The sequence below is a fragment of the Aphelocoma coerulescens genome, chromosome 3 (genome assembly GCF_041296385.1).
Source record: "Aphelocoma coerulescens isolate FSJ_1873_10779 chromosome 3, UR_Acoe_1.0, whole genome shotgun sequence".
Classification (NCBI taxonomy): Eukaryota; Metazoa; Chordata; class Aves; order Passeriformes; family Corvidae; genus Aphelocoma; species Aphelocoma coerulescens.
Genome location: NC_091016.1, coordinates 118,485,780 through 118,537,715, shown reverse-complemented (window position 1 = coordinate 118,537,715; position 51,936 = coordinate 118,485,780). Strand labels below are relative to the sequence as shown.

Here is a 51,936-nt window from a genome sequence, read left to right as displayed (position 1 = left end):
ATCTCTGTGAATTAACTGAGCTACTAAAATCTGGGAAGAGAAATCTTCCAGCGTACCCATCTTCTCAGGAACCCTCTTTTATTAACATCACCTGCCAGGTAATTTTAATATTGGACACCTTAATGGTGAAACCTGTTTATGACTGTATGTTCTTTGTAATGCTCAAGTAACAGTCAGTAGGATTTCCATCCTGTTCCTGCAGGTGGAACTGTGGTTATAAATCCCATTACTCTGCAGGCTTCCAGTGTTTCTAAAGCAGTGGGATACCCAAGAATGTGCAGCTCCCTGTCCCCACCTCACACTGGGCCAAGCCCCTCAGCTCTGCACAGAGGCTGCTGGACTCTAGAGGACCCACATGTGGCAGCTCAGTTGCAGAATTAAAGCCCTTTATGGAGTTGTAGGAAGGGAGTGCTTTTCCTAGGCAACTTCTAAATCTTGTTGTATAGAAGTTTAGACAAGTGAAGATTTCCATGTGTGGGAATTGGTATCAATCTCCTGCTGTCCTGTGAGGAAAACTAAAATAATGAAGACTGTAACAAAAGCAAATTGCTTTGTCTTTGAAACAGAAGTGTTGCTAATTAGCATTGAGAGCACCATCCAAGGAGGAAAGACACCCTTAGGGACACAATTCCATTAACATAGCTTAAAAATGGATTTAAAGTGAAATTTCATGTGAAAAACACTTTCTTTGGCTGAAAGATCTGCTCTTGCAAATCACATGCTAGAAAGGGTAAATTACCTGATTGTCAAAACTTGGCACAGATCTACTAGGTGGCTTCTAGAATTCGGATTAATAAACCCTAGTCAATATTCAAAGTAATTTAAACTGTCATTTTACTTTGAATTAGCTCTTACTTTTAAACTTTATTATTGCAAAAAATTACCAACTTTTGTAGCATTGAACTCTTAAGTTCTAGATCATATTCCCTACTCTCTTCACTGTTTCCCATTGTAAACATTTAATAATTGCAATAACAGATCTAGAAAATGCTTTGTTCTGCCCTACTGGGCATATTCTTTGAAGATTGTTTTTGGATTTAAGGCTTGGGGCAGTGAGGTCAGGGATGGGACAAACAAGCCCTTCTGAGCTTGTTCCTCACCCCAACATCCATGAGCAGGAGTTTTCACCTCTGAAGTTGGATCAGGGATGGGTGGGGGGACATGGGGGTGGAAAACCTGCAGCTTTACAAACTCCCTGGGGAAATGTCCCTCACAGATGGAAGGATGAGGATAAGGATTCTGGTGTGGATGAATCTCATGGTTTCTTCAGCAGCAGTGTATGATTTTCTCTCCTGTTCTGACATGCTGGATGAGCACTGTTCCTTGCTGCTGTCACTCACCCATCAACACTTTGAGAGCTGAGACTTTAAAGGATAAATCTTGCAAACGGGTCTGAATGTATGTAGCATTTGACTTTCTGTAAATGATGCCACTGAAGACACATCTGTGATCCTGTTTTGATTAATCCTATTTTAACTATACATCAAGTAGCTAATGACTGTTTCTTGCATTTGCAGAAGCAGCTTTCCAAAAGTGATGCAGATGAAAGTCGGGCTGTTCTTCTCTGTGGTGGTAAACTCCGCCTAAATATCGTCCAGCAGCTGTTCAACCTCTCCCTTGTAGAAATGCAGCACGGTATGTTGGGATTATCCAAGAGTACAAACACTTCAGACACATTGCCACAGAAGCTGTGGCTGCCCCATCCTTGGAAGTGCCCCAAGGCCAGGCTGGATGGAATTTGGAGCACCCTGGTCTAGTGGAAGGTGTCCCTGCCCATGGCAGGGGGATGGAACTGGATGAGCTTTAAGGTCCCTTCCTACCCAAACCATTCTGTGATTCTTCGTGACATTCTTAGGGAGCAACAGCAATATGCATATTCCATCCAGGGAAAAACCCAAGGAATAAATAATGAAAGATTAATAAAATTTGCCTTTTTTTTTAAGGTAAAAATTCTTCTCTGAATCTTCTTTTACTGAGAAGAATCTTTACATTATAAAAAAAAAGAAGAGCAAAACTACATATTGATGCCCCCGTATCAAGTAACTAGTTATACTAGTTATAACACTGTTACTTTCAGACAGTGTTTTACTTCTTGTCATCTGTTCTAAAGAGAGAAGTCTGAGTAACAAGGAGGGTGGGGTTGACTGGTGGTTTTGGGAGAACAGCATTCTATATTTGAATCTGTAGCTCCAGTATCTAGTCTGCTTTAGGAAATCCTGTAGCACAGAAGCAGCTCTGTACACTTCAGCAGAGCATTTCACATCAGCTTTTTCTGTGAAGAAAGCTGCCTCTCTTACTGCTGTATCTCCTCTGCTGTTACCAGTTCATGCCATGCCCATCCCATGTGTCTGTGTGTGTGTCAATTCTGAGTGTCACACTCTGGGCAAAGGTAGAAAACACACTTTGGGATATGATCCCTCACTAATACAGGTATTCCCTGTGCTGTATTCCATCTACTTGCCCCCTGTATCTGCTCTCTGCCTGCTTGCAGATCACTGAGCAACCATCCCAAAGCCTATGGCTGCTGGTCTTGCCATTGTCCAAGCTTTAGTTCTCCTAATGAATTGTTGGTGGAATGTTTGTTTGAACTATACAGATGAAAAGTAGGAATAGTATTTTCAAATCCTGAGTTGTATTGATTTTTGACTCAAGTCTGGTCCAAATTAAGCCAAAAGATTAGAGGGTTGTGTGCTTTTAAGCTACAATCTTTCTGTGACCTCACTTGTGATGTAAAGTTACATAATGTAAATTTACAAACAGCTGGAAATGCTTCTCTGAATTCCCTTACCCACCACGAGCTCTATTTTCTTGCTTCATCAGCTCAATGGATAAAAATAGAAAAATTTTCTGGTTTATCTGTATTGGTAGAAGTCAGGGTTTCAGATTCAGATTGTAAAACAAATGCTCATGATGAAGTCAAATAGCAAATGGACCAGAGATGTTGGATTTGTACAGTATTTTAAAGTATTTCTTCCTTGCACTTCTTGGAATTAAGTATAGTGAAATTACATAATAAAAGCAGTTTCTAAGTTGTCTTTATTACATTAATTTGTCATTTAATTTACTAAATCTCTGCTTTTTATAGTATCTACACAGCTTTAGCACTGTGAAATAGCTTATCAATATCTAATTAAAACCAAGTGTGGATGCTTATGAATTCTGTTCAGACTTTCATTCCTCCTCCTCATTTGAAGTGTGCATTTATTGTTGTCTCATTTCCTAGTGGCAAAATCCATCACAGTTACCAAGTGTCCTTTATTTTTGAGATTGTACAACCTGTATCTTTTCTGTACAACCAGTATACTTTTTTTTTTCCTAGAAAGCTGTAAATATACAGAAGCATTTAATTCTAGAAGAAATTTATTTTTTACCTTAAATATACCCAATTACACAAAAATTAATCAAGAGCCATGTGCCTGTCTTCACAGGTTCTTCTTGGATCGTTCTCACAGCGGACAGCGAGGGCTTCATCCCGTTAATGTTTACATCCACACAGGAGATCCTCATCAGAGATGCCAGTGCAAAAGGCTACAGTGCCTGCTCCTCCAAAACTTTGGACATCATCAGTTCCACACAGGGGTGTAGATCCACTTCTTCTGAAAGCCTGGATATCACCAGTTCTCTGGAAGTCTTCAGGGACTGCTCCTCCAAGACCTTGGACAGCAGCAGCCCTTCAGAGCAGCCCAGCAATTAAAATGTAGTTTTTGACAGTGGTTTTGCAATGCCTGTCTGATGATGGGAGGCTTTTATGTTTACTGTATGGGACTGCAAATTATCAACACAGTCTCAAATCTCTGTACAATTTCTGTAATTTTTTTTGTTGCATTGTAAATTATTTATTTGATCCTTGGAAACATTAACTTTTTTTTATACTGAGCAGTGTTTTTTAACTATGCCTCTTGCAGTACAGATGAGATTGAAAATGTGCGTTCTTACAAGTTTCTGAGCTCAAGTTTCCATCTTGGTCTTTAATACATTGGTGTTTTTAGGTAATAGTAAACTTGGGTAATAAAGAAATCCTTCAAAATGCTGCATTGTCCCCTGTTTCCTCTCTTCTGCTAAAGCCTGAAATATTACACTGGTGTTATTTAGGAGCAGTGCCTGCAGAAGTGTACCTGGGTTTGCAATGGTGTCAGCACCAGTGTAGGGTCATGGAGTTTGGTATAAAGTAGGATTATGTGGAACTTCCATATTGTATGGAAGTGAAATCCTTTTCCCCTCCTGTACCTGCCCATATCACCTCTCTGCTTCCATCTCTGTGGATATGGGGAAGTGGTTGTCACGTGTCTCATCTTTTGTGACTTGAGCATTCAGTTAAAGTCTGACAGAAGAAAATGTTCTATGGGCTTTTGTAGTGAGAGAAAATGCAGAGGGGAAATTTAGAAAAAGTTTATGTAAGCACAAGTTTATGTAACATGGATTGCAGCACTGAAGAAAAGACTAATCTAAGATTGCTCCCCATAAAATCACAGCATGATAACATTAAGCAGTTTATCAGGCTTTCACAGTGGCACTTACTGTGTGAAAAGGCATCAAGCAACTAGATTATATAATCGGTGCTGCTGTCTCAGGACTAAGATAATCTCTTATTTTTTCATTGCCTATTTGGAAATTTAGCCACTGTCAAAAGAAATCTGTCCACAAAAATACTGTATTAAACATGCAACGCTAGCAAAAGCTGCAGAGTGCGCTCAGTGTTGGGTGGTGAAACTGCAAGTTACAGCTTTTGACAAACAGGGGAGGAGGGAACGAGGTGAAATAATTTGGCAGTTGTGGGCTCAATCCTTTACATAACAATTTTCACTTCTCAGTAATTGTCACTGTTTAATCAGAAGGTGGACCATGATTACACCTCTCCTTACCAGAAAGTCACTGAATCCAGAGCGTCAGCACTGGGTGTGGGTTCAAAGCAGGCTGGATGCTGGGGATGGTCCATGTTTTTTTCAAGCTGCCTGATAGTTCTTTTTCATGCTTGTTCCTGGTTCCAACATCCCACTAACCCATGGGAGGAGATGGTTAGGGTTGTGCGCTCTTGGCTCTGCAGAACGCCTTGACCTTGAATTTCTCACGCCTCAAATGCTGCTTCTGTAATTTTGTTACGCAGCCAAACAGTGTATAAAAACTAGCTGCTTATTGTGGAATTGTTACTATTTGTATTAGATTGACAAAAGACAGTGCCTCCCACCAGAAGTGTGCTTCATCTCAGGTTGCACCAATCTGTGGAGTTCTTCCAGCTCCCCAGGTGACCACCAAGGACTTAGCTATGCACAGGACATTGCTGTGTGGGGTAACTGGAGCAGACACAGCAAGTGCACGACACCTGCTAAAAGCTCTTAATAGTTTGGTCAACAGATTACACTGGTTCTTTATGGTATGTTCTCTGCATGTGGACAAATGCTGCATTTAAAATATAACCCTAGAAATACTGGAAGAATGAAATCCTTATGTTAAGAGACTTGCTTATTTCATGGAATCACGGTGTTCCATTTTGGCCAAATTTAGAAATATATCCTCTGAGAGAAGGCAGGTCACGACCATCCCTCCCCCACCAGGTTCAGGAAAAAATAAATTTTCCTCGAAGGAAAGTGAAAGAGATAAAAACTATTTATTTAACAAACACACAGGAAAAAGATAATGATGCTAAATAATAAAACCTCTCGATCTGCTGAGAGAAACCTGGGAAAATTTCAGAGTCCTTCCATAGATCTCTCTCTCCCCCTCCTTGGAGCTGGGACGGGGTGGTGGGCCCACCTCCAGGGCCAAGGCCTCGGTGGAAAGTCCTCCCAATGTATTCTGATGTTGAAACAGTCCAGCAGAGAGAAAAGGAAAAAAACACAGCCCCAGGAAAACAAAGTTCAACCCTCTGGAGGAAAAGGAGTTGAGGAAAAAACCTGCTAAAAGCCGACTGGAAAGAAAAGCAAGCCGGGTGCTTCCCTTCCCTCCCGCTCTCCTGCCGCAGCTGAAAAAAAGTCGCTGTCTCTGTGTGACCTTGAACAAGCTGCAAACTGCTTTGAAAAAGTTTTGCTCAGTTTTTCCTTCCCCCTCTCAGGCTCAGTTTAAAGGCACAGAAAGGCAGAAAACTTAATTTCTGGGCATAGGGCAGCGATATGGGATACACGTCATAAAGTCACCCCAAGACACACGGAATCATGTGTCAACCAACACCCCCAAGTATTTACTGTCAGGGCTGCTTGATTTCTAATCAAAAGGCCATTTCTAAACTTACAGGATTATCTGCACCAAAGCTGAATGTTAAAAGAAGGCCCAAATCATTGAAAAAGTACCAAGCCTAATCCAAGAATCTCTAAAAGAAGACTGCAGGGTTTTAAGGAACTTTCTTCTCTTATGGCTTTTCTTTCACGCCTACAAGCCCCTTTGGGAATTCTGGAGTTGCCCATTCTCTCTGCTTGGCCAGCTCAGCCCAGCTGAGACTTTGCCAGGAGTCTGGGGCAGCTGCTTCATCCCACTGATGTCAGCAGGTACTTCTGTGCACTGAGACTCACGATCCAACGCAGCCAGCAACTGTGGGAATTGCTGAACCTGCTGGATGTCGAAATGTGCAGATTTCATTCCATGACTTTGAAGGTGACCAAAGAGCGAGTTTATTTTGGAAACACAAGGGAAACCTTCGTGGGCTGCAGCCAGTTTGAACAGAAACTTCTCAGCCAATGTAAACCTGTTACATCATCACGGTGACAAGCCCTAGGCAGGCAAAAACATCCTCTAGGTAAAACAGATGAAATTCCATGATGATTCCACGTATATCAGCAAAAACAGCCTGGCAGGGGATGGGTGCTGGGCCTCCAGAGTGGAGCTTTATCAGTGAAGCTGAGCAAACGACCATCAGTTCCATGAGACCTGAGCAATCCTTCCTCACCATCTACAGCAGGGCACAGCAAAAGTGAGGACATGCAGCTGAAGGGTGTAGCTGAAAGTCATAGTCTCATCTAAGATCATTTGGGATAAGAAATAGATCAGGAAATAAGGTTTAGTTCTGCTTCCACACTTTCAGAGCAAACACGTTTCCCTGTCAGCCAGCAGTGCTGCTGCTCTCCAGCTGGGGTTAGAGGCTGCTGCTGTCTAACGTCTCTAAGTGGTACTGAGGACCCAACCCCTCTGAAAAGTGCCACAGCTTAAAAGTGCCCTCTCTTTGTTCAGCTCTGTCGTGCCCGTTTGTGTCTTCAGAGACTGCAAATTCTCAGGTGCAACATAGCAAAAAGTTTCCTTCTCTGCCTCGGGGACAGACAGATGCTGCCGCTTCATCTTTTGAGTGAAGCTTCTCAGTGAGTTAGCATCTGGTTTGTGCAGCAGGTTTGGTGCTTTGTGAAGTGAAAGCCACCTGATTTCATACTTTAAGCCTACAGCATACACACATTCTTGTAACCATACTCAGCACTCTTGCTGAACATCTGAACTGTGGAATTGCAGAGAATAAAGGTAAAAAAAAACCTACAGTGAAATTGCACGAAAACAAAATTCCCTCCTGCACCCACCAGTTGTATGAATCCAACTGACCTTCCTATCAATCAGTCTAGAAGTTTTCTTAAGGAAAAAGCTATTGTAACATTTTGAGACTGTTTTTACGTAACTATGATATGAAATTTATCTGAGGTATATGATTGACCACTAAACAGCTGTAGTCTCTTGTATGGGACTTTGAGCTAACTTGCTCTCTCTTCCTCATCTTAGAGCTGGACAACAGATACCAGGCCTGAAAGGACATGAGTTTCCCTGGTGGAAACTCCTCCTCTCAAGAAGCTTGATTTAATTCTGTGCTTTCTGTCTGCAGCCCAGAAAGGCAAGCAGAGAAGAAGGTGAACAAGTGATACTTGGAAACGAACTCTGAACCAAAAAGCAGTTTGCTTTAAGATGTTATCCACTTTAACTACTTTCCTTGGAATGCTGAAGGTGAATAAAGATGAGAGGATGCAGAAAGGATTGAATCAAGTAGCAATTCTTTTAAAGTGCAGGAGTGACTTAAGGAATTAGTACTCAGAACTTCAGAGCCTTTCCTGAAAATCCAGTGACCTGACGCAGAAGGTCTCAGCCTTCAGGGACTCCCCAGGGACAGATGTCCAAGGTAGTGTCCACCTGTTAACGTGGGGGACTCAACACAAGGGAACTAATCCAGCTAAGCCAAGGCTGGTCAGTGAGCTCAGGGGCAGGCAGGGGACCGTGAGGCAGGAGGGGAACTTGGAGGCACAGCTGGGGGCCCCCAGCATCCTCTCCATCAGTGCCTGGTGGGAACAGCAGCTCGGATATGGGGTTACCTGATCACCAGCAGGAACTCTCAGGATGCGGGTAACCTTGGAAGGTTTCAGCAATATTGTTAGGCAGGAAAGAGGATCAAACTGGGAAGAAAAGACTGGGTTGATGGTTAGACTTGATGATCTTAAAGGTTTTTTGTAACTGTAGTGATTCCATGATTTTATGACTGGTGACCAGTTCAGCTACTGACTGCCAGTAACCAGCCCAGTGTGGAAGATTTGGGCTGCCCTTGCTACACTCAGCAAGGACAAGGAATTGGACATGATTTGCATTACAGAGCACTACCCAGTGACACTTAACTCTGTTACCCTTCTCTTTTCTTCCTCTATTTGTTGGAATTGCCGGTGTGCAGGTGGGGAAGTGCTGTCCATTAGGCACCCAGCTGGTTTAATCCAATCTCCCATATTCTTATTACTGTATTTGGATATTACCTGAAGGAGAACCCCTGGAGACTGAACCTGGCCCCGTTACTGCCAATCAGCAGGAAGGCAAAAGGTTTACATCAGATTAGCATTTAATCCGAATGGTTGTCAACATAAGAATTTGCTTCTTTCAGTCACATATTCTGAACATGAGTCATTCAGTCACATGCCTGAATATAAGGCATAGACATCATTTAAAACTGACAAGGAGACATACAAATCTCATTCATTTTACTGCACCAACACTGAGCCCTAAGAAAAGAAAGTTACAAAAATAATCTTATCCTGCACTTAATCATCCATTCATTTGACTTACAAAAATACATCCATTTTCTCAACAAAATTACAACTCTGATAGTGAAATAAAATAATGAGATTTTCAAAATAGAAAAATAGTCTGCTTCACTTAATCTACAGAAGCTTTCTCTTTTCTTTTGGCAGTTCCCATTGCTGCTACCATATGCAAAGTGAGGACTGAGTACATTTCAGTGAGATAAAGATCACATTGTCTCTCTGGAGAAGAAAAAAACCAGTTTATAATCAACCAAGTTTACCTTGCAAGAGTCTGAATTCAGACTGGCTGTTACATAGTTTTAGAGGCAACTGCCACAACTGATCTAGAAATAATAGCTTAAGCCACATTCAAATGACTCCACTCAACCCCAGCCAGCAGTTTCTGCAGCCCTTTTATTGCTGGGCTACATATTCAGTTTATATAAACCAACACAGACTCATTGCCTTGTAGCTACAGCTTTGTAACAGCTGAAAACATAACCCATTAAAAAACATTAACAGCCTTTACTGGGGCTTCTGGTTATTTTTAAACATGACTATTCAGAAATACCCAAATATTACAGAATAAATCGAATGCCCTAAACTGTTCTCTGTGATGTTTTGGAGCTATGTAATATTGCTACATAACTTACCTACTTCCAAATGCAGCAAATCTGCTATTTCAATTCCATCAGACTCAAAATTGTAAACAGGCTTAAGATTTTTATTGTTGTAAATGCATATGCCCCAGGCATACCAATCTTGGTTTGTCCAAAAACCGAAACAAGAAAAAAACCAAAAAACCCCAGCCTTAGATGGAAACTCAACAGAAATCTTAAATGCAGTTAACTTTTACCCACACACACTCAAAATATGTCCTTAGAAGCTCCTCATGATTAAGTATTTTGCTGAATTAGGACAGTTCATAAGGCCTTTGACTTCAAACTTGCCTGACAAGGTTTCAGTACCAAACTTAATGAGACACTCCATGGTTGCATTGATTTTACTTCACAGTGCCCTTCAGCAAAAGCTTTCTCAGTTTCCAGTCCCAGCACTGTGAGCCACTTCCCAGATGGCCCTGAGCACATTACAGGTGGCCACTTCCACTTTCTCCAGGTGCTCCCTAGCAGCAGCAAGCCCATCCTCCAAAGGCACTTCTGGTACAGCAAAAAGGCACCTCTCACAGAGACACACAGTGAAGGCAGTGGAATGAAATTCCTGTCTTGTCTTGCGTTTTGCTAATTTCTTCAAGGTGAACAAACCTCTTGGATTCCTCCCTCTTTCAGATTTATATATGTCCTCAGAACCCAATCATTTTAGCTTAAGCTTGGAGCCATTTTCTGGAGGTCTCTGTACCTGCACTGACTACAGAAGCCAGAAATGAACAGATCTAAACTGCAGTGCTCCAGAAGGTGCCTGAGGTTTGGTGTGTCTTTCATATAAAAATTGTGCTCAACAGTGTACATCTAGAAATGAGGTTCCAGTTGATGTATCTAAAGCACGATACCATCCCTAACTGAAAAAAACACCCTTTAAAAGGCAGGTGTAGCCTCATTATTACAAAATAGGTGCAAGCTGAGATTAATACCCATGCCGTGGTGTTTCCTGAGGTAGAGAGCCTACACCATGTGAGAAATGGGTATCATGATTACTTAAAGGCCAAAATTCAAAGATATTTAAATTACAAAATTTTGGGAAGGGACTACTGATTTTGTATATCCTATGGGGAGATGCTGATTTTGAAAATGTTTTCATTCTCTGACAGAGATCAGTTTATAGGTTTCAGAAGCAAGAAACATGGGTAGTGGGAAATGTAGGGTTGTACTTCTTACAGAGTCTATAAACTTAAATTACCTCAAAATCTCTTTTAAAAAAATGGAAAAAAAATCATCAAAACATGTCCGCACCAGTGATTTGTTTCATTTCAAAACAAAAGAAATCCTAACTTCATATAGTATACTTCAGGTTCCCAAGTGCTTTCCAAACACAATAGTGTGCAATTTATAGGTAGAGATTGTGCTCAAAAGCCACCCCAGCCTCCAAGGGTGAAGTATATTGTGAGTTAATATTTGGGTGGTGCATCATGAATTGGACTCCATGACCCTTGTGAGTCTTTTCCAATTCAGAACATTCAAAAATTCTCTGGTCACATTTACACTTTTTTTCCCCTTGACCTATAAATGCATAAAATCTCCCATGAACAAGATCACAGCTTCCCATTAATCGTTGGAAAACAAACAAAAAACCCCCAAGCCTTCAATAGCTTGCATTCTGAGTGTGTGTAATGTCTTTTTTAGCACAGTGCATGGAGTTAGGTATATATTTGCACAAAGGTGTCCTCTCTTGATTTCATTACTGACTATATCAGAATCATCCTTTGTCCTTTTTGATAAAACGTGAGCAGAAAAATGACCTGGGAAACTCTCACAGAGTTTTTTGGTGGGATGTGAGCCTGTATTTGGAAAGTTCAGAGCTTTCAGACAGAGGTGTCCTTTTTGTGGCTGCCCAAGTTATCTGTGCTTTGATGGCTCCTCCTGTTAAAAGCAGAACAAATGATACATGAACACACTTCTGTCTTTCACTGCTGACTAATCAAGCTGAGTATGGCAATCTCAAACAGCTGAGAACCTCCAGCAAGGTGTGGTTGTTCTGGACACTGAAGTTCCTGAACAGAGGGACCAGTCCCATTTTAGATTGTTTACCCTGTCTCCTCCAGTCTGCAGAGAGGCCTGTGTCATATCTGCCAACCCCACGCACATATCTTGGATATCTTAGGGCATGAATTGGTCCCAGACACTCATGCTTAGGTCTTAGAATTGATTCCTTAGCATGGAAATCAATTCCCAGTTCCAGTAAATTGGGATAATAAAATCAAGACAGAGTAACAGCCTATTTTTTTGGTATTTTACCCATCAGTCTGCCAGGAGTGTCCTTACATATGTCAAGGACTCAAGACTTGACAGAGGTGAATGAATTTGAGCTAGACAAGATTTTCTTTGGAGGAGAAAAAGGGAGGAATGAGAGTGATAGTGTAATAGGAGAAAGAATAGCTCAAAGCTGATCTCTCTTTTTCTCCCACAGTCTTTTCTGCCTACGCCTCTAAATGGTTTGGATATTTCTTGTATTCCATAAACACCAAGAATGCAGTCAACAGTATAATTTTCTTCTGTATAAAAGTAAATTGTAACTATTCACATTTTCCCCAGAAATTTAATCTATGTAGAATATTCCTCATTTCTGGCCTGAAACAATGTACCACAATAGTGCTTTGTGAGCCACTCCAGAGAAAAAGTAAAATAGAGCAGCTGAAATTTCTGATAAATGGTCCTCTAAGCAGGTTGTACTGCACTACAAAAAAAGAGATACTCGAACATGTCATGGCACCATTCCATTAATAATTTGACTAAGAGCCCATTGGTTTATTTTGTTGTAAGGAATATCTATATTCTTATTATAAAACAATAATTTTCCCATTAAGAGGTGCAGTGGTGGTGTTGCTGCTGTTTTACTGCCAGTCCAAACCTACCTTAGCTCTTCAAGGGCAAGCTTTGTTTCTTTCCGACTTTCTTCAGTGATCGGGTAGAAAAGGAGTATAAATAAACCTAAAAGGATGAGGATGGCAGGGACTGCTCCAATGAGGAGTTTCAGAGTGAGGATCACATCATCTGACTGTCTGCATATCCCTGGCTTGTATCCAGTAAACCTAAACAAATGGAAACAAGTGGTGTGTGTATGTCCAAAGCTAAAAGGCTGCTGTTCACCTGAAGGCTTCCTTCTCTCCCCCAACACTCTTCAAGACTTTCCTCCCATTTCCCCTAAACCTCTCTTTTTTCCTTCTTCCCACTACATTTCAAATCATGTTTTTCAAACCTCATTTTTGTGCTTGACTTCAGATAACTGCATCACCTCTTACCTGCATTTCTTGTTATTATATATAACATTAAAGTTAATTGTTGCTGTTGAAATTGGTCAAATTACTTGCATACTTTTAAAGAAAGGATTGTGGAATCCCATGTAAGGAAATAAACTGATGCCCAGCAAGTTTCACCTGAACATGAGGCAGAACTTCTTTCCTGTGCAATGACCAAGCACTGAACAGATTGCCCAGAGAGGGTGTGGAGTCTCCCTCACTGGAGATATTCGAGAACCATCTGGACACAATCCTGTGCCATGTGCTCTGGGATGACCCTGCTTAAGCAAAGAAAGTTGGAACCAGATGAGCCACTGTGGTCCCTTCCAGCCCTACCCATTCTGTGATTCTGTCATTCTGTGGTTCTGTGAAGTTAATCTCTTATATGTTTCCTATTAATATTCAGCAAACTATTCAAGCTCTGCTTTAAAAGCATGCAAGTAATTTGACCAATTTCAACAGCAATAATTAACTTTAATTTAAACACACACTTAAGCACTCGTCTCAAGATAGACAAATTTACTCAAGTGCTCAGAGTTAGGTACACACACTTCATTGATTCAGGGCTTCCATGCAGTCCCACAACTGCTGATATACTCAAATTCCTATTCCAAATTTGTGGAATGAGTTTTTCCTCTGAACATCCACCTAATGAAAGCTACAGCTCATTTGGCATCACTCTTTCTTCTGTGTTCTCCCACAAACATCTGCTTTGGCAAATTGCTGGGACCCAACTGGAATGCAATTGAAAAGGGGCTAATTGGGGAACAGTGAATTGTTTGAGGGTTTTAGCAATAAGCAGCTAAAATTCCTAAGCCCAAAATGTTCAGCCAAGCATTGCCTGTTATTTAGCAATTTCCGCTCAAGGCCCCAAAGCATAACATTCTGGTTACCAAAACCTAATCTGGAGTCAAGGGCTAGATTTCCCTTCTAAGTGTTTATTGTGTGCTGCAGCAGGGACAGGCACAGGCCCTTTCTGCCAGGTCTTGCACAAAGGCAGGGCAGGGGATGCCTGGCCACTTTCTCAGTCTGGTCAGAACAGACAAGGCAAAGTGGAAAGAGACCATAAACCATCTCCCAAAGTGACATGGTCTAGGTGATGGACAGAGCCGTGAGGAAGGCTGTTCCTGGCTCTGATCAGTACCCAGCTCCCTAAAACCGTGCAGGAATTGATCCATTTATGAAATGATCCTTTTATGCTGAAGAGGCAGCTGGCACCCCTGAAAGCACTCAAATCCATGTAAAGACTTACAAGCTCATAGAGATAGTCCAGTCCAGGTGCAACAGGGAATGCACAAAGCAGATGTATCACCTGTGGGGGAACTTCATCTGCTGCACTTTATATTTAGTTCTTTATTCATATAAGCCACTAAAATTTACATGAGTAATTGAAAAGAGGAAAATCTAAAGGAAAGTCAGGTTTTTCTGAACAGAAACATGTCAGGGCAGGTAACCTAATGCTCAGTTGTCTGGCCTAGATGGCAACAATCCTGTCTTTAGTGGTCAGCCATCTGGAGCTGCTGGCACTTTCAAGCTCAGGGCATGAAGGCAATTAACTCCACAAGGTAAAAGTGCTGTAACCTCAGAACGCTTTCAGAGTAGATCCACTAAGTGGAAACACAGTGTTACTTACTCCAGTCCTGCTGCAGAAATTCCTAAGCCAATTCCTGCTGACATCTTGGTAAAAAAAACGTAAGAAGAATAGAAAATGGTTTCATGTCCTTTTCCATGGGGATTCTGCAGGCGAAAGTTATCAACAACATCAGGCAGCATTGACCTAGAAGTGAGCCAGATAAAAGAAAAACTCAAGCCAAAATTTCTTTTCAAAGTCCAAACTTAATGAAATAGAGCACAGCCCTCCTCCATTTTTAAGCTGATTGATGTAGTCATGCACATGAAAGAATCAGTTCAAAAGGTTCTACTGCTGGAAAGGAGGGCAAAAAATGTGTAAGAAAAGCATGGCCACATATTAAAATGTAGAAAACCACAGAAAAGCCATCAAACACTTGAGAGGTGACAGAATTTCCTGGTCTGCCTGTCATTCCAATCAGAAGTTGTGATGTTAAAAAAAGAGCAACAAAAAACCCCACGTTTCATAATATTTCAAGGGACTCTGAATCTCTGAATAGTTGCACTCTGAAATAACTCTTTTGACAAGGTAAAAACATTTTCAGAGACCAAATGAAACCCATTCTCTCTCTACTTCAAAGAGACTGAATTTGGTAATGGGGAATTGGAATGGAAGCTGCTCAAATGTCAATTGCGAATTGACGTTTTATTTCTAATATATGTAATCATTTACAGTTGGAAAAAAGGGCTTCTCAGCCTCTGTGCAGAAAAGCTTATGTAGTTTGACAACTTATTTCAAACTATGTATGCCATGATCTCTTGGAGTTTTCAGGGCATTCTACAGACAGATTATGAAAAACAGTGCCTTCAGCAATGGTCTTGCTTTCTGGTTAATGTGACCTCAATAATAATTATTTAATCTGAAGAGGAAATGTCCTGCCATGCTCATCTTTGAGTAGTTTTTCTGCACTTATTTTCAGTCCTCAAGTGCAAAGAACCTTAATTCTTGGTTTCTTTTAATAACCTAACAATAACCTTGTGTTCTCTGATCTGTAACAGAGGACAGCTCAAGCAGGGATACACAGAATCATGGAATGGTGTGAGTTAGAAGAGACTTTCAAAGATCATCTTATTCCAACCCCCCTGCCATGGGCAGAGACACCTTCCACTAGACCAGGTTGCTCCAAACCCCATCAAACCTGACCTTGAACACTTCCAGGGATGGGATATCCACAGCTTCTCTGGGCAACCTGTGCCAGGGCCTCACCATCCTCACAGTAAAGAAATTCTTTCTAAAACATAATCTAAATCTATCATCTTTCAGTTTAAAGCCATTACCCCCTGTTGTATAACTATGTGCCCTTATAAAAAATAAGGTTAGACATAGTTTCCCTTCTGTGTCCTCTGCTACATTCTTAATTGCTCAGCATTAACTGATTTGCCTAACTTCATAATTCCTGAAGCAATGTTATCACACATTCTATAGTTACTTAGATTATTGATTAATTTATGTACTCTTATGTACAAAGAGCAACTACAGTTACAGTAGATGTAATCTGTTAACAACAGGGCAACCAAGCTCACATCATTGCAAATAGCATCCAGTATAAAACCAAAAAAAGATTCTTGGAAGATGTGACTCTTGCCATATTCTGCCTCTTTCAGAGGCAAATTCCATGGAGTAGTACATACATTTAACGCAAAAATACATTCATTCCCCACCTCAAATGTAAAATTCTCCTACCATGGCAACAGAAGAGATGCTGCAATGCTCAGACCAGAGATGAAGGCCACGAAGTACGCCAGGATCAGGTTTGGAATGGTCACTAACATGACTGCAAAAGGAATCATCCACTGAAGAAGAAAAGCATTATATCTGAGTTTCAGCATGCACTGCTCAATGCTATACAGATTGTTCCCTTCCAAATACAAAACTATGTTACAGAACAGTTCACACACAGCAATGTCTCATACTTCAGTATTTTGGTGAAATAGCATTTCCAAAGAGCCCTGAGTCTGTACTTAACTATCCAGAATAATTGGAGAAAAGTAGGACAAGTGGTAGTAGTGTTATCTCTGTCAGCAGTATTAGGGCTACAACTGAACAAGTAAATTAAGCAGAACCAAGAGCCTATTTACCAGTCTTGAAGCCAACACACAGACCCTGGCCACATTCATACTCCTAAACGTTCATGGTCTCCAGAAGACCTACGGCCATATAAATACTTTTTGTAAAGAGCCCTCAAGTGGTTGATTCCCAAACTGTGCCCAGGTAGAATAACAGAATGGTTTGGTTAGGATGGGGCCTTTAAAGATCATCTCGTTCCAGCCCCGCTGCCACGGGCAGGGACACCTTCCACTCGACCAGCTTGCTCCAAGCCCCATCTAAGTGTTCAAGCCCTGGCCTTGAACACTTCCAGGGATGGAGCATCCACAGCTTCTCTGGGCAACCTCTGCCAGGGCCTCACCACCCTCACAGCAAAAAATTTCTTCCCAGAATCTAATCTAAATCTACCCTCTGTCAGGTTAAAGCCATTCCCCTTTGTCCTATCACTCCATGCCCCTGTAGGAAGTCCCTCTCCAGCTCTCTTGTGGCCCATTTAGGCACTGGAAGGGCCTCTAAGGTCTCCCCAGAGCCTTCTCTTCTCCAGGCTGAACAAACCTAGCTCTCTCAGCCTGTCTTCATAGGAGAGGTGCTCCAACCCTCTGATCATTTTTGTGGTCCTCCTTTGGACTCACTCCAGCAGGTCCATGTCCTTCTGAGGTTGTAGGTCCCAGAGCTGGATGCAGCATGGCAGGAGGGTGCTCACAAAAGTGGAGCAGAGGGGCAGAATCACCTTCCTCAGCTGCTGCCCACGCTGCTTTTGAAGCGTTCAGTTTTGCAGGCTGCAAGTGCACATTGCTGCGTCATCTTGAGTGTCTTGTCAACCAACACCCCCGTTTCTTTCCCCTCAGGGCTGCTCTCAATTCTCCACCCATCTTGTATTTGTGCTTGGGATTGCCCTGATCCAGGTGCAGGACCTTGCACTTGACCTTGCTGAACTTCATGAGGTTCCCACAGTCCCACCTCTCAAGCCTGTACAGGTCCCTCAGGATGGCCTCCCTTCCCTCCAGTGTGTCACCTGCAGCACACAGCTCAGTGTCACCAGCAAACCTGCTGAGGGTGCCTCAGTCCCACTGTCCATGTCACTGACAAAGATGTTAAAGAGAGCCAGTCCCAATACAGACCCCTGGGGATGACACTCCTCACTGGTCTCCACGTGGACATTGAACCATTGACTACAACTCTTTGGGTGCCACCATCCAGCCAATTCCTTATCCACTGAGTGGTCCATCCACCAAATCCATGCCTCTCCAGCTTACAGACAAGGATGTCATGCAGGACAGCATCAAATGCTTTGCATAAATCCAGGTAGATACTGTCAGTTGCTCTTCCTTTATCCATGAACACTGATAATTCTTGGGAGACTGCTAATCAGCTTAGGCAAAGATTTTTCTGCCAGTTGAGTAACAGAGATGACCAAATGTCAATTTCTATTTTAGGCCAGTGGAACTATTTAATTTACTATTAGAGACGATGCCTTAAAACATCCTCACACTGCATTTCAAGGGGAGTAGCAGGGCTTCAGTGGTCATTTTAAACTGTAAATATACCATTTCACAGATCACCTTCAGTCCTGAATGAGGAAGAATTTGCTTTCATTTCCAATGACTCCTTTAAAGCCATATACATACTCAGCAATAACTAAACCCAAAATTCAGGGTGTTTTACTCCACTCTACACAGCTGGATCCACCCAAGACATTGCATGCCAAGTCACAGAGGTTACCCTCAAAACCAAATTAATTTGGGATGCTTGGGATTTGTGTTCTGGCAGTAGTCATAGTCACTAGATTTCTTCAACTTCAACTTGAAGCAATGGGCTTACAGGATTGAAAATCCACTATTTTAAATGCTGATTGAATGCCTACTGCCCAGCTGTCCTATACCCATCATATGCTCCATCTCCCACGCCTGTGAACAGGCACAGCAGCACATGTAGAATCCTGAACCAGGGGCTTATCTACAGGGCTTTTTAATGATGGGGGATTAGTTTAACATTAAGTGTTTCAATCCTCTACATGTGCAGGTTGGGAGCTGAGGGTATGAGAAGAGCTTTCACAGAGAGTGATTCCCCTAAGCACTGCTATTTACAGTTCTGTATGATAAGTGATTCTGGGAGTCCTGGAGCCTAATCCATTATGTTTATGTTTTAAATGCATTTCCCATCTAAAGCATTTGCTCCCAAGCTAAGGAGGCAGAAAATAACCTTTCCTGACTGCAAGTTCCCAGCACAGGCAGATAATCCTTGCATTAGCCCAGTGTTGTGGCAAAATCGTTATTTCACCACAAGAGAGCACTCCAGCAATACAAGATTTTATGTTGTCTATAAGCAATTTTATGACTGCCTTATGCTCCACAAGGGGCACCCACTCAGAAACCAAAGCACTTAAACAAAATTCTAGATCAATAATAATAATCATTGTAACTGTAATTTCCTAGAGAAAGAGAAGCAGGGCCAGCAGGACTGAGGTTACAATGCCCTAAAGTCTTGCTCGCACAGCGGCAGCGCAGTCGTGGGGGCAGTGCTCCCACTGCAATAAACAGCTAATGCAGCTCCTTCTTTCTTACTTGTAAAGCAAATACTCTGTTATTGGCATCTGCTCCCTCATCACAGGGCTGCTGCCCTCTGAGTTATAAACAATATCCTACAGTTATCCCATGCCTTCCATCCGTTCCCTGGCAGCACTGTGGAAGGTGACCCTGCTGGGATGCTGAAGGTGGTACTGGTCTGTGCAGCAGCACATTATGAAGGGCAAATCAGGAAAAGGTGCAGGGAGGATGTGAGTGGAAACAGGATGGGAGAGTGGAAACAGGGCTGCAGAGCCAGGACTCATCCAAAGGCATCTCTCCATGCTGCACAGTGCTCATAGACGGCAAGTAAACAATTGCATATCTGTGAGGAGGTGTTTTTATTTTTACTAAATCCTCCAAAACCCACAGCCAGAAGGTATTATTGGCTAGGATGGAAGCTGGAGTTGTGGGAGAGAGCCATCTTCTGCTTTTAGACACCTTGCCAAAACTATGAACCAAGAAGACACCACACTTCTAAAAATTTCTCATGACAACTTCACCTCCAGTCACCATCTGAGACTTACTGAATGTAAGTTCAATGCTTGCTCCATGAGGGCAGAGCAGACACCTAAATGAATACAGCATGTGGAAGCTGAAGGAAATAAATAGAAGAGAATAATTTCTAGCCTGTGCACCAACCTGGTTGTGGGAAGAATGCTATCAAGGATCCTACTCAGGAGCAGGATAATTCCTGATAATTCCAAAAAGTCTTTATATACTTAATCAGTAGTTAGACTTGTTGGCCACGTCTTGTGGAGGAATGGGTAAAAAGGGAGAAATATCAGTGGAAGAAAGCCAAGATTCTTGTTGCTTATCTACCAGCTTCTAACCTCTTTCAGGGTTCTCTTCAACATTAGAATCACCTTAACAGGAAAAATTAGTCTGGAGCACTGTGACTATTTCTTTCAGGAAACTGAATTTCCAATCACATGTTTACCCTGAAAACTGAGTGAGGTTTCAGAGAAGAAAAATTTGTTTTCTCCCCTGTCTCCTTCCCTTCCAGTAGACCATTCCCCAATGACAAACTTAGGAACCTTAAATGATGTGCTTTTATTTCATAGTGGGAGAGAACAGGTTAGTTGTACAGATCACACAAGGTGGTAGTATAGGAAGCTCCTGTGATGCATTGTCAGACACTAAATCCATCACTGAGTACACACTGAGTCCCCTGAGAAATGTCTACAAGGTGAAAGAGAGAGGTGGCTTTTTTTTCAATCCATCCCCCACTTAGACCATAACAGTCAAGCAACTCAACTGTAAAATTAAGTTAAACCATGTTTACAGAGGTGCTGACAGGCTTTCCAGTCATGTAAAACTAAATTTATAGAGCCAAGTTGGTTGAAGAAAGCATTTTTTGTAGCCAAGTAGACAGAGGAGGAGATTTCCTAAGGAGGAAATCTGCATTCCCCGGTCTAGTCAATGGGCCAATAGTGCTTTTGGCAATTCTCTTTGCTCAAGTGGTAAAAAGAAATAAGGATGGGGCTCAGATTCCAGATGCCTACTTCAAAAAACATAACAATTCAGCATATTTGGAACTTGGGTTTTAAAGTTACTTCTGATTCTCTGGAAGTCATTCCAACACAGCTTTTAATTTCAAAAATTATACCTGTTCAACGCTATTCAACAACTGTCACCAGACCTAAATTTTTCAGCTTTGTTCAGATTTTGACATATAGCTTTGGGCTGTTTTTTTCAAATCCTCCTGCTTTGTTGTGCACAAGGCAATTTTTCTTTCCTCTTTCATAAGTAATTGAAGGTAAACAGGGGGAAAATGGTGAGGAACCAGCCTATACAATAACTCACCGAGGATGATGACAGAAAATTGCTGCTGTCTGCACTAAGTAAGGGACTTAAAATAATCCATCAGTGACAAGGGCAGGCTCACTGAGCTGGCTTTGCAGAGTTGTGTCACAGTTAAACTAGGCTTCTTTTCTCAGGTAGGTCACCTTTTTTGTTACTTCACTAATAACTGTCCCTCCCTATTCAGAGGGATGGGGGTGCTCCTAGAGGAGGACGTGTAACAGAGTTTTGTTTCCTTGCCTGGCACTGAATTACCAGTGCAGACACCTCAGCACCATATAACAAGGACAAAACAAGCCTTGTACAACAGATAACTTGTCAACGTGAGGCAGCTCAGATCTGAATTTATAAAACTTCACTAAGGCTCAGTTCTGAGAGCAGTCAAATGAGGAGAGTTTGTGCAGATTCTTAAATAAACTGGGACCTCCCTATGGCATCAATTCATTTCTCAAAAGTTTCCCTTGGAAACTTGGAATCTGTCTGAAATTTGGTATAATGATTTAGAACAAACTCTGAAACTGAGAAAATTTCACATAGATTGAGCTTATAAGCACTTGAAAGAGCTCCTGAGTGGCTCCAGTTGTCAAATGAAATGAGCACAAGCAGAATTTTTTTTCTCAGAGGATTTGCTTACCGAAATCCCACATGCTGCACACTTCTTGCCAAATCTCTGCAGAAACTTCTGCCAGAAGGGAACGCTCACAGCTGCTGATACCTACAAGGGACAAAAACCCATATCTGTACTGTGCTTACTGCCACTGCCTTCTTCAGCTATAGAGTTCACAGGCATCTTTTTGTCTAGTACATAAAGGCCTGAAAGGAAGGTGAACATGAAGATTACTGTTTTTCCTCATCCTTTGAGTGACTTTTTAAAATTCATTGTTAAGCTATACATGAGAGGGTTTTCCACAGTCAAATATCAGAAGACAGTGTCTTAAAATTTCCTTTCCTAATGCGAGCCACAGCAGTCAAAGCTGTGCTCAGTCATTGAGGTTCAGACATACTGCAAACAGTCACACTTTGTGCTAATGCCTTTTGCCACATTGCCTGAACCTGACAAATGATGAGTGAATTTAGCTCTACCCCATGGTACAGGAAGAAAGATGAAGTGCAAAATAAACTTATCCTAAGATATACTTAGAGTTAGCATTCCATACTATATATCCCTTATTAGGAACAATCTGTAAGAGAAATAGCTGCTTGCAGTAAACATTGCTGTTTCAGATACTGAAATACTCACCCATAGCAGCAACAACCACAAGCAACATAGTACCAATGCACTGAAGTACTGCCACTAATGGCATCCTTACACTATACCTTTATTTAAATGTCATCTAATTGTTACAGTTATATTTCAGTCTTTGCCTACTTTAACTCTACTGTCTCGTCTCTGTTCTTGGTGACCATCACTTGCAGAGCCTTAAGATAACCAACACTCCTCTTTTGCTATCCAACACCTTGGTTTTAATGTTTTTGGAAAAGATATGTCTTATAATTTGGGAAAGGATAAGTATCACCTAAGCAAGCAGAATTCTATCTCTGCATGTCAAGAAAAAAGGTTCTGTACAAGGATCTTTTTATCATGCTGCCAATAGCTCTAGAGAGGAATCTTCATATTTCTGGATATTTTAAATATTTATCCTTGCAAGCTGCCTAGCCCAGAAGAGTCGTGCGTATGAATATGAAAATTAATGCTGTTTAATTTTCAGCACATAAAATTGGGGAAAGGGAAAAAGCTGGTAAAATTCCAGACCTCCTTTCTAGAAGCAGCTTTTGCCCTTTATAGGAGCAGAAAATTGCTCACAGGTAAAAACAACCAGGAATGAATTAAAAGTTCCAAACCACTATATTTTTAGAAGTGCAGTAGGGAACACCAAGTTTATTTCAAACAGACAATGCAAAAGAGAGTGTAGCTTCCTAACAGCTCTGCTGAGACACAAAACACTTCTTGTCTTCTGTCACTTTGAGCCAAAGCCCAGTGAGAACCAGGTAACATTTGGGAGAGAAGTACAACTCACCAAGATGGTCACCACCAAATACTGGAAGTGATTGCGGAGGCCGGCAGCGTGAGTGCAGAACAGGACAAAGTTGCCCTGCTCCAGCTGTTGAAGACATTTGGTGACCACCAAAAGAGAAAGGAAAATTTTAAAAAAGAGACAAAAATGACATCACATGCCATATTAGTTAAATATAGTCGGTGACTGATGTGTTAAATGTAGGATTTGGGAGTCTTATTCATCCCTTGTTTGCAACAATTTAAAGAAGCAGTAAGTGTCCCGTTATTACTGGAATAGCATGCCAGTAATGCTGGGGCAAACAAGAGGTAAAGCACACCTAACAGAGCATAAAACTGACCAAAACAGTAATGGCCCTATGAAAGGATTCTGTCTCAAGGCATTATTCCCTGTGTCCCATGTGCCTTTTGTTGTCACAGCTACAGGCTACTGCAAGAAACTGCCCTTTCTTTTCCACAGCAAGACCATGAATCTTTCTCCAGAAGCTCTGACTCCGAAACAAGTAACTTTTCAGCTGCAATAACACTCCTGCCAACTTTCTGTGGTAAAGCAGCTGGTTTTGTATGCAGCCTCAGATATGGAGTGTGGCTTTGGGTCAGATATCTCCCTGCGTCTGAATCCTCATCAGATGGGAGGACCTAACTGCAGTATTTTATATGACAGGTGAAGCCACTGCCACCACCGTGCTTCTGCAGAACTCAGGGGACTCTGAACACCTGAATGTGATGGAGGGCCAGCTCCAGCAATTCTGCAGAAGTGGAGTGACAGAGGAGGATTTTATACTCATGCCACAGCAGCATGATCAATTCTTGCTCCTTTGTGTGCTTGTAGCTTACAGGTGGCCAATCATCTGCATACAAATTAGGATATTCAAAAAGTTGTATCCCATCTGTATTATCACAAAAGCCTTCCCTAGTTTGTGTCCCTGTTTATGCTGCCTTAATTTTAGACATAGGATATCGTATTCTGGAATTATGCCAACGCATCTTTACCTCCCCATTCCTTTGCTGATCCATTCTCTAAATTCCACAAAATCAGTGTCCCTCCCTCAAATAACAGCAGCAAGGGTTGCTCATGCTGGCTGAGCTGGAGTAACACAGCTTCCAGCTTCTGCCTCCCTTCACACCTTCCCTTCAGTCTGCACAAATAGCAAAACAAAGAGATATGAACTGACAGAAAATCTTTTCCTCTCTGGGTGTTGTCAGCAAGTAGTTGGCTGCCAGCAACCAGATGTGCTCTCTATCCCTGCTGACTGAGTGGATGCTGGAAGGATGTGGACAATAAGGGACCTTTCATCTTTCATCTTCTCCCTGTCCCTGCAGCTGGTCACAGTACCTCCAGCTCCCAGATATGAGCAGAAATAACTTCTGCTATTGTTTCTCACCTCTGGGTATTCCAGCAAGGACTAACAGATGCTGTGCCCAAATCCAGGCCAACAGAAACGTTCAGTGCTTCTTTGGCAAACAAACTTTTAAGCAGCCCTTATAAGGAACTTAATAATTCACCAGGACTTCTGGTGAGCACAGACTGCTCTCTTACATGTCGTACTCTTGCCTCCTGTCCTGATATTCATTTGATCAATGCCTCACGTGACTAAGAGTCTCTTGCCAAAAATGTGATAATTATTTGCTTTTCAAAATAAAGTAAACTTCAACTGATATGTACAAGTTCACATCAAAACTACACATTCACTGAGTTGAACAAAGCCAAAAATCAAGCTTAAAAAGCCTCCTGGAGCTATGGGGAGTGAGGGTTCCTTACTGAGTGGCTTTTCTACAGCTCCTCTCTCTGGAAGGATGCACCACATCTTTTCGTGAGAGCCACATCCAATTGCAGGTCCTCATTTCAAAATGAGCTCTACCTAACTCTGACACAGGAGAGACCTCCTGCCTTTGGATGTCTTCTTACTCTGACCTAATGCCTTCCATCACAAAAGATTCCACAAGACCCAGTTCAGCCACTATCTGAGGGCAGTCACCTATGCAAAGGAAAGGGACAATGGTTTAAAGCAGGGCACACATAGAGAGGAACAGACAGAAGAGAAAAAGCATTTTCTAAGCAACTGAAACCACAGGAGACTGTGGATGGATAACACAGAATGACCCAGTCTGGGTCACTAGGACTAGTTCTTCACCTTTTATGAAAAAAAAAAAAAAAGGAAAGAAAAGGAAAGGGAAAAAAAAAAAGAAAAGGAGAAAAAAAAAAATGAAAAGGAAAAAAAAAAGTCTTTAAATGGTCATGACTTTGGCTTTGCTTTTCCTTTTTAAGAACCATCTCCAGCCACACAGGACCCCAAAAGAGGACTCTGGTTCCCTACTGATTTACAGGGGAAGGCAACACCCCCTAGATCACCCCTCCAGTCACCAGCCAAAGGTTATTTGCATTTCAGACTCCCCCGTGCTGGGAGTGGAATGAGGCCAACACACAGACTGAGAGGGTCTGAAGTTACCTGAACTGCTGTTGAGATGAGAAGAAATGAAGCTGTAAGCTTCACATATGGACCATGCTTCATGGTGAGTGCAAGCCCCTTACAAAAAGGAATTGCTCTGTCTGAATTTAAGGCATAAGGATCTAAGAGAAGCAGAATACATAAAATAAAAATCTTTTCAATAAAGGAATGTGAAATAACTATTATCAAATCAAGGCATATTTAAATGAAACTTACCATCCCTTTCCTTTACTCCAAGAAAAAGAACGACAATTCCAAGAAGATATACACCTGCTATGACCCCTGCTGCAATCATGTAAACTTTTGCCTTTCAAAAGGAAAAAAAGACATTTGAAATGGTGACAGGAGAATGACATGTCATTATGAAAATTTCAGTCTCCTCTTGGTAAGGCACCTGCAAATGAAGAAATGCCCATCTGCATACAGCCAACTGCCTGTCTGCTACCTCTCTGAAAAATGTTCACTTCTGCAGTTTGTTTATAAACCACACCTGTCTTAGGATAAATTCAGGGCATATAAGTATCTATTTCTTGAAGAAAAAAAAAAAAGAGGCTGTGAACAAAAAGGTTACTGTCTTGGCAACCTGAATGTTTTAAAAATTTGCTTATATTGAGACTAACTACAGACACACACAGTCACCTAATCAAAACCATGCATAATCCACAGAGGGATTCTAATTTTCAGTAAGTCCAGTTGATCTGGCTACACAGACTGCAACTTGGAACTTCATGGTGGATGGGAGAGTGCTCAGTACTGATGTAAACATAGTTACTACAGTTTTTGCATTTATACATGATGATAATAATGATAATAATGACTTTTAGAAATCATACTTACATGCCAATGTTTTGAGTATATGGTAGCTTGCATGCTGGTTTTCCCAGTTATTTAGGGAAATATTCAAGCAAATTCAGAAATCTTTGCTTCCTTTTATCCAGGGGAGCAAAGCCTCCAAGGATGCTTCCCACACCACAAGGTCTCATTTATTGTTTCTGACTACACTGACTTTGGATTAAAGCTTTAAAAAATATTTTGCTTTAGTATGATGTAATAATTTACTTTAGAGTGTGTTATCAAAGATAAAGTAAGTGCTGATTAAAAGCTTTATGACACAGTGATTATTTGATAGGAAAACTGAATTCCAAATTACTGGTTATATATTGTAGATGAAATTATTATAATTCTAAGAAGGTGGTAAAAAATGCAATTAAAAGAATGCACTTCCAAATATAAATACACTTAGTATAGGTGCAAACATATTCAGATGAACCATGTAAGAATAGAAGATTTTCAAGAAAACAGCTTTTGTTAAGATGTTTACATTTCAGAAAATAACATGGTGAAATAAAGGAATGTTCTTTATATGGGATAAAGGTGTGGGATTTTTTTATATCAGAGATATAAATTATGTCACAGAGTACTTTCACACTGCTGGTCATGGCCTGCACAGAATACAGAGTGCAGTAGGGGAGATGCCTGAATTCACTTAAACAAGACAATTTCAGCCTCAAATGCAGCCTAGCCAGGAGAGAACGGTCTGAAAAAAAAGGATAGTAACAGGACACCTTGGTGAATTTTATATTTTGTTTTTACGTATTTGTTAATTTGCTTGAAGCATTTGAATTAAATATTGTATGTCATAGGCCATCATTAAATGTTATTTGAGCTTACACTATCAAGGATACTCATGGTAGGCCAAATAAGGTTCTCCACCCTTGAACAAAACTTGTTAGCCCATCTACAACTTTATCAATACCCATGCTTGGTTTCCAGTAATAAAGATACATTCCTAAGCTTATAGTAACAACTGCAGGAGAGCTTAAAAATAACCATTTCTTCCATTTCCTTTTTTTCAATAATGAGCAAAATAATATCAGTTGTTCACTAAGTGGTTTTTAAAACTAGGTGTGCTCTTGAGCAGAGAAGAAATAGTCCTTGTAACAAAAAGGGTCAGGGCCATACTTCTGAAGGGCATTAACAGAAAGCCAAGATTTGCCCTCTTCTAAATATTTCCTGATGGAGTTTCTTCAAGTTCATATAATCTAGTCCTGCCTCAACTTGTAACTCAATGTCCATCAGTCATACAACCAAAATTCAAGATCCAACATCTCCTGTTTACTGTGCAATTAATTAGGTGCATATTCTGCTGTGTGTGGTGTGAACAAGGGACAGGTTTCCAGTCACACTGCAACTTCTTCAGATCTGAAAAATGTTTGTGTCTAAAAGCTTTCCCATAGTTTCCCAGTTTTAGTATCTAGTTTAATGAAAGATAATGCCTCTACCTACAAACTCTGGCTACTTTATGCTATGGATTTTTACTAGTTTTAAAAAATAAAAAATGACTTGACATTCAAGTCATTGTGCCGTTTCTTTCTCGATCTCCCTCCTACCTCAAAAAGGACAGGAAAGCACAGGTAATTAGACAGAAAGGAAATAAATCAAGATTGTGTCATTTTTTATGTGAAAGTCATTTCAGAGATTTCAAAATAGAAATTGGGGGTTTTGGTCTGAAGCAGATTCCAACAGGGAATCTGCTGTGCAATGAAATTCAGCTTGCTCCATGACTTGTCAAGCTACTTGACAACTCACAGAGGTGTAATAAACACAGTAGTGTTTTACATCAAACCATTGTCCCAGAAGCTAAAAAGGAAGACAGGATGACATTCTGTGTCTTGTTAAAACACACACTACAAGTTACCAAACAAGCATCTTCCAAAACACATTAATCAGCCATAAAATGGTATGGCCACTTAGAGAAGCAGCCCAGCTGTCCTCAGACAGTTGCCCAGATCAGCTCTATGAGAAGCCTGTGCCAAAAAAAATAAGGAACAGAGAAAGAGAATAGCGTCTGGGAATGGGGTGAGGCCAGGACTATTCCCTTTCCTGGACCACCAGTGCTGATGCCAGAGTATGCAAATTCAAAACATAGAAAAAACCATGCCTTTAGCTTGTGATTTTACTGCTGCTGAAGCATGATAATAGGAGCTACTCAACCACATTAGGAAGAGCACAAATATATACTTCCTCATTTGCATCAAGCATTTGAGATTAAATTCAGGTCAAGGAATCTTCTTCATAGGGTATTTTATATATTGGTTGGTAGCACTGAGAGAGCAACAGATCAAAGCATAAAAAGAAAGGATGAATCTAGCAGTTGGTAAAATGGAACCAACAATCTGCTGCTTACACAAGGTAAAACCCACTACACAAGGTAATTGTTTGATTCAGGGCCTGTTTCTAGACCGCTGGAAACAATTGAAGACTATCAAATTGTGCTAACTGAGGTTTGGATCAGGTTTTAGGTTTTCCTCCCAGATATAAAACCTTCTTTGTTTCTCAAAAAAATATAAAAGTCAAGTATGAGGAGATTAAATTATTTGTGCAAAATAACAGGAAAAGTCTGCCATGGCAAATTATACAAACGAGCATGGATCCCTAGGTTCATTCCACATGTGAACCACTGAGATCTGCCCCCACTAATTGCCTGTTACCAAACATTTACTTTTAACAGCGCTTTGTACCTTCACAAAAGTACAGATTCCAGAAAGGACTTACAGTTTCGTTCACAAAATTGCCATTTATCTGTACAGGACATCTCCAGTGGTACCTCCTTTGGAAAGCAGTGTTGCTGAACTGAAAGATCCTGCTATAGCCAACATTTTTTCATAGAATCATAGAATGGTTTGGGTTGGGTGGGACTTTCAAAGATCATCTTGTTCCAACCCCTCTGCCATGGGTGGGGACACCTTCTACTAGACCAGGTTGCTCTGAGCCCCATCCAACCTGGCCTTGAACATTTCCAGGGATGGGGCATCCACAGCTTCTCTGGGCAACCTGTGCCAGTACCTTGTCACTCTCATTGTACAAAAAGTCTTCCTGATATCTAATCTAAATGTACCCTCCTTCAGTTTAAAACCGTTCCCCCTTGTCCTGTCACTACAAGCCTTGGTTAAAAGTTTCTCCCATCTTTCTTAAAAGCCCCCTTTTTGTACTGAAAGGCTGCAGTAAATTCTCCCTGGAGCCTTCTCTCCTCCAGGCTGAACAAATCTCAGCCTGTATTTACAGGAGAAGTGCTCCAACGTTCTGACAATTTTTGTGACCCTCCTCTGGCTCTGCTCTAACAGGTCTGTGTCTTTCTTCCGCTGGGCACTACAGAACTGGATGGAGTATTTCTGGAGGGGTAAACTAAACTTCTCTTTCTAAGCTTCTGTAAACTGTAAATCAGCCCCTAGTGAAAACAAAGGATGGCCATGTCCCTCCCAGCTACTTTATAGGTTTGGCACCTCTTGCAAAGCTCCTCAGAGAAATTCTGCTGTCACACTGAGGAGGGGTTGCAAAGAGAGCAAAGATGGGAAGCACTGTTTGCAACAGGGTCACCGCCTCAGCTCCAACATCACTGATTTCGAGGCAGTCACATTCATGCTCATCCAGATGGATATGATATGGTATTAGAGGAACATCCCCACCTTTCTCTGTATTTTGTATATTTCAGTGTGTTCCCATAGACACTTACTTGATGAGACAGGGGATCTGAGGGATCTGGAATGACGGGAGCATCATGCCAGGAGTCAGTGGTGTTTAGTGAGGGATTCACAGTGCAGTGGGGAGAGACATGAGCACTGGCCACAATCTGCCCCTGAAGTGAAGCTCCGATCAAGGTCCCAAGCACTTCCATGGTCATTCCTAAAAAACGGAAGCACAAATGTGCACTGAGGATGAGAATCTTGCTCATTTGTCTCACTGAAGAGAAATGTCATCAAACAATTTCCTTTTACAGGAATGAGCAATGCAAAGAACAGCAGAACTGGAAGGTCAGTAATAGAACAGTTTCAAGGAAAAAGAGTTTTGTCATTTGTTTTTCTGATCAGCTTTGAAAAGAAGCATCCACACAAGCTGCATGAGAGATGCTGAATGCTGAGATTAAGAGCCACAAGGGGATAATGTGGAGATCTTTCATCTCGAGGACCAGAGTGGAACTACTTTTTAAATGCCATTTTCTCCAAAGCAGGACTTGGAGTCATGATATGAAACTATTCATCTCAAACTTGACAGTAACTTGTGAAACACTTATCTAATCAGACCTCTGAGTCCTCCATCTGAAAAATAAAGTGATACCTCAGGTTTATGGAAATAGTACAGCTACAAAGCTCTTGGAAACAGCAGGTGCTGTTCTTAATTGCCTAAGACCAGAGTCAGGCAGAACTATCTACCTCTACCTCAGAGAATGATCCAGATCACTAACTCTCACCAGAAAAAAAAAAAAATCATCTAAAAAAATAACCAAAGCCTCCACTTAGGAAAGCAAAAATCTAACCATGGGCATCATCTCATGAAATTGATCAACAAACTGACCACATCTTGCAGCTCTGTTGAGGCGAATGGTGAGAAATTTGGGTTCTAGACCCTCCTCACTGTGAGGGATTTCAAGCCTACCATGCCCGTTTCCCTGCAATATGACCATACCCAGCATCCCCATGGCCAGGAGGTACTGAATTCCTGTCCTAGTTCCAGAGACTCCTTACACATTTTGCATAAAGATATATAGGACTGACTGGATGAACAGATTAACGACAGGGGCAAAGTCTCCCCATTTATGAGGGAAGGGACCTCTCATTGACCCAAGATTCAGGCTTTTTTTCTATTTTTTCTCTTTCAGTGGCTCCCAGAGTCCCATGTTCCTTTCTCAGAAGCACCACGGGGGATTCTGAAGGGATGCTTCCAGAGCAGGTTGTGTCCTGGTGGCTATCATACTCCCCTCGGGAAGTGACAGGCATTTCAAAAGCTCCTAGGCTCATGTTTATTCAAGTCTCCTGATCTATAATAGCCTTCCTAGATGACCTCAGACACATGGCTGTTCGTGTGCTCCTGTAAAGGAATAAAAATTCTTCACCATCTAAAGGGACAGCAATGCACACAGACTGCGAGGGGCTCAGACAGTGCAGAAATGCAGACTGTGTGTAGCTATGCAAGATCCAGTAAGGAAAAGGGAAGAGAGGCTCCCTAGGAGACTTGGACCTTTTAAACTATTGCTACTTTCTTCACAAACTGCAAATGCTTTTGAGTGGAAAATTTGCGGTGCCATGTAACATTCATTTAAACCAATGGGAAGTAAAAAAAGCTCCTTGCCCAAACTTCACATCCAATCTTACCAGCAATGTTACAATTCAGTCCATACACACAAAAATGCTGGCAGATGGTGGAAATCTAACCCCAATCTGGTCTGAAGTGTTTGGACACAAACTGGTCTCAGTTGGGCGTTGAAGAGCTTCCAAACTCAGTGCAAAGGCAACCCACTAAAATCACACCTTTCATTTAAAACACCACCTACACATTTCTAATCTTTGTCTAGGGCTCTACATCTGCATTTTATCAAGCCCTTGTATAGAATAAAACTCAGAAGCATCATTAGAGGCACCAGAAATGCAACCACTGTGAAACTTTGTCTTCTAAGTAGTAGCAAGAGCTCAGAAGCAGGTATCCTTCAAAGTTCTTGTGTGCTCAGAATTTATGATGTACTACTTTCCACATCAGCCGAGAAAGCTGATCTGCCAGCAGATTGTACCTTGAAGTAGGTTATATTTTGGCCAGAATGTAAGTAGGATTTATGTTAAAGCAACTTGGGAATCCAGTATTTCTACCTTGCATTCATAGCAACAGCAGAATAAAATTTATAATGAGTAGTTCTTCTTGTCTCCAGCAGAGGGTAATGGATCCTCTGATCCCAACCTTATTTTTAAGAGCACACTTCATATTACACAGTTGTTTTTCTTTAGCAGTTGAAGAAATGCCTGAACAACTGACTGCATCCAAGACAGTTTATCAACAAGAAGAATCCTCTATGAAGCCCAAAGAGAGGCAAAAGTGTCTAAGTAAAACACTTACGAAAAAAGAAAAAGATAAAAACCCAAGGTTCTCACATAATCATAACCATTACAAGAAAACTTTGCTCCAAACAAATATTATATCAACATACACAAAAATACCAACACTTGAAAAGTCAAAACTATGGTTCTTTCCACCACCTTAATTTGGTTTAGGAGAGCAGCTGTACACTCAGAAGTTAAACCCTTTCTGAACAATAAAATTACACTATATATGTGTGACACCTCTCAGCCACGGAGTTCAACAGCTTTTATGAGCACAAGTTTCACGTGCCTGTGAAGCCTTGCATGGGACTAGCAGATCAGAAAGCACATTTATTTGGATCACAGCCTCTGAAGACATAAAACCAGACAATAGAAAACACTAGGTACAGGGATTTATTTAGAATTTAGGCCAGATGACTCAGAATACAGTCAGTGCCAAAGAATATAACACAACTGGAATCTCCTGCTGTTTAGTCCTGTCCTGTGACTGCCAGCCTAGACTTTTTCTTAAAGGTAGTTGATGATAATGCAAATTACAACTGTTCCATGTGTCAGAAGAGGGATTGGGTTGCTCAGGGGACATTGTATATAGAATTTTTGACATTACATTTTTATCTTTCTATCTATTTCACTGTGCCCCTGTGGGTTTCAACATAATCAAGTATGCTGAGGGTTAGAAGGACTAATGGAAGAGAAAAGGGATCTTGCCAGGAAGAGAAAACAGATGCAACAAAAAAACCTACAAGTTATTCTAAAGCAACACTGAAGGACAAGTTAAGACATAGAAAAGTCTTTCATGTAATATTTGACTTATTTCTCTTTACCTTGCTTAATGCAGCTACACAGTAAAGAAGGCAAGAAAACAGAGTTGAGAGCAGGAGGGGAGCAATCTGTTCTTGCATTCAATTTATGATCTATACAGGAAATCTTGAAAATATTTTCACTGCACTTTCTTTGGTCTGACTGATTTGCTTCAAAGGAAAAAAGTTTGTCTGGTTTTTGTTGTTGAAGAGCCAGAGATATGGTCAGGAAAGCCTCATTCTTTTAACTAATACAGCAGAGTGCTAGTTATATTACAACAAGATCTGCCCTTAAACTATCTGGTGTATGTCAGAATTAATTAAAAAAACACACATGAAATGAAAAAAGAGATTTCAGTTGGTGTGAACATGCACACAAAATTACTCTCCTTTTTGGCGAGGGTAATTGTCTTGGTTCTATGAGTTCTCAATTTTTTTTCAGAGAAAACAAGTTTGGGATTTGAATATAACATGAAACACATAAATCTAAGGAAATATGAACTAAAGAAAAAAAGGCAACAAAACAAAACAACAAACCCAAAATAAAACCAAACTAACAAACTCCTCACAATGACTTTCATACCTACTTTAATTGAATGTTTCTTGCTTTTCCCCCTACAAATCACCTTTAAATGAAATCATTATTCCTTGCCCTTGCTTGGTTAAGAGTGATTTTTATTGTTTCCTCTGGCTAGCAATAAACCAAAAAGAGTTTTATAGTTAATCAGACAATTTGAGACAATGAAATATTAATGTCTCCTATCTAGATAGAAAAATGCAATTCCTTTGAAGACAAATTAGTTTTCATCACATATTAAAACATTCTTATAAAAGTCCAGTTTAGGGACACAAATCATGAGGAACTTCCTATAGATTAAGAATGATTTTCAGTAAAACTCAGTCCTAATCCCCAAGAGAGAGCCCAGATCACACTCACGATATGCTGTTGCAGAATCTCTGTCCTTCTGATCTGTGCTGAGAAACATGGTGAGGGCAGAGTATGGTACTTGGAACAACTACAGAAAGAAAAAAGATGACTTAGGAAATGTCAGGGTAAAACGTCTGTATTCCTTTGATATCCAAGAAAATGGTTTAATGGGACCTCAGAATTCATTTAGAACATTCATTTAGAACATTTAGAACCCTCAACCAATTTTTTAGCACAAAGACCTGCTTCTGTCTGGTTTGTAAAGCATATAAAAGGAAATCAGTATCTTTCAGAAGACAAATAACAAAAATAAAATATGAAGTTTGGCTTTCTTTGCACTAGGACACCATCATGTTCCTAGCTTGAGCTAACTAACAGGAAGCACAGCCATAAAGAGGAAATACAGTTTTCCACTTTATTCAAGCCAGAAGACTACACATATACCCAAAATATTTCAAATATCTGTCTAATTATGTAAATCCAGGAGATAATAGTGAAAACTACTTTGTCTTCAGCACCGTTTTGCCACACACTCCTTAACTTAAGAATAAATTAAGAACACTGCAGAGTGGAACTGGGACATAAACCTGCTAGAACAATCAAGTTCTCTGTGGTGTTCCCACCACCCCAGAGATCTGTAGCCAAACTAAGTCTTACAATCTGCATCCTACAATGTTTGTACAATATGGATTTCTCTTCACCTCCATCAAACATGGCAAGTGTGTACATTTTCAAAACTCCACCATGGAAAATCTGTGCTTCTCTTTCAAAAGAAAGAGGGAAGAAGTTATTTAAAACCATAATGGACGTCTTCTGGACCATCTTTCTACTGGGGGGAAAAAGGACCTAGAGAAATATTGATGCTTAACACAGGAATACAGAATTCCTAATCTGCTCCTGAGAACAGAAGTTGTGAGAAGTTGGATGTCTAACTGGAATTAGGAATCTAAACATCTATACAAGAACGAGTTGAGGGCACTGGTGGTAACCCAGATGAATTAGCAGTTCATTTGCCAGAGAAAGCATTGGCAGAAACCATCAACCAGCAGAAAGTTTGATAAAAGGACACCTGCCTGTCCCTTAAACTCACTAGAAATTGAAGTAAAATGTGAAAACAAGTTTACTGAATATGAATGCTTTAATATAGACAGACAACAAGTGAGTTACTGCTGAGAGCATCATGAACCTGTAATCTACTTACTGTGGTCAGTGCTTGGAAAAGGCAGTGGAAAGTCAGGTACCAAGCAACTCTTCCTGATACAAATGGAGGCAGGTACCACATAAAAAAGTAGGACACTATCGTGAAGGGTGTACATGCCAGCACCCTGGAAAGAAGATTAACACACACATCAGGAATCTTAACATAATGATAGCAAAGCACATTAAGTTTTCCTGCTAATAATCAATATAATACGATTTATTATTTTATGCGCAGTTTTTCTAACTGAAGTAATGTCATGCTTTTAAATATCAAGAGTTAGTGTGCATTAAATACACAGATTAATATAAAATATATTAATACTAATATAAAATACATAAATACACATGTCAATACTTCCATAAAGTGGAAAAAAACCCAACAAATCTGAAAGAAAAGAGCTGCACTTAAATTAATGTCCCTCTCAGAAGAGACAAAATTTCCTTGCCCATGCACTGCAACAGCCCACCTATATTGCCATTCCTTGGCACATGTCTCAGATTGCATATTTATAGACAGAACCACTGAAAACTAAGCTCTGTCATTATGCCTCTGCATACTCTAGCAACTTTTACATGAGCTTACTTATTACTGAGATTCCCTCTTCTAATTTTAGCACCTTTGGTTTTCCCCTGAATTTAGTCTCTTCACTGCTGCTTCAAGCAAGCACAAATATGTTGATAAACTTAAAAATACTGAAAAAAGGATAAGAGACAATGGAAAGCTCCTACACTCAGTATCTAATTGGGTATATGATCATTTCCTCCTTTTAACTCCTAATGACTTCAAACACAAAAGGATCATCTTCTGGAGAAAAAGGTGGCTTTAAAAAAAAAAAGAACCACAGAAACTTATATTCCAGACATTGCCATTAACCAGCAATTAATTACATTATTCTAAAACCTATTTCAGGCAAATAGCACTTGTCAAACTCCATGACACAGAATTAGTCAGATGTTATTATTTCCTAAAAGTCTGAGCTGCAGCAGCATCAGGGCTATCCGGTATTCTTGTAAATCAGGCATCAAACAATGTATTTAGATGACCAAGATCCTAACAAAAAATTTCCAAACACATAAAAGAGAAAACAGATTAATCCCTTCACAACAGCACTACTGACATTGGGGGTCAGCTGATTATTTTGCAATCGTGAACTGAAAACCTGGAATACAAAAGAGTAATGTGGGTAAATAGTTTAGTAAAACAATGGCTTTCCCACACTGCTCTTTGGGATGGACAGCATCACTGGGAGCTGAACATTTACCAGGAAAGTGCCAGGTTCTGGTATTCTCTGTCACTCTGGTCCCCAGCCCACAGTTCACCCATAGCAATGGAAAACATAAACAAGGGTAAAATCCTAACACATCTGTCTTGGGGTGACGTTATGATGTGTATCCCGTATCGCTGCCTATGCCCAAAATTAATTTTTGTGCCTTTCTGTGCCTCTAAACTGAGCCTGAGAGGGGGAAGGAAAAAACTGAGCAAAACTTTTTCAGGGCAGTTTGCAGCTTGTTCAAGGTCACACAGAGATAGCAGGGTTTTCTCCCAGCTGCGGCAGGGGAGCGAGGAAGCACCCGGGTTGCTGCTTTCCAGTCAGCTTTTGGCCAGTTGTTTCAGCTTCTTGTTCTCCGGAGAGAGAGACTGAGAGTTGGACTTTGTTTTTCCTTCTCTGGAATTCCGGATTTTCTCCCTTTTATACTGGACTGTTTTTTTCAACCTCAGAGCACATCGGGAGGACTTTCCACCGGGCACAGAGGGCCTGGCCCTGGCCCAAGCCCCAGCGCCGAGGAGACCAAAGGGAGGACTCTTAACACTTTCCCAGGTTTTTTTCCTCCACAGTGAAACATTTTATTATTTAGCCTTATTTTCCTTTTCCCGTGTGTTTGGTAAATAAATAGTTTTTATCTTCTTCACTTTCCTTCGAGGAAAATTTATTTTTTCCCGAACCTGGGGGGGGAAGGGGTAGTTGTGCCTTCTCTCAGAGGATATATTTCTAAATTTGGCCAAACCGGAACAAATTTAGTGGCGCCCAACTGCGTGGCTCGAAGGAAAGTGAAAAAACTGTGCTAATTACATTTTGGTTTGAATTTACTTATTCTGTGTTGGGGTAAAGTAATCACCATGGTGGTTGAGTTCATAATGTCTCTCTGGCTTGATGTACTCATGTCTTTTTGGTCCTTAGGCTTCATTGAGGTACTGGTTTTTTTTTGGTCCCTAGGGTTGTTTGCCTATCCACAACTTGCTCAAATCTTGTCCCTGATATGTAAATTTTACAGAGCAGGGAGACGAATCAGGATTTCCCTGTTCCTGTGCTCGGTGATAATGATTTATAAGAAGTTGACAGAGGTACGGGCAGCTGTTCGGAGTGTGTATGATAAGTGGTTTCTCTGTCCTAACCCCAGTCCTAGCTTCGGTAGCCTGTTTTGGGAATTTATTAGTAATTGCACCCAGATTGTTAGAGGAGGAGGAGACGAGGTTTCCCTTCCCTTTAAATTTGATAGGTTATCTTTTGAGAATGTTCAGTTTCCCCTGGATGTTAAAGACATCATCTTCGTGGTATTGTATCTCCTAAGCTTCCTCCATATGTCTCGCAGCTTGTCTAGAATGAGAGCTCAGATTTCCAGGGTGACTGCTGAGACACCTGACCCAGAGGTGGAACATCCTGAGTGGTGTGGGGAATGGGAGGATATGGGCCAAATCTTGAAGAAATTCTCTGACCCAATGGTTTGCAAGTTTCCCCCTGAACAAGTTCAGAAACCAGCTGAGGTGGCGAAATATCTGAAAGAGAAATATAATGACAATTCCAATGAGAACAAGCTCCTTGCAATATGTTGGGCTTTGGCATATGCCTATCGCACACTGCAGCATGTAATGGTAGAGAGACAGGAAGATAAATCAGCAAAGCCTGCAGATACCCCAGTCACTCAGGCTGCAGATAAACCAGACAGCAAGCCCAAACCAGATGGAGAGTCTAAGCCACTGACAGTGGCTCCGGTCACGAGGAAGAAGCACACCACCAAAACTGATCGCCCAGTGAAAGATGATGATGATGCAGGGGAAGGGACCTCAAAACCACCAACTGACTCAGGCACAGAAACCATTACTGAGTCCATGTCCATAAAGGACCTTTACAGCCTAAGAAAGGATTACACCCGACGGTCCGACGAATCCATAATAAGTTGGATGGTCTGTATTTGGGATGCGGCAGGTGATGATGTGATGCTGGACGGTGCTGAAGCGAGGCATTTGGGATCCCTGTCACATGATCCAGTGATTGACCAAGCGATGAAAAGGGGGGCTGATTCTACCAGTGTCTGGAGACGAGTTTTGACAGGCGTGGCTGAAAGATATATGTGTGGAGATGATCTCTACATGCAGCAAACCCCATGGAAGACCATAGAACAAGGGATCCAACACCTGAGAGAACTAGGGGTGGTAGAGGTTGTCTTTGCAAATGACCCAGGATTGAGGAGTCCAGACCGGGCCAGAGTTATTCCATACATGTGGCGAAAACTCATACACCTTGGGCCACCAGAATATGCTTCTGCTTTAGCAATAATGAAACCGGACTACGGTGCAAATGAGACTGTGAAGGATATGGCAGTGAAGCTCCGAGCACATGCAGACTCTGTGCATGGCCCAATACATGCAAGAATCGCAGCTGTGGAAACACGTATGCAGAAAATGGAAGATAAGATGGAGAAGAATCACCAGGAGATTAAAGAGTGCCTTCTCCGCGGACGTTCCCCAGAGAGAAGGCACATCCCACGAAGTGAGCTGTGGAATTTCCTGTGTGACAGTGGGGAAAACATGAGGAAGTGGGGTGGACAACCCACTTCTGCTCTGGCAGCACGAGTGAGTGAATTGAAGGAGCGCAAGTCTCAGAAAGGAGGATCTACCAAAAAGGAAGTAGCTCCAGTTGCCTGTAGCCAAACTGCTGGAAGTGATGGAAAAGACAATGGCATGTCCAATTCCCATGAAGGAACCTCTAAGATACAGGCCCAGGGAAAGAAGGATAACATGGCATTGAGTGGGTGTACCACATCCCTTACCATGCACCAGCTGCAGGCAAAGTGGAACGGTGCAATGGATTGTTGAAAACCACTTTGAAGGCACTGGGTGGGGGAACTTTCAAAAATTGGGAACAGCATCTAGCAAAGGCCACTTGGTTAGTTAACACCCGAGGTTCCACCAATAGAGCTGGTCCAGCCCAATCTGAATCCCTGCATACAACAGATGGAGATAAGGTCCCAGTAGTGCATGTCAGAGGTCTGTTAGGAAAGCCTGTGTGGATAAATTCTGCCTCGAGTGCAGACAAACCCACCCGTGGGGTGGTCTTTGCTCAGGGACCTGGTTGCACATGGTGGGTAATGCAGAAAGACGGAACAACACATTGTGTACCACAGGGAGATCTGATTGTTGTGTGAAATGCTTGTATACCCCTGCTTGCTGATTGTCACTGTCACTGTTCGTATATAGCTGTGTATATATATATATGTATTAATGTGTGTGTAGAATTAGAATATCTTAGTTTGGGCATTGAGCCAACAATATGGGATAAGGGGTGGAATGTCTTGGGGTGACGTTATGATGTGTATCCCATATCGCTGCCTATGCCCAAAATTAATTTTTGTGCCTTTCTGTGCCTCTAAACTGAGCCTGAGAGGGGGAAGGAAAAAATTGAGCAAAACTTTTTCAGGGCAGTTTGCAGCTTGTTCAAGGTCACACAGAGATAGCAGGGTTTTCTCCCAGCTGCGGCAGGGGAGCGAGGAAGCACCCAGCTTGCTGCTTTCCAGTCAGCTTTTGGCCAGTTGTTTCAGTTTCTTGTTCTCCAGAGAGAGAGAGAGAGAGAGAGAGAGAGAGAGAGAGAGAGAGACTGAGAGTTGGACTTTGTTTTTCCTTCTCTGGAATTCCGGATTTTCTCCCTTTTATACTGGATTGTTTTTTTCAACCTCAGAGCACATGGGGAGGACTTTCCATCGGGCACAGAGGGCCTGGCCCTGGCCCAAGCCCCAGCTCCGAGGAGACCAAAGGGAGGACTCTTAACACTTTCCCAGGTTTTTTTCCTCCACAGTGAAACATTTTATTATTTAGCCTTATTTTCCTTTTCCCGTGTGTTTGGTAAATAAATAGTTTTATCTTCTTCACTTTCCTTCGAGGAAAATTTATTTTTTCCCGAACCTGGGGGGGGAAGGGGTAGTTGTGCCTTCTCTCAGAGGATATATTATATTTCTAAATTTGGCCAAACCGGAACAACATCTCAGGAAATCTACCTTCCTCTCCAAAAGCCAGATGGTTTCAGGCAGAGTCACCACACTAAGTATCTTCAGTCACTTCTTCGTGCAACTTTTTATCAACAACCCTCTTAGCATTGTTCTCCCCTTTCCCATATTTTCCTTTCCTCTCTAATGCCAGGGAGTTTTCAAAGTCTTGCTGGAGTTGCTGAATATTTGATTGTCCGCTATCATCTCTTTTGACAAAATGTTCAACCAGTATTTCAAGTCAATGTCTGCTTCTGCCTTTTAAAGCCATTAAATAAGTGATTGATGACTTTGTATTATATTAAGGACAGTATTAAGTGACAGTTAAACATTCACCTCTCTTACTAATGTTCTTGCTTGGCTGGCAAGCTTTTCTGACTGAAAAAATTCCATTGCTTCACTCTAGATTATTAAGAAGTCAGAAAAATTTCAAAATACTAAAGTATTTTTAAGCTAAGGGAAGCCTCATTTTTTGCTTTGTATAAAAATGGCCTGAGTCTCAAAGTCTAGGAATAAAACTCCCATGAAAATATTAGCATTACCAAAAAACCCCAGACAAAATTGTTCGTAAAGCAAGCAGCTGTTTGATGAAAGGCAGGGTTAGATAAGCACTTTTCCTGTAAGAAGTGCAAGATGTGCTGGAGCTGGTTTACAGTGAAAAGGGCTGATAAATCCATGCTTGTGCTTGGACAGGAATCATTCTAACAGCAATTTAACACTAACAACAAACACATGCACTTGCTGTATTTTCAGAGAACTTAAGAAAAAAAAGCATCAGAACACTTCTAATGGCATTTGCATAAAAATTTCATTACTTTCTTTTTGAATAGCTTTCTTATTTGGTTAATTCAGTGGTCATTAAAAACCACACCATTTACCTGGCCTCCAACCAAATCCTGATAAGCAAAACAGCAGCAAGCTCCTCTTTTCCAATGAGACTTGACAAAAAGCTTAACTTCAACCTGAAGGCCCTGTTCCTACTGGGCAAAGAGCAGCTGATCTCAGCCTTTTTCCAACATGTACTTGCCTTCTCTATTTTGTCAGATATAAGCTGCCCATGGACAAATTTCTGCAGTCGTAAAAATGCACAGCATCAAGAGAGCCACCAGCTAAAAAACTGGGCTTTTTTTCCGTGAAATTCCAACTTCTTTGCTCAGGACACAACATTTACTCTTAGATTTTTGTTGTAAACCAAGTTTGTGGGTTATATAAATTCAAAATTTCCAGTTAATTCAAAATATCTTACAGTGCTTCCTTATAATGTATGAGATAAAGTGATTAAAGACTCCCTATTTCACAAAGTAGTCAATCTCCCCTTGACTTCCAAAATACTAAAAAACCAAATGAACACATGCCTTGTGGCATAGATGACCTTGAGTTCCTTTAGCATGGCCCAATCTTTTCCAAGTTAAGGCACTCTAGAACATAAGTAGAAATAAGTTCCAACTTTGTGGAAGACTGAAGTCTAACTAAAGAAATCTAGACAGAGATGAAAATTCAACCACAGATTTAAGAAAAGTTTTAGATCTCAGCTTCCAGTTTTGTTAGAAATATGGTCTCTTGGTTTTATTTGTTTGTGTCTCCAGTGGTAGAAAATCTCTTCTGTGTTTTCATGCGTGAATAAGTTAAAGATGACATGACAATTTTTTGGTTTTATTTGATATATGTGGAATGAATACAACCCTTGACTACTTCAGTGAGGTGGCTGTATGATCACAACACTCAATATTCACATATACATGTAAATATATGTACACATTTATGCTTACCAAGGCATGAGCCGGCCAATTTTTGTCCATCTACTTTTGCTAATAAAAAATCCAGCAACAGGATCAGACACTGCACCTGAGGCTTTGCCAATGAACAACACCAAAGAGGCATGAAATGGAGTAATCTGAAAGTACAGACAGAATACAATAAACAAGATCCATTGTTTCACAATACAATGAAACAGCATAAAGCAACTTTCCAGAAAAAAAACACCTCAGTGTTTTAAAGAATAATGGTAGTTCGTTTACAAAACACATCTGCTGCTGTCATAGAAATTCCTATTGGTTACCCATAGCAAACAAATGAGACACTGAGATAAGTGCTGTGAATTAAGGGATTAGAGGGGAAAAATGCAAGGAAGGGAAGATGCTGAATGTGTTTAGGATGAGGAAAATGGATCAGATAGTCAAATAGCATAGTCCTTGTTTTAGTCATACAATCTGACAGAGTCCCTCTGTAATTACCCACTTGTTTTTTCCCCCCACATCTCCATCTCCTCAGATCTTTATCTTGACCTGATCTAGAAAATGGTGGAGGGGGCTAATGTTTTTTCCTCTCCTGAGATTAGCAACAAGGCTGCCAACTGGTGACATGTGGCTGAGGAAGAGGTTGTTGCACAACAGACTTTATCCACTCGAGACTGAGCGGTGACAACTGAATTGCGTAAGGCACATCTGTTCAAATCAAAGTTGCCAGCATGTGTCCATCACATCTCACTTGAAAAATGTTCATGGATTACGAAGGAATAAAATGGCCAAGAAGAAAAACCTCTGAAATTAACCCAGGAGGACCTTTATAGAAATACAGTTTATCCCAGGCAAGGCAGTTATTTCTTCACATATATCTGTGCACAGCTTAGGAATTCCCATCACACAATAATTAAAAAAAGGTGGGTTCTCTTCCAAGTGCTCTATTCATGTCATTGGAACAACAGTCCTGAAAAAAAAGCAGTCATTGAAACCTATACAAATATTAATGTTCCTCACATCAGTTATTGAGAGAAGCTGCTGAAACAGCTTATGTGGCTTAAACAGCGAGAGCAGACAAGATCCCTTCCTCTCTGTGCTTCACCATACCAGTGCTACCATGCTGGACAATGCAGCTGATACAACACCAAGCAGGTGTTGAGCAGGTATCTCCTGCTTTCCTGCACAGGATATTGTCTCCCAGGCAGCATCACCAGGCTTCCAGCTGGTGCAGGTCCCCTGCCTGCAGGATTTGCTGTAGGTGTTCTCTCAGAGGTGAAAGAAGGAAGCAGCGACCTCTAAATGTCCTGGATGACCAGGACAAAAGGCAGGTGCCACAGACTTCTGTCATCACCCCTGTTACATTTTAGCCCAAATCAGGTGAAATTGCAGCAGCAGCCAATCTTCCTGTCACCACCAGCTCATCACCTCTGCTGGCTCGTGTCCTCCCACAGCCAGGGTGGCAAGTAGTCCACCAGCCCTGAGGCAGACTCGCCGTGGGGGCTGCACCAGGACTGCCCACAGGTCACTACTGCTCCTCAAGAGACAGGGCAGACAAAATAAGCACAAAATAGCAGTCAGAAAAATAGAGGGGTTGAAATACTGCAGTTATGAGGGACACAAGAACACAAAACTACAAATTAGGTGAGTTCCACATTGTTTTGTTCAGATAACTCGAAGAGACAGAAAGGAAGTGGATATGAGATACACAGAGGTGGAAAAAGCTTTGAGGAAAAAGCAAATTTTCTTTCATGTTAGGAGTGGAGTCTGTATAATCACCCTGTCTTCATCATTAGTATCAGCTTATACATCCCTTGGATGCATTTTCCTGTCTCTTAAATCTAGACAGTGTCTGTCAGCACCAATGCCAGAAACTTTCTAGCATTAATAAAATACAAGACAAAATATGCTAAATTCACCCATCTCAAAAGGAATAAAAACCAGGATCCTTTTATTGAGAGGTTATTACAGACAATTTTGGTGTTTTCTAGCAATTTGACTCAAGGATCCTGTGTGGTTTGGAGTTACATTTATGTCTGTAGTCTATACAGGTAATTTAGGTGGAACAAGGAATTCAAATTGAGAAACTGTAAGTTACAGAAAATTAATATAAATATAATTTTCTTAGAAAGGATCCAGATTATGTATGAAAGATTACACTTGGTGACTTCCACATTCTCTCAAGAAGCTAAAACAGTTCTGCCCTCTAAGTGGGCAAGAAATAAATCCAGTTAGTGACTATAAAATTACATCCTCACCCCTGAAAACGTGTGGAAAAGAACACAGGATTTCAAAGCCATTTATCAGGCCTTGAAATAAATCCTGTCCCTGCACGACTACTTCAGAGAACAGACTAAACCATCAGGGAACAAATAATTAAGCCCCTTAATGAAAGTGTAAGTATATTACAAACATTTAGCAAAATTATTGGGTTTCAGTAGAAGCTTGGTAATAAAATTATTATTTTGATGTCACTAATTTAGGTAGTGCCCAAAGATGCATGGATGGGACCCCAGCTTTCTGGACAATGCACACAAACACATGAAGGAACAGTCCCTTACTTCAAGAATTTTCAGCTTCTGTGAAAAGCAAAGAATGGGGAAATTCCCATATTTCTAAGCACCCTGGGAAAATGGTGTTAGGGTTTTTCTGATTCAGTCCCTGCTTCATCATCTCCAATGTCTTGTATTGCCATCCTTGATGTCAGCGGGCAACAGCTTTAGTCAGAGCTGCTCCACCTCCCTCCTGTACCCCCAAGCTCCTTTTTCTGCCTCCAACTGCTCTGATTCCACACCATCCACTTCACATCTTTGACACTGCTGTCCAAAACTGGCTCCTTTTCTACATCTTGTGACTTTGATCTCAACAAGACACTCATGACGATCTCAGTTGTACATGCCCACCTTACTGTGTTGCAAATTTTATTAAGTAAGTCACAAGTCAGCTTTTAATACCAGACTTTTATAGGAAAAACATCAACCCAAACTTCTGGACACCTCCAGTCATATATCCTGTCTTTAGACAGCATGGGTAATGATATCTGACCCAGAACCTTCTGGCTTTTTCCAGCAAATAGGAACAGTCATCAGTGCTGAAGTCCCTCATGTAGTTTCAGACCTGTTCTCACAGTCCCTGCAATTTGGCCTCAATTCCCTAAAATCCTTTTTCCTATCCTAATACTTTCTCTATCCCACCTAGTAACCATGCAAGCACCCAAGGCAATCCAAAACAGTAAAAATTGCTTATGGATTGATTTTCTTTGTGTCTCTGCTGTTCTGAAATCTAGCTGGAGCAGCTGAAACTCAGATGAATGGGATGACTCCTACTGCTTTGTTTCACCAGGTCTGATTCTGCACCAGAGAGCCACAGACTGGAAGCAAAGAATCTTCAGGAAGGATAACTCTGCTTTCCTTGCCACAAAATTACCTTAGACAAGCCAAACAAAATTTGTGTGAAATGATGTTGGCTACTGGGTGCAACTGGAGTGATTTTTAACTAAACCAAATGAACAAAACTTCACAACCTCAACATGGTGCTATTAATGTTTTCAGATGTCTCATGTCTTACACTCTTTGACTCTTTACACTGAGAACTGATTTTCCTTGTGTCTGCAAGTGTGTGAGCTCTACAGCACCCAAAGTTCTAATAATGATCCCAAACTAAAAGCGAACAACAGCCACCTCAAGACAGAAAGGAAACAACTAGTGGAAAAAAAAAAATTCTGAACAAGTTTATGGGGTTTCCAGGATGCTGAACAGCTAGAGGCAATGACAACAAGACAATTTAAAATATTTATTAGCTAATTCCCCTTTTATCATTCCAGGGACATCGCTGGCAATATCAGAGTTAAGTCTACAGTCTGCAAATGTTTCTTGTGCTACTTACATGGGCTATGTCTAGCAGGTAGATTTGCAGGAAGAAAGAAGCAGCACTCCCTGCCACTTGGTTTGGGGCACCTCCTATGGCATAACACAGTTTGCTGCACATCGAGAGCCTGTACTCCTGTGAGAGGAAGCAGAACAAACTGTGAGTAAACCAAGGTGCACAAGTTAAAAGCTACATAAGTGATAAGGTTAAAGTCTATAGTTAACACCACTTTAATGTATTTGCTTCACAGCTATTTCGCTAATAAATCCATATGCCCTCAACCCCTATCATCAACAGGCATTTGGGTGCTCGTTACTTTGATTTTTAATGGATTTGTTCTCTAATTCAGCCAGTGAAAACAGGTTACAGTGTTCCCAAAAGTGAGTTGTGATGACCCTCAGGCTTGCCTACCTTCTTCTCACAAGCTATTAAAAGGAAACAAGTCTACAATTAAGCAAGAAGCAGCAGAGAAGTGCTACACTATTATCTGAGCTTAGTTTTGTCTTTGAATGTTTAATTAATATTTTTTAGGGTTGAAAACTTTTACTTTTTAAAAAAAATATTTATCATATTAATCTTTGAGATAATAATAATTGATAAATACCCTCATACCACAGTAATTAAACAACATTCACAGAAAGTTCCACAGTCAAATGCAGACCAAACAGATCCCAAACATTTGTGCTTTGTTCCTTCCTTTGTCACAAAATGCTGGTGTGACACTGGCAAAGTCACTTGACTTTGCATATCTTCCTTTTGACTTGACTTTTCTACATCTGTGTGAAAATTAGCATAATATGGAAAGTGATTTTGGGCCCAAGTCTTCTTTAGAAAATCACTCCAAGTGTATTTTAAAAAATTTGCAAAACTGTGCTCTCTCATTCGCCTTTTGAGCTTTGAAAAGTACCATAAGCACCAAGAATATTCTTGAATATAACTGCCAAATAAGAATAAGAGAAATGTTAAAAATAAGGTTTCATACCAGTAATTAAAATACAAAAAGTGCCCAGTTTCTAATAGAAATCCTAATGAAGAACACTTTTTTTTCTAATAGTAGAAGTTCCAGAATACTGGAAAGCCTTTAAAAAAAAAAAAAATCTTAACATTTAATTTTATGCCATAAAATTTAAAATAAAAGAAGAAAATGACTCTTTGTTAATCCTGCATTCCTTTCAGAGGGACGACACATCAAATCAAAATTCTGACTTTTAGGCTTTCGGTCCCTCTTTAAAATTTGCTGTCAGCAGCTGTCAGCAGAAGCCAGGAGACATGAAGAGGAGCAGAAATATTAATCCTGAATCTGTCTTCTCTCTGAACTGACTACACAAGCCCGTAATTCTTATGTTAGATCAGGATAAAAATAGAGATATGGAAATGAAATCCACCACAATGATGATATTATGACACATTACCTAATTTCTGAACATTTTTAAATTTACTAACCCATCATCTTTACTCTGTAACAGCTTTGAGAAGTTTTAGACTTCTAGGCAGAGCCTTTCATCACCTAAACATTTCCCTTTGAACTGTTTTATCAGACTGGGTGTGAACAAACAAGCACAAGTATCAGGACTCTTTCCTTTTTGTGTTTTCCCAGAAAAAGACAGGGTGGGATCCCATTGCTACGCCCAAGGAAAGTGCATACTGTCAGGGCATGAGCTGCAAAATGTTATCAGCACAGCAGGCCTCACTTTACTCTGCATTGGCAAATTTCTTCTTTGCAGGAAAAAAAAAAAAAAGAGCAATAAACAGTCACAAGACAGATTTCATCATAACAATATACTATTTAATTTGATAAGTGATTGCAAACACAACAAACAGACTATATACATATTTGCTGTACAAAGTAACTCTCCTTTTTCCATACATAAGTCCTTTTAAATATAAGCTTTACTAGACTTGTGGGGTCCACAGAATTTTGCTAGCTTGACCCATTGCAGTCCCCTTGAGCTTTGGTCCAGGGGCTGCATATTTTATAACTTCATCTCACTTTTTTAGTTTTTAGACATTCCCTTCTCCTAGCCTCTCCTCCATCATCCACAAATTAAATTACTTTAAAAGTTTTCTTTCCCTTCATATCTTCCCTCCTGATCTCTAAGCATTGGCAAGATGACTTTTAGATGAAATCAAGAGACATAAACCAGTGCTACGCAAATCCTGTATCCTATTGCAACCTCAAAAACGGAAAAAACCTTTTAGATCTGCGATGCTGCTTTCACAGTTATTTTCACTAGTAATTTTCAAAGACTCATAGCATGGTTTGGGTTGGAGAGGACTTCTAAAGACCATCCAATCCAACCCCTCTGCCATGGGAAGGGACACCTTCCATTAAACCAGGTTGCTCCAAGCCTCATCCAAGCTGGCTTTGAACACTTCCAGGGGTGGGGCACCCACAGTTTCTCTGGTCAAGCTGTGCCAGTGCCACAACACCCTCATTGTAAAGAATGTCATTCTTATGTGCTTCTTTTAGTTTAAAACCACTGCCTCTTGTCCTTTCAATAGCAAAGGCTGTGGCAAAACAGAAAAAGCAAATGCCTCTATAAAATTTACATGATTTCAAAATGTTTTTAGAACACAAAGAATGTCAAGTTCTTAAGAATTAATCTAATTAAAGCTGTGGTACACTAAATGGTCAACCAAGATCTGAACTTACAGGCTGCAGGTGGAACTCCTGTCCTTAAAGCGGTTTCATGGTTAGAAGATTTACAATCTTAGTTTATTTTTTATGAAGTCTCACTGCAATTCCACACACATCCAGAATGCTGCTCAGCTACTCTCTGAACCATGCTCCCAGATCACCTTGAAGCAAAGTTAATACTTTGGTCACAGCAGTAGTTAAGTTTTAATTAAATTTTGGTTATGAATGTTATTTTCAGAATAAAACAAGCTGTCAGATAGATGTGGCATACAGAAGTGTCCTGTTTGGTCACCCACAGAAACACAGGGAATCTGCAGTTCATGAACTCCCTGGAAGGTGGGTTACATCCTCATCACTGTTCCATACCTGCTTTCCTCTTATTTTGCCTAATTGCTTTTGGAACTTGCTTGTACATTAAGCCATAAACACCACAGCAGTTCTGCATGGAAATGACACATACCGTGAAAGGAAATGCCACTGTCACTGCAGATCTGCTGCCTGGTAATTTCAGTGAGTGTCCCTGAGCTTCTAGCTGCTGAGAAGCATCCCTTCAGACTCTGCATTCTGGTGTCTCTTTCCAAAAGAAGCAGCCCATAATAGATTTTTGCTTCTCCATGCTGCATTTATATGGTAATGACCACATTTTCTGCCTCAGTACGCAATGGAAAGGGGTAAAACGAAGGTAGGACTCTGCACCAGTAAAGCTGAAGCATTTTCTTCTCCCTGACTTCCTACAGTTAAGAGCACAGAAGATGCACGTGGCAGCTGTCTGTTACAGGACCTACAGGAGCAAGTCCCCAGCCTTTGTTGGCTTTGCATGATATTGCTCACAAACGCTGACAGAAACTGTCTCGGGAAGGATAACGCTGAGCAGAGCGCTGGCTATCAGCAGCTCACAGGGCTTTCCTCCGATGGCTGGGTGTCCCTGCTGCACTGCCTCCTCAAAAAACACAAAGGGCTTGATTGCTGTGAAATCCAGTAAAAGCTTCACCTGTGCAGGTTTGTCAGCAAGCTGAAAGTACTCCACAAATCACGAGAGATCTGAATGCATAGGCAGTGGTCAAATAAGGAATGAAACATAAGAGTACAATGACAATTTTGTTTCGAGACCCCTGTGGTGTAGTTGCATGCCAACATCAAATTGCTTCTACAAGCTTTAGGAAAAATGTGAGATGATGGCATGAGATGTAAGAGGAAGGAAGGTCAAATGAAGTTACAATTTTTATTTTGTTCTCAGATTAACTTGACAATTTTGCACTTATACATGCTCCCATCATATCAAATTTAATTGTGTTTCAAGGCAAACCAAGAAAGCATAATATCTGAGAAATTTGATTTTGCTCCTTAAATAGAAAGTTTAAACATTGTTATGGAAAATTAATGCTTCTCCTACACTGTAGTTCCTTTATTTTTAATTCCCTTGTAAGTTAAAACCATGCTTGTAAATTTTCCCTTCCCCAACAGAACAGAAACTGAATACAATGTTTATAGGAGACCATCTTATTACTGAAGAAACTATTTTAGCACATTGAAAACAACTGTGCAACTGTGTTATGGGCATAAGAAGCAGCCGCGTTTTGTAAAAAGCTATTCGCTATCAGCCGAGTCCAGAACTGAACCAACAAGTAATTTAAAAGCAGTAAGAACAGAGAGCAAAACCTGTGACTCAAAGATAAATGCTAGTCTAGGTTTATCTGAGAAACAATGAAATGTAGCTAGCGAGGAGCAGCTTTGGAGTCAGCTTTTCTCTTAACGTGGAATTAACACTGGTAATGTTTCTGTTCTGTGAGTGACCAAACAACTGCCTCTTGAAAACACGAGTGCAGCAGTCACGGTGGCATCCCAGGTCCCTCACACCGAGCACCTTGAGGACTGGTTTTAGGTTTCTTAGTGACATCAGCCCACCCTTGAGTGGAAAAAAACAGGCGCAGGGCTTGCGTGCAGACACCTAGAAAAGCGCGTATGAGTAAGGTGGGATACAGTGGTGCTTTCTGAGGATATTCTTTCTGTGAAACAAAGACGGTGTATCTGTGTAACATCTTCAGACTTCTGCTACGAATTCACCCAAATGCATTCCAAACACAAAAATTAAAGCCCGAACAGGACGTGCCTGGTGTCTGACGATCTCCATGGGCTGAATGCCATCCAGCATGTTGTGGAAGGCTTCCTTATTCCTCTGTTTGGAAGCTGTCTCTTCCCAGTTTTACCTGGTGTTCCCTCAAGAGCCATGGAATGGAGGAGTCCTCGCTCACCCTCACCTCCCTCCCAATCCTACCCCGGAGAGCACCGAGTCTGAGGAGGCAGCATGAGATGCCCTCGCTCACATCACTACAGACGCCTGGAAATCGGGGGTTGCTGAGGCTCCGGGGGCAGCAAAGCCCTCCTGCCTCCCGCATCCCACCTGCCTCGGTCCGGGAGGCAGCCCCGGAGGGGACAGGAGATGGGAAGCGAAGGCGCTTTTCCCTGGCACCGCAGCGGCCAGGGAGTAAATCCCGCGCAGCGCATTCCAGGGAAAACACCGGGGCTGCGGCGCTGCCCGCGGGAAGGGTCGAAGAGCTGTTCCAGGTACGCGCTGAGGCCGCGGACGAAGCCCCGCACGACCCTGGGCGGGCTCAGCGAGTCCGGGCTGCCCCAGCCCCCGAGTGCCCGCGATGGCAGCGAAACGCCGGCGTGGCGGGACCCGCTCTCGCCCCGGGCCGTGTCCGAGGGGCTCCCCAAGCCCCCCGACGGCCACCCTGAACCCTCGCAGCCCCCTACCTCCTGCTCGCCCGCCGGGGTGTCCCTCGCAGCCCCCGCCATGGCACCGCGAACATCCCACCCCGTCCGACACCTGCGCGCCCGGGGCGGGGCGGCGGAGCGGAGCGGAGCGGAGGGAGAGCGGGCGGTGTCCTCGCTGCCCTCTCCCAGCGCCCTGGAGGGGCGAAGGCGCCGGCGCTGCCCTCCCGTCCCGGCACGGGGGATCGCCGCCCCGCCGAGCCCCCGCACCCTCCGTCCCTCCCCGGCACGGCAGGGTGCGGGGCTCAAGGACGGGGCACGGGGGTGGAGGGGGCCGGGGCTGTTCTCATCCACAGCCCCAAAAACGCCAGCTCTGCCTCTTTGAAGAGATGCGCGGTTTCCCGACGTCCAGGGATGTAGAAGCACGCCGGACAGCAACGCTGGCAGCTTGGACGGAGCTCACACACCACCCGCCCAAGCAGCTGCTAATTCTTCCATGAGGGTGGTTAGATATGGTAAGGGGCTGCTCAGGGAGGCGGTGGAGACA

The 51,936-nt window shown here is 41.6% G+C and overlaps 2 protein-coding genes across 4 annotated transcripts in view; one reads left to right on the top strand and one right to left on the bottom strand.

The window, feature by feature from the left end:
• Positions 1-4,030, top strand: part of LOC138108700 (WD repeat and coiled-coil-containing protein) — an 8,148-nt gene extending 4,118 nt beyond the window's left edge. Inside the window, exons 3-5 of the mRNA XM_069011702.1 lie at positions 1-98; positions 1,518-1,635; positions 3,429-4,030. The exon at positions 1-98 is cut by the window's left edge and continues 1,772 nt beyond it. Of these exons, the coding sequence (XP_068867803.1) occupies positions 1-98; positions 1,518-1,635; positions 3,429-3,694 (482 nt within the window). The 3' untranslated portion in view covers positions 3,695-4,030. The remainder of the gene's footprint in view (positions 99-1,517; positions 1,636-3,428) is intronic.
• A 4,773-nt stretch (positions 4,031-8,803) lies between these two features.
• On the bottom strand, positions 8,804-51,488 carry MFSD2B (MFSD2 lysolipid transporter B, sphingolipid). Of its 3 annotated transcripts, XR_011150058.1 has the most exons (15): positions 51,432-51,473; positions 46,055-46,171; positions 42,203-42,327; positions 35,176-35,299; positions 33,984-34,062; positions 29,894-30,063; positions 25,597-25,687; positions 25,381-25,502; positions 22,935-23,018; positions 21,551-21,631; positions 16,187-16,296; positions 14,507-14,650; positions 12,490-12,666; positions 9,617-11,497; positions 8,804-9,203 (listed from the first exon to the last, which is right to left on the bottom strand). XR_011150058.1 is itself a non-coding variant. In XM_069011696.1 (14 exons), exons 1-14 carry the CDS (start codon positions 51,471-51,473, stop codon positions 11,440-11,442), a joined length of 1,524 nt encoding a protein of 507 aa, XP_068867797.1. In that variant the 5' UTR covers positions 51,474-51,488; the 3' UTR covers positions 8,804-11,439. The 3 variants fall into 3 exon arrangements, 2 of the variants coding, with proteins under 2 accessions (XP_068867797.1, XP_068867798.1); XM_069011696.1 differs by having other exon boundaries at positions 8,804-11,497; positions 51,432-51,488; XM_069011697.1 differs by lacking the exon at positions 51,432-51,473 and adding an exon at positions 49,135-51,394 and having other exon boundaries at positions 8,804-11,497.
• Positions 51,489-51,936: the final 448 nt, after the last annotated feature.

Coding starts and splice junctions, on each gene's coding strand:
- MFSD2B (XM_069011696.1), bottom strand. CDS start 51,473: ATGGCGGGGGCTGCGAGGGACACCCCGGCGGGCGAGCAGGAG. Junction 34,063..35,175: donor TTTTCCAAGCACTGACCACA/GTAAGTAGATTA, acceptor TTCTTTCTGTAG/TTGTTCCAAGTACCATACTC. Junction 21,632..22,934: donor ATTTGGTGGTGACCATCTTG/GTGAGTTGTACT, acceptor TGTCCCTTGTAG/GTATCAGCAGCTGTGAGCGT.